The sequence below is a fragment of the Lepidochelys kempii genome, chromosome 9, assembly GCF_965140285.1.
Source record: "Lepidochelys kempii isolate rLepKem1 chromosome 9, rLepKem1.hap1, whole genome shotgun sequence".
Lineage (NCBI taxonomy): Eukaryota > Metazoa > Chordata > Testudines > Cheloniidae > Lepidochelys > Lepidochelys kempii.
The window spans coordinates 64,586,814-64,657,467 of record NC_136388.1 but is presented as its reverse complement, the minus strand read 5'-3'; the positions used below and the strand labels follow the sequence as shown (position 1 = coordinate 64,657,467).

Genomic DNA, 70,654 nt, shown 5'->3' with positions numbered 1-70,654 from the left:
GATTGGGCCAGATCCGGAGTGGCGCTGAGCCCTGGGGGCTTGGTTCTGAAAGGTATAGAACAGCTCCTGAGATGGCACCCTCCCTTGCAGGATTGAGCTGCTGCTGAGCACCTGCGTCTCTTGTCACCTTTCATGGGCATTTCAAACTTTCAGCTGCTCTCAGGATTTCGAGCAGTTTGTTTTTGCAAATCCTGTTTTTAAACAAAATACGGGGCCTAACTGGAGTTGACAGTGACCCTTTGGGAGTGCTCAGCATGCTGCAAAACCCAGCCGAAACACTTCACATTGGGCAGGGCAGTGCAAGACAGGTGCCTGTCCCATGCTATCAATAAAACAGCCGTGACAGGAGCATGTGTGACAGGTTGTCTGGGCTGATTACCAGAGAGCTGGCTCTGCCCTTGGAGATGTGGAGTATGTTACTTCGCGGCATTTACCCCAGGATTGGGCCCGGGTCTCATTGGCTCGCTGGCCACAGGGCAACACCACGAGATCTTTTTTGTTTATTTGGATGGCTTGATTTTTATTAATTGAAGAGGTGTTGGGGGGAGGGAAGAGAGGGGCGTGATGGGAGCCCAGCCACTGCGCTGCAGCTGCAGACGACAGCTCCTGACAAAGCTGCTGAGTATGTGAAAGCGGCCTGCCACGCCCAGGTAACTTGGAAGGGGCTGAACCGTGACCCTCTCCCTGCTCGACTTAGTTGGCATTTTTCTCCTGCCAAGGCTGGACTTTGCTTTGTTTCAGAAATTCTGATGCTGGGAAGCGGAGGGGGAGGCAGAGACTGGATTCTCCTGGGAGCTGCTCCCTTAGGTCTCTCAGAGCTTGTCTACACAGGACACTTGGGAAAGGAAATCCTAAGGATTAAACTATTGTGAGTGAAGGCCACTTCTGAATGCAAGTGTCCACACAGGGCTTAATGTACTTTAACCTCACACCTTTAGTGGATTCACCTTAACTTTCCAGAACGTCCCGATGTAGACAAGCTCTCGGTCTGAATGGCTGCCCACTAAGTGCAAGGTGTAGTGGTAGGGTAAAGAGATGGGGCGGGAGGCTGGCCCTGAGGCCCCTTGCTTAATGCTCTGCAGTGCTGCAGGAGAGCTGTGCTGAAGCCAACAGGAATTACTTGCATCTTGCAGCGTTGAGCCCCAGCTGGCTGTGATCTAGCTTTCTCTCTCTGCCCAAGGCCAGCAGAAAGAGAGAATCTCACATTGCTCTGCAGGGCCCCTTCTGGGTGATCTGGGACCAGGGCTGATATGCCCTACAAGGAATACCATCCATACCTCCAAGGGCCTGATCTAGCTCTCACTGAAGTCCTGGATCATGCCCTTCCATTGAATGCAATGGGAATTGGCTCATGCCCTCACTCAGGGGATGCAGCTTCCCCTAGCTAAAACATCAGACCTTTTCCTCACTGGAACATCTGTGCAGCTTCCTTGTGGGCAGCATCCACTGGAGGAGCGGTGTGTGTGATGCGCCTGGTGTGTCAGGCAGCACTGAAACAATTAATGAAGAAAGGGGATTGTGGGAAAACAAAAGGTAAGGGAGCCTGAGGCAGGCTGCCTTGCTCCCAGCCAGCCCTGCTCAGCCAAAGGCAGGAAAGTGGCTTTCAATATTGTGTGTGAACCAGCAGAGGGGCACCAAAAGAGAGGGAAGTGTCCTGCACACACACGACACTGCTATGAGGAAGTTCACCATGCTGGGGTTCCAAATAGCAGAGCTCTGGCACCGCTGTGAGAGAGGGCCCACAGTCTATATCTTTGTCCGCAAAGGATTGTGAGTGTAGCAGGGAGATCAGGACTCCACACTCAGTCCTTTCTGTTTAATAGTGATCTCTGTTGACATCTCTTGGAGAGTCACTGCTGAAGCCTGAGGGGCTAACGCTTCTTCCTCTCTCCTCCTTCGCTGTCTGAGATGCTGGCAGCTTGAAGGATGTCCCCTCCTTTGAAATGACCAACAGAGATGCACATGGAAATGTCTGAGGAAAGAGGAGCAGAGCAATGGCCCTAGAAGTCAGCACTGACATCAAAACTGGCAGCTCATCCCTTCGCAATCAACTGTCAGCCCCTGGGGAAAACAGGCCCTTCCCTGCTTTCTTTCCTTCACATGCAGTTGAAAGAACAAGGAAAGGCTACAACTCATAAATTCCCTTTGCCCCTTTAACAGAAATGTGCCCAACGCAGCTCCAGAAAGGGTTAATTAACCCATCAGAGGAGAGGAGCAGAGATAGAGCATCTAGCTGTAGCAACACCCATGGTGTGATCCTCAGTGGGTATTGACTCTGGGGCCTCTACCTCCAAAGTACAGGCCTCTACCACTTGAGCCAGAGGGCCAAGTCCTTAGCTAGCAGCAGGAGCAGATGGCTGTCCTCTGTGGACTAGGCTTAGGAAGAGACACATAGCACACTTGACCAATGTGTCTATCTATCTATCTATCTATCTATCTATCTATCTGTCCCATCCAGGAAGGGTTCCCAGAACACAGATTAGTTCCCAGGTAATTGTGGATCACCCTTTGTTGATAACCTCTCCTAGAAGGGAATGGGGAAGCAGGACAATAATAGAAGATGCGATAACTAAAGCTGGGCAGCAAATCGTTTTCCCATCCCATAAGAGTTTTCAAGATCTCAAATATTTTCCAGTCCCAAATTGTGACTGTGAAGTCAAAATCTCAGATATTTCAACTTGGGTCAATCAAAATGTTTTGATTTTTCAGAAAAGTTTGGTTTGATTTTGACCTTTTTATATTTTAAAACCTTTTCTTTTAGTATAAATGAGCTGCGATTTCACAACAAAAGGCCTTTCCAGAGCGAAAAGGAATTTTTTATTTCAGAAATGTCAAAATGAGACATTTTGAAAATTTCTAAAGTCTTTTGTTTGAAACAGCTTCGAATCGGGAGATCGGTTGACACCAGCCCTTTCTCTCCAGCAGTTTTGGTGTCAATGAATCAACATTTTTAGAAGAAAAAATGTGTTGTCAAAAAATTCCCAACAGGCTCTAGTGATTCAGCACCTGTTGAAGTCAATGAGAATTTTCCCCTTCAGGTTAGTGGGCTTTGGATCAGGCCACAGGGGGAACAAGTGGATGGTTCAAAAATGATATTTTTTCTTTTATAAATTTGGCCCTACCAAATTCACGGCCATGAAACAATGCGTCATTAACAGTGAAAATTGGTCTGTCCCCGTGAAATCTGGTCTTTTGTGTGATTTTACCCTATTCTCTACAGATTTCACGGGGGAGACCAACGTTTCTCAAATTGGGGATCATGACCCAAAAGGGAGTTGCCTTTGGGGGGGTCACATGGTTATTTTAGGGCAGTGGCGGTATTGCCACCCTTACTTCTGCGCTGCTGCCTTCAGAGCTGGGTGGCCGGAGAGTGGCGGCTGCTGACTGAGGGCCCAGCTCTGCAGGCAGCCATGCAGAAGTAAGGGTGGCAATACCACACCATGCCATCCTTACTTCAGTGCTGCTGCTGGCGACGGCTCTGTCTTCAGAGCTGGGCTCCCGGCCAGCAGCTGCCGCTCTCCAGCTGCCCAGCTCTGAAGACAACCCTGTCGCCAGCAGCAGCGCAGAAGTAAGGGTAGCAGTACGACAACCCCCCTCTACAATAATCTTGCGACCACCCCACAACTCCTTTTTGGGTCAGGACCCCTACAATTACAACACCATGAAATTTCACATTTAAATAGCTGAAATCATGAAATTTATTATTTTTAAAATCCTATGACCATGAAATTGACCAAAATGGACTGTGAATTTGGTAGGGCCCTATTTATAAATAATAAGTAATAATGTCAGCTCTCCCTGACAGCCACCCAGCCAGGCCATTGTTTGTTTCCCTGCTTCCCAGCGGAGGTGGAGGCCTTCAGAAGGGATTTGAAGGAAGAGAAGACAGTGGCCTTAGGAATCAGATCAAGGAGGACTTTTAATGCATAAGGGGAAGTGTGTCCAAGAGGCAAGCAAATGTTTGAGGCTGACATCACAGGGGGGAGCAGGGTGGGCAGGGCTCTCTGGCCTTGGCCTGATGTTAAACTCCATAACCGTCCCCAGAGGTGCAGTAAAAGCCATGCTGGAGACTGGGACAATATCCATCAGGGAGCATTCCACCAGCAAAGGCTCCAGCTGTCCGGGGAAGTTCCACAACCCCATCGCTCTCTCAGCCACTCAGGAAGCATCGTGTTATGTGAATGCCTGACAGGTGAGTCCCAGTCACCGGTGACCCTCTAGGAAATATTCCCCAAGCCCCCCACTCGCTTGTTCAGGAGTTTCTGGCTCTCCGCAGGATGGATTTGTTCCAACATCAAAAGAAAAGAAAAAAACCCTTTTTGGAAGGTTTCCAAGCCGAGTGAGAACTGGAATCAAAAATGGCTCAGCCACCTCACTGGGAAGGCTAAGGAAAGTGACAACATTCAGATTTCAGCCTCAGAAACTGGGGAGGGAAACCTAGAGAGACACCAGCAATCAAAGGGTCTGAGCACAAGTTCTCTCCACCACAGAGGCAAAGGATGCCAAGAATGTAGCAAGAGAGTCTTGACTTACTGCACTGGGAGATGCAGACTGCACCAATGGGGGCCACTGCCCCAAGCAGGATTAATCCCCGGGGAGTTAATGCAGGCCGTGGCAGGATCTTTGCCCTGCCCCAGGGGGTGTGGCAGTGGCAGGCAGCTTTGTACTGGGCCGGGGGCTCCATAGGAAATCTGTGCCCTGCAGAGGGGATGCTCAGAATCAGCAAGTCTCCGGGTGCCCTCGTCACACGCCTCCGCTGGGCAGCACTGCTGGTCTCCGGGGCAGTGCTGATCTGCTCATCCACGTCTCCTGTAACCAGCACTTGTCTGGGTGGCCTTTGGTGCCATTGGTCACGCCTGCCCTGGCTCCACGGAGCTGTAGCGGTGAACGGAAATACCCTGACGTGGCTCAGGCTCTCACAGGGCATCCTACAGGGAGCTGTTCCGCCACACCCAAAGTCCTCACCCGCAGAGTCCCCAGATCCTCTCCCACATTGGTGGAGCTGCAGAGGCAACATGGGCCGAAGGGCCCCCAGTTTGCGGACGATACCTAGCTCTACACCTTCCTTGCCATGTCCTTGCTGTGAGCGCCTCATCCAGGGCTCCCCTTGGCACTGGCTCGCTGCTGCATTCAGAGGCCAGGTTAAGGTCTCAGTCCTGATATTCGAAGGCCTTCGCGGGATTGGCCCCCCTGCCTGAGAGACTGTCCCTTCTTCTGTGCTGCGGACTTCCCATAGCAGGAATAGTGAAACGGCCGGCGCGAGGGTGTGGGGAGGGACCGGGGCAGCACTCAGGAGTGTGGGAGACAGACCTCTCCTGGGAGCCAGCGCACACACACGAGCAAGCAAACCAAAGTAATAAAGCTATTTGTCCTACAGGCTAGACAGGAAAATTGAGAGTGAATTATTGTGCTATTTTTAAATGTCTGGGAGGTGCGCCGCGATGGAGGCCAGATAAATGGGTGGGTAGATAGACAGAAGCGTGTGCCCTGTATCTTATTGGGGCACTGCCAAAGCACCCTCCATGCATTTGAAAAGGATGGTGATGCAGATTGTGCCAGCAGAAGCAGAAAGTCCCTGCCACAGGCGTGGTATAGGCATTTTCTGATGTGGGACCATGGTCTCTGCCATCAACCCCCTTGAGCCCTGGTCACTTTAAAGGGAGTTGAGTCTCAGTCTACTTCAATATCCTTAACTCACCATCCCAGGTGGGGAAATGTGTCATGTGAGTCAAGCAGGCTTCTGGGGGGAATTAAGAGAGGCCTGGGGAACGACTTGAGCAGAGGCCTGGAGAAGGCTGCTGAGAGCAGCAAGGGCCCTGTAGGAGACCCTGAGATACCAGGAGAAGGCTAGAAGGGCAGCAGAGGGCATTTGCCTGCTGGCTTTTCTGAGCCAGAGAGAAGACAGCCCAGGGACAGCTTCGGATTCTTTCCTGGGGCAAGGAATTGTGGAGAAACAGAGAAGACAGATCCTCAGGTAGGAGGAACTGGTCCCGGCTGGGAACTGGGTGGAGGAGCATTTCTTTGAGTTTATTTTTGGACTTGGAAGGGGTGGACTTTTATTTAATGACTTAGCTGGAGGGCCAAGTTACTGCAGCTGTTGCAGCAATCTGAGAAGGGGAAACTGAGGCAGGGATGCTGCTGAGGCCATCGGGGTGCTCTTGAGGTAGTGACCCCATTACAACCCCATAGTCACAGGCTGCCATTGGTAGCAATGGAGAGTATTCTGACAACGCTCTTTCCTCTTTGTTGTACCCTGTTGCTCTTCCTGTTTTGTCCTTAATGTAAACCCCAGAGAATAGACCCAAGGGCCTCCCTGGCTTGGTACCGTAGGGCAGAGAATGATGTTAAGAAATGACATAAGCAGAGTGTGGTGGTGGGTCAGGTCTGAGAGCATCAGTCTGGGATGGAGAACCTAGGGTTCCTTTGATGTGTTGCAGCAGTAAGGGAAACAACTGAATTCAAGGCTACCGGGGAAAGGATACTGGTGACAGACAATCCAGATTATGTGGCCTACTTCACTGATCTCTGTTCAGATTAATCAGGGTGGAGTGGATGGATGTGCTTGGATCACACTGATATTTACATGGTGAACAGGGAAGAGTGAGCCAGTGCTTCTGAGGTGTTATTAATTGTTGTTAGAAATATTCATAACTGATTTTATTTTCTCTCTAGGCAGCATGTGTGAATACTCCTGGTGCCTTCCAAAGAAAGCAGGTCTGGGCTTGATTTGGATCTCTCACCAGTGTCAATCAAGGGTCTACCCAGCAAGGTCAAAAGACTTGCAAGGGTGTACATTAGATGTATGTAGAGCAGGGATCGGTAACCTTTGGCATGCAGCCCACCAGGGGAAGCCCCCTGGCGGGCTGGGCCAGTTTGTTTACCTGCCGCGTCCGCAGGTTCTGCCAATTGCTACTCCCACTGGCCGCGGTTCACTGTTCCAGGCCAATGGGGGCTGTGGAAAGCAGTGCGGGCCAAGGGATGTGCTGGCCGCCACTTCCTACAGCCCCCATTGGCCTGGAGCGGTAAACCGTGGCTAGTGGGAGCCATGATCGGCTGAATCTGCGGACACAGCAGGTAAATAATCCGGTCTGGCCCCGCAGGGGGCTTACCCTGGCAGGCCACGTGCCAAAGGTTGCTGATCCCTGGTGTAGATCATGCATTCTAAGGGCTTCCCCATATGGGAGAGTGATACCAGCTTAGCTATCAAGGAGTAACTGTTCTGCTGTAGTGATGCCAGGCAATTTCACCATGTAGACAAGCTTCAGTGAGGACACAGCATGATGACAGTAGCCAACTCTGCAGTGTTGTGGGAGAAGGAAGGACGTGGGTCACAACAGTAGAATCGCCCGGAGGCTTTGCATACATCTTGATACTCTCTGAGTGTTTTTATAGATATTGTTGCAAAGAGGGGAAGACTGGGGTGTGCAGGGCTCCTGAAAGAAGTGTTCTGAGGAAAGATGGTGGGTGAGGTCACAGTGTGAGCTCTGGTCCGAGGTGACAGCATGGATAAAAGTACAGAGTAGAGATGTGTGGGAGAAGGAAACAAAGGGGTGGCTAGGTGAGTATCTGGGACAGAATGGAGGGGAACAGTGGAGAACAAATGGAGGCAGAAGCAACGGCGGGCATGAAGCAGTGCAAGCTTGTGAAAGGAAGGATAAGGAGCTTGGCTGTGCTGCAGAAGACAAGAGCTGAGAGAGATCCTGTAATAGACACACTGCAGCTCAAAACCATCTCTGCTAACCACCCAACGGCAAGAATAACCAGTGAATCAGGAAGAGCACCTGGCCACTCCCATCCCAGCAGGAGCACTGTATGGAATGGGGCAGGAGCCTGTTGGGAGCTCTTGGCTAATTCCATCCCAGCAGGAGGGAATGATACAGCAGCACTGGGTTTTCTGAGAGCCTGTAGTTGCTCTGGTTCTAGTTGCTCCCCACTTGTAGCCACCATAGTAAATGGTGTAGCAGGGATGACTGTGTGGAAATGAGAATTCCTAGCTTGCCAGGTCTTAGCTTCTCCCAGACATAGCCCTCATAAAGCACAGACATTGCAGGAACTGAATTACAAAGGAAAGCCATTGTGAAGCTGGAATGGAAGGAGGGAGAGCCCCAGAACTTCCCCTTAGGTATGTGCTGTCTTTGAGAGAGATCCTCGCACTTTCCCTCTCAACCCAACCCTTAAGGAGACAAGGGCTGGGTGGGAGAGGTGAGAGTCAATGGAACCCTTGTGGGGCCAGCTGTGCTGTTGATAGCTGGAACTTTCGGAGGTGCATGACGGAGCTGGGGTGGTGTGTGTGGCTTATGGGGGGGTGTGGTCCACCCCCTGAGAAAATGACTGAACCAGGCCAGAGAGGCTGCATGAACTAGCAGCCAATCAATGAAGGCCTGGGGAGAGCCAATCAGGGTGGGGGAAGAGGCAGCCAATCAGGACTGGACAAGGTTCTATATAAAGGCTGCCCAGGTAGGCAGCAGTGTAGTTTCTCCCTGACTGGCAAGGGTGGAGGACTGGTTCCTGAGTAGAAAGGTAGTACCTTGGACAGAGAAGTGCTGGGGAAGGGCAGAAAGAGCTGGGGAATCCTGGAGCACCTGGAGACTTTGTGCTGTTCCACTACAAAGTAGTATTTTATTTATAGGGAAGTGCATCAAACAGAACAGCAATTTGGTCATTGCATGGAGAACTTAAAACAGGGTTTTAAGGACTCCACAGAACAAAGGAGTAAGAACAGAAAGGCAGTACCAATGCTCAGGTCATCTGCAGGGCATGTCATGTTCAAACTGTTCTAAAAACAATTTTGAAAAATGCTGATTACTCTTCCCCACCCCCCAACTCTGCCCCTATACTATATACATATAATATATCTATATGGTCCTACCCAATATATTATAAACACTATGCTACAAGACCATGGTCACATAGGCCCAGATCCTCAAAGACCATTTAGATACCCAATTCCCATTAATTTCAAAGGAGTTAGATGCCTAAATACCTTTGATCATCTGGGCCATGGCTTTTTTGAATAGTTGTGACCGTTTCCCCAGGGTGCCACCTGGAACTGGGGTACTACTGAGCCTTCTGTCTCACCAACCTGAGCTCCTTCTCGCACTGTGTTGCTGTGATAAGCTGAAAACCTCTCCAAGTTCTGCACTTACAGAGACATCCACAGTCAGGGACACACCCAGCTGAGTTACATGAACGCTTCTCCTAGCCTCTCATGAACCAACAATAGAGAGGCTTCAGCCAATTCCCACAGCTCCCCAGCCTAGGACCCCAGGACTGTCCTGACCTGACCAGTGTAAGTTTATTACCCAGACTGCCACTTCTACAAAGGAAAGTGGACATGCACCAGCTTTTGTACACTGAGCAGATTCCCCAGGCACTTCAAGCAAAACACACTATTTTAGATAAAATATAAAATAGATTTATTAACTACAGAAGGAGACATTTAAAGTGATTATAAGTAGTAAGGAGTAAGTTGTTACCTAAGAAATAGAAGTAAAATCGCAATCTGAATTTTATAAACTAGATAGGATTTGAATCAAGCAGTGTCTCACCCTCATGGTATAGTTCCTTTATATGCAAGCTGGGATTCTCCTTTCCAGCCTGGGACCACCTCCCCGGTTCAGTCTTTGTCCCCCAGAAGTGTTTCCAGGTGTTGCGTTGTGAGGCGGGGGGAGGGGTTAATTGATGGGGGGAGGCCAAATGATGATGTCACTTCCCTTTCATTATAGGTTCCTCTAGTTTGCTGGAAAAATCTTTTGTTATGACATGAGTCAAGCAGTCTCCATTGTTTAAGTGCTCTCTCTGAAAGGTCTCCATTGTACAGCTCCTGGGGTAGGTCTTGTGAGTGTGGTGGATTCCTCTTAATGGACTATCATCAGCGTCTGTCTGTCCCATTGTTGTAGGTGAAAGACTGGTTGTGGGTGTTTCCAACGTCACAACGTATTTCAGTGACATACACATACAATGACAGCACAGACAATTCAACAGGATATTAATGTTCAACAGATTAAGAGTTTTTAAATGATACCTTGCAAGGCATACTTTGTAAAAAAACATATCCTGATCATATTACCATGGTAAATATGTGGGTGCCAAGGTATCACTTTCAGGTTCAGAGTGTCACAATACTGTGTCCTGGACAATGAGTCAGCCATGAGAAGTCTTTCCAGTTAGCACAGGGCAGGGGACAGGGCGCTAATTGGGTTTGTGACTTTTATTTCTTTATGTTGTATGAAAACAGGGGTTTGAAAAGTTTTTCTTTGCTGCTTGTTTTCTTAAACAGTAGAAACATCAGGAATGTTTAATCTAGTTTCACTGGTTTTGCAGGTTTTGGTAGATCTAAGAGACGTACTGGGAGTTCGGTCAGCCCATAAGTGAAGGTCTGTAGATGTGTAATTTTAACAAAGACTTTTCTCCTGTTTGTCTGGAGAACGTTTGAGTCAAATGTTGGTTGACCAAAGAGTTTTAAATAATAGGAATAAAAATCACATTCCCTCTTAATTGCCCAGGTTCCACTACCTGGTTATCCAGGATGGAATAAACCAACTGGCTCTCCCATCAAATCTTTTCAGGAAAAGCAGGAATAGACAAGACGTGAATTTCCAATGTGAAAAGGAAGCACAAACCCTTTTTTTTTTTTTAAAGGAAGAAACATTTTCTACATCATAAAGGAGCCAAAATATGATGAAATCCCTCTCTTCCCCAACTTCTGGTGAAGAATAAAAGCAGCTTTCTGGGATCACATGAAGAGTTTTCTCTTAATTTTTTGCCTGTCCAGGAAACTTTAATAGCCTTAAACACCATTTTGCAAAGTGCTGAGGAAGACAGATGGGCTATTAAAAGGACATCCGAGATCCCTTAACCTCTATTTAAAGAGCCATTTTAAAGCTACTCTGTCTGAAGATTATCTGAGTGAAACAGCAGGTCATCTTAGAGACAAAACTAAAAAAAAAAAAAAAAGACATGAAACGACTAAGGACTTTGCATGCCACTAGTGCTCTCTTTCCCAAAACGGTTTTGTAGAACAATGATGCTATACAGCATATTCACAAAAAGAAAAGGAGGACTTGTGGCACCTTAGAGACTAACCAATTTATTTGAGCATAAGCTTTTGCGAGCTACATACTTCGGATGAAGTGAGCTGTAGCTCACGAAAGCTTATGCTCAAATAAATTGGTTAGTCTCTAAGGTGCCACAAGTCCTCCTTTTCTTTTTGTGAGTACAGACTAACACGGCTGTTACTCTGAAACCAGCATATTCTTAAACTTTAATCCTAGTCTTGCTCACTAGCACAGAGGGATGCCTGCTAATGGAGAGGATTTGGTGAGAATGGAGATGCAGCTAAAAAGAATCGGGTTATCCAGAAAATCTGTTAGGCCTGCTACACTACGGCAATAATGGTGTGAGAGGACACATACAGGACTTGATTAGGTGTCATCTATACTGTGTTTTTAACCATGTTGTAAAAAGATCTGGGCACAACCAGGCCTTGTGACTCAGTTACAGCTTTAGTGAAACAGGCTCTTAGTCTTAGATCCTCCATGTGTAGCTAGGGGAAAAACCAACAGTTTATCAGTAAGAGCTGAAATAGTGTAGAAAAAAGCAGTGCTGTTTCACACTTTCCAAGAGATAATGAGTCAGATTCTGTTTTCTCGCACCAGTGTAAATCTGGTGTAAATCAACTGAGTTACTCTGGATTTCCAGGCATGGAGCTGACAGCAGAGTTGGGCCCACTGGATAGAAGCAAAGACCTCGAGGAAGCAGATAGCTGAAGAACATCAGGCAGAGGTGGCTGGTTTGATCTTTATGAAACCTTCATCTCTGTAACCAAATGATTTATGCCAAACACCACCCTCTTTTCCACAGGCCCGCTGACCTGGTGTTTTGAATGCATCCCCCCACCTCCAGACCTGGTCTTATGACTTGTGAGACTCCAAGCAGGAAGATGGGTTGGGAATCAGGCTGAGAGCTGCCTCCCCTTGTGGTCCCCATTGCCAGAGGGGCATAATCAGCCCACAACCCACTTAAGCCAGGCACAGAACCCTGAGCACAAGCAAAGTAAGTGCATGCTTGTCCCTGTCTGTGTCCTACAAGGGAGGGTGTACAGATCACATTGGTCAATACCTGCCAGCATCTCAGTGAGCATGGCTGGCCAGGCACGGTTTTGAAACCTGTAGCCAAATGCAAAGACCAAACTGAGACCTTGCCAGCAGAGGAGCTGGATGCTAGGGCATAAAGAATGAATTGCTAAGGAAACTACAGCCAAGGAGCTGTCATGCTGAGACTGCAGACAGAAGGCCATTTGGCAGGCAGGCTTGTCACATATCACCTAGCCATCTTACTATCAATGAGCAACACGTGGGAGCGATGATGAGCGGCTGGTCAGAAACACGTGGCTGGAATAGTTTTCCATTGGAGGATGTGTTTCCGTAGGAATTGAAACTCTTTGCAAAAGCAGGTTGTTTCAGAGGAATAAGAAGTGTCTACGTGGGGAGGGAGGGTTGAGGGGAGTGGTGACAATGTTTTGACACTTTTGGAGCAAAACATTTTGATTTTCCAGCTGAAATGACTCTTTGGTTTGAGTTGTTATATACCAACATAAAACAATCAAAATTGAAACAAAAATTTTGATTTTTGTCAAAATGAAACATTTGGATGGATCCAAACCACATTCCCATCCCCTTGCCCCTTACAGAGAACTTTGAACTTTTGGGGGGTTTATTTCTAATCAGAACAAAAACAAATCTTGAAGTCTGAGCTCTCTGCAAAATGGAGTTCCCGTCCTCAGCACAATTCTAATTCTGAGCTTGCCCCTGTGCTCTAGAGGGGAAGGCCATCCCTGAAGCATAGCAGAGGAACAGGGCCAGTCACTAACCAGGAAGGGAAAAACTTATGCCCATACCTGACTGAGACGCAGCGGGGTGTCCTGCTGGATAAGGCACTGGACATGGCATCTGACATGCTGAAGGACTCGCCTGCTCCTCTAGTTGAGAGCAAGCTCTCATTCCTGCTGATGCATTGTTATGACTGCAGCCATTCCCCATCCCCTTCAGTCCCATGTGCCCTCATCCCTTCAAGAAGGATTCTAACTATGGGGCTTGAGGGCAGACAAGCGAGAGGCTCTGATAAAACACCATCTTCCTGTCCCCAGTCCTTCCTCTGCACTTTTGGGAGCACAATTCCTGCCCACCTGACTGTTCCAGGGCAAACGCCACGTCCCACATGGGAAAGCCCACAACAGGAGCCAAAACCTGCCACTTGCTACAGGTAAAGCCTTTTGGTTTTGAGTGCCTGAGGGCTCTGCATGATCAACTTAGAATAAGGCCTGCCTTTTCACCAGTGTGGAGCGTGCGCGCGCTCTCTCTCTCTCTCTTCACTCAGTCCCTGGCTTCTGGGAGAATCAAGATGACAGATTTCCCTTCCTCTCCATCCTTTTGTTTGCTCCTATAAAATCTTCTTTACAAAGTGAATGTAGCACTGTTGAAATGTTCCATATTGCTAGTCCCAGAGCGTGAAGCCCTGCATATACTATCAACGCCAGAGGTATAGCACAGACAATTGTGCTGTCCCGTGCCGCCATTCCCCTAACCTGGAGGGATGTGGCTTATTGATGGGTAGATCTGGTTTATCTAGACTTGGAGTCTTGGCTCTTCGGGGCAGGGGTTGTGGTTTTGCACTTGTGACCCCTTTCACACAGCAAGCCTCTGAGTGTGACACCCCCTGCCCCTTATACATTAAGAATACTTTTTAATATATTTAACACCATTATAAATGCTGGAGGCAAAGCGGGGTTTGGGTTGGAGGCTGACAGCTCATGACCCCCCCATGTAATAACCTCATGACCCCCTGAGGGGTCCCGACCTGCAGTTTGAGAACTCCTGACTTAGACCGTCTCATAGAGCCTGCATGTGTGAGCGCTTGTTATGTGAACCAGAACTAACCTGAGAGAGCTGAACTTTTGGCTAACCAGACTGAGACTGCCAGGGCAGAGGGTAAAATGATTGCTTACAGCCCCCTCCTTTTCAAGTTACACTGGGTTGGGATTGTGCAGACCCTCTGGCCTTCAGCAGTTCTTGTTTTCCTGATGGCCTATTGTTTAAGTGCCTTCATCGACTACCTCTGATTTGAAAAATTGGTATGCGGTCCTGACTCACCCCAAAATGCACGATCTTGGGATGTATTCCTATTTACATGCTTAGATTTCATCCTGTCAGGTGCTGAGCCTGCTGCTCCTGATCCAGCAAAGCACTGAAGCACATGCTTAAGGTTAAGCATGAGTAATCTTTTTACTCCAATGGGATTGCTTGTGTGCTTATAGTTGTTTGCACATTCTTAATTGCTTTGCTGGATCAGATGGGACTTAACACTTTGCTGGAGGGAGCCCTATGCATGCATCCATCTGATGTCTCCCTTCTATTTCTGATGTGTCCTTTCTTTTCCCCATCTGCCAACTCTACGAACTAGAAGGATGACTTTCAGAAGTGCTGAGAACCCCTCGCTTCAGCTGACACCAACAGGCGCTGGGGCTGTGCAGCACCTCTGAACATCAAACCCCCTCCACCAGCCTTTGCATTTTTCACTGAAAATGCAAGTTGGGTTTTTGGTTTTTTTTAATCTACTTTTTGGATGAAAAACAAAAATGTTTTTTCAGTTTTTGAAAAACCCAACAGTTGGGGTGGGGGAGGGGTCGGAGGGGAGGCTTTTCACTGGAAAATGTTTACAAACTTTTTTTATTGGAGGGAATTGCTTCTTTTGAAAAATGTCCTGGAAAGTGTCTGCCACCTGCTATACAGTTGTACTTGGTGCAAAGCCTCTGTTCCCACACCCTCTTTCACTCCCCGCTCTCAGCCCCCGCTAGCCCGTTATCTGGGATAGCCCTATATTGAAAGGCTGTTTTATTTTATACTCCAGCACAATGCGTTTGTTGCTTGGGCTAAGTGCTTTAGTGAGTCTTGTGATACTAATTAATTAATTAGATCCAAGCAAATCATAGCAAATTATTTATTGGACATGTCTTCTCTCTTGCTGCCTGGGGAAGCTCTGGCAACCGCTTGTGATTATTTTTATTTTTTTTTCACAAACTTATTCATTATTTTCCATTTATCTGCCAACTTTCCCCCCACAGTAGACGCTCCTGGTTTTAAAGGCGACTATCTCGCATGCATCCTCCTCACCCGCTGACTCTGCTGCAGCCACACCATGGACTCAGCATTCTTTCGCCACGCGTGTGGTCCACATTGGCATGGGACGCACAATACCGGGACACGGGCCCCGGAGAGCAGGAGACACCACAAGTGGGTGGGCAGAAGGGGCATTTTGCTCCCCGCCAGCATCTCCTCCTTGTGTCCTAGCAAGCTAATGCCCAAGCTGACAAGGGAGGTCTCCTGTCCCCCTTGTGCTAGTGCGAGACAGATTTCAGCTGTCAAAATGTCTTGCTGTCTGCAGCCACCAGAGGGTAATGATAGACTCTGCCCCGAGCCAAGATCCTAAGGCCTGAGGGCAGCCTGCTGCCAGCCCATTGCTGTCACAGAGCAGACTGCTGCGACGCTGGGTCAAGGCAGAGATGCTATGCTTCATTTTCAGGACAGCCTCTGCCCCTTGCAGTCTAGTGCTGGAGCTAATAGCACTTGACTGCCCCTACCCACACTTGCCAGTGGCCACTTCTCTCTCCCTCCCCCCTACTCCATTGCTCTCACTGTGCGCCGCCTTTGCACGCTCTCCTCCTTAGCTCTGCCCCCCCTTCACATCGCTTTCTCCCTTTGCTTCCTCTCTCCTCCCCCACGCTCTTCCCTTCCCTCCTTCAAATCCTCCCCCTCCATCTCCCTTCTTGTCTCTCTCAGTTTTTTGTTGTTCTTTCTCCCTCCCTCCTTTCTTATCTCTCTCTTCCTTGTTCCCAGCCTTATCTCTTGCTCCCTTCCTTGTTTCTAGTCTCCTTAGCTCCTTCCCTCAGTCTTTCAAGTGGCTGAATTACCAGACTAGGCATTTCTGCCCCTTCTCCCCCCAGTTCTCTGCCAGGCTCAGGCCCGGCCTAGCTCTGGCCCTCACCACAGCTGGGTTGATCTGTGCTGCAGACATTTCAGATCCTTAATAAAACGCAGCCCCATCAAACCAGAGAGAGGAGCCAAGGGGGAGGGAGAGATCTAAGAGGGGCGGGAGCCGGGGCACTGCCAGGGGGACCTCAGGGATGCCAGACAAGGAGGATTTAGGGGGCAGTAACAGGGCCTGTAGTGCTAGCAGCCTCTCCTCCTCCCTTCTCTTCATCCTCCTCCCATGCAGCTGAGAGCTCCCAGAGCCCTCCGGTAGAAACCCCTGTGAGAGGGAAGCTGAGAGCATTCTGGGGAGGGTGGGACTGGAGTTATCGCAGGGGGGACTTTGTCCCATCCCTGGATCTGCCTCTCAACAGCTGTTTCCCAATCACAGTGCGCGCAGGAGGCCAACGCTTCAGGCTCAGGGACTCCCGCTGGGATCATAGTGCTGCCCTTTCTGCCTCCGCCTGGCACAGTGGGGAGGTAGCTGGGCCCTTTCTCAGCGCTGCTGCTCCAGCGTGTGACACAGTTTCTGCAGGGCTTCGCCGCTCAGCCAGGGCTCCAGCCCTGAGCTTCTTCCCTCTGCTCTGTGATCAGGGGACCCTGGTCCTGCCTTGGAGGGTCCTCCCTTGGTGTGAGGCCGGACGCCAGGCCGTTATTCACTGGTCCTGGGCTTTCCCCAGGGGTTCCCATCGCCCTCCACCTAAGTGAGGAATTCTCCCCTGCTGCTCCACCAAGGGACCCCAGGCCAGCCCAGGAGGGGCTGCCCCCCTCTGCCCCTTACAAAGAGAAACGCTTGGGGCCGAGTCTGGGGATTGAGCCAGGCATGCTGTAGCCCTGTGGGGTGGGGCAGAGGGTGGGCGAGGAGGACCCCCTGCAGGAGCATGCTGCATTCTGGGCTCTGGAACAGCCATGCCCGCTGGGGCACATTGGGCACTGGAATAAATGACAGGAGCATATTTATAAATGGCTCCGTAATAGAAAGTGTGACCCAGGGAGAGGGATCGCAATTGACTTTGATGTGCTTCCTGCCGAAGGCAGTGGGAAGGCAACTGCCCTTGCCACAGCTGGGAGAGTCACTTTGGCTCAGGTGCCTTCTTGGCAGCCTGCTGGAGAGGTGCCATGGTATGAGTTTGTGTCACCTTCCCCCAACACACACACCTTGTGTCCCCATGGAGATGCTCCACACCACAGCTCCAGGTATTCTCCCCCCACCCCATGATGTTGATGGGATCTCCCGTTACACACCCATGTCCTGGGTTTGGGGTCCCCCATGTCCTTGGGGTCTCCCAGGAGGGAGGCTGTACACTAGGTTTTGTTCCCCCCACTGTTAGATGCAGAACTTGTCTAGCTCCCCTGTGGCAACTCTGTGCGCTTTTACCTAGCAGCCTTTCTAGTTTCATTGCTGTCAATGTCTGGTGTATGAGGCTGTGGGGGACTTTTAAGCAGGCCATCGGGTTTCCCCAGATCAGAAAGAACTGTAGGGTCCCTCTTGCCTTCCTCCCCCCTCTGCTCTGTTTGCAAAAGCCCTGAGCTGGGAGCCAGAGTCCCCTGCCGTGTCCTTTATTGTACTGTCTCCAGAAGCAGCCAGAAGGGTCTGGCTCCTGACACTTGCTGAGAAGCAGGTGATTGTGTTATTTTTAACCTCTCTAGGGCTCCACAAGTTCCTCCCTGCAGTGCTGAGCCCGCAGGCACATCCCAAGCTGCCCGAGAGCCCCCTTGTCATGGGATGGCTCAACGGGATCATTGGTGCTCTCTAAGAGCTCCCGCTGAACCCGTGTGTTATATGCAGGTGGGAGGAGGAGGCATGAGGCTGCTTCTGTCTTAAGCCTCTGAAAATTGCAGAGCCCTCCCCACGGTATTTCCAGGTCTTCTCCCCACTGCCTCCCCTGCCCTCCGCCCAGTAGAGGTTACTCCCTCCTCGGAGAAGGACAGTTTCCATTCAAGTCAGGTTCTGGTACTACGCTCTTCGCCACACAATCTGCATGCTTTTCACTAACGCCTTCCACAGCATTGCTGACATCTGTCCCGTGGCGGTTCTCTCCTCCGCGTCCCGGGGGGAGATGTGGGTGCAGGGCAGCGGGGTGGTTTGGCATGGCTGTTTAAATACACAGCCGCACGCGCATTGCTCTGTGTTTATATTGGAGAAGGCAGGTCGAAGAACTGTGTCTGGGTCTCGGAGAGGAAAGTGGGGCGGATGGGAAGGCCCTCTGATGCTGGGGGAGTTGGCTCCATGGGTGTGAGCTGGCTCTGTCGTAGTTCAAGGCTCTCCTTCCGTTCTCCCCATGAGCGGTAATCCTGGCCTGGAGAGCCCTCCCCCTCCTGCTGTCTGAACAGAACTGAGCTCAGGCGAATCAGTGACCCCTGCAAGGCCCCCTCTGGGACACACCTGTCCTTGCCATGTCTGTCTTTGGGGCCATCTGCTTGCAAGTGAGCTCCCTGTCCAATACTAATGGATGGACCCATTTCTCTCTCCAAGAGAAGGCCTTAGACTGCATTGAATGAACACAATCAATTCTATGCCAGGGAGGGACATGCTGAGATGACAGAGAGGCCCCCTCAGCGGGGTGAGGAGAGATTAGAAATAATCCTAGCACTCAACCAGATTGCGGGCACATTTCTCTCCCACTGGGAGTGGGTCTTCACTGGGGGGTTGCGATCCATAAAGCAGCCTTATGTTCCATCTGCTGCTGTGCTAGCCACAGGGATCTTACTGGGGGATGGGGTTTCTTTCTCTCTTGTGTCATTATTTTCCCCCTCTGAAATCCCAGCCCCCATCCTGGATCAGCCCACCTCACCTGCTAGGCACAACTGCTGGACCCTGGCTCCAATCTAGCCTGGCAGTTCCTCTGTGACATTTGTACTTAACGTAGACACCCTCGGTTTCAGTAGGTGCGGCTGCAAATGTGTGATTTTTGGAGTGGTTTGAATTGAGGCGAGGCCAGGGGCTTGTGGCGAGGGCGCTCCAAGCACAAGGGCAGTGTGCGTGAAGGCAGAGACGTTCCGTGAGGGAGAAAGACCTCTGGCATGGGCAGAGAAGAGAGGGGCTGATGCAAACAGAGATGCAGGCAAGCGCTGTGTGATGTGGGGCCCTGAGAGCAAAATGGAGAATAGCCATTCAGACTGCACCTCCATGGCCTGTTTCATCTGAGGATCTCAAAGCACTGTGCAAACATCAACAAAGGAACTCCCACACCAGCTGGCCCATGAGGAGGGTCAGTACAACCCCCATTTTACAGATGGGAAAACTGAGGCACAGAGCACTGAACAGGACTTGGCCCAAGCTTCCACACATGACAGAACCCAGGAGTCCTGACTCAGTCAGCACCTCTCACCACTGGACAGCATTGCCTCCCTCTTGCCAAAGGCTCTGATTGGCCAAAGCTATGCAGCCTGGTGTGCGTGCGTGTGTGTATGTGTGTGTCAGAGGGGGGTGTGCATGGGGGAAAGGGAGGGGAACACAATAACTTTCCCTTTGAAATCCTCCCAAGAATGGCTGATTCAGCCTTTGGAAATAATTACTGCACTTTACAAATCTTGGAGGATTTCAAGGCTAATCCGAGGAGCATGTAAACCCTTTTTGGAGGATCCCTGGGGGACTTCTTCCTTGTTTGTTATATTTTGTGGGTTTGGACTAATTGTGCCTAAAAAAGAATCTATTCTCCTCTGGCGGTGACGACTGCCAAGTAGCCAAGAGTTCTGTGTAGCCTTTGCTAGAAAGGCCAGGTGGTGGTGGTGTGGGGACCTCCTCTATTAACCCCTTCGCTGCTGCAGGGCTCTGTGTGTGTCTTGGCAGTGGTTCGACCGAGTGGCCATTTGACCGAATGCAGGGATTTCGCTGGGACTATAACTTTAACTGCAGTGGACAGGCATAGTAAGCACATCCCAGGAAATCTGTATCTCCTGGAGGCTGGATGTGCCATGGCTGCCCTTACCGTCTGCCGATTTGAATGGAAATTGTGTGTGTGACATCTCCCTGAACTGCTGCCAGTCAGGGACGGGGGAAGAGCGCTCTCAGGTACAGACTTGCGCCTATTAGATGCCAAGTACTGAATTCCTGCCAGGCAGAGATGGGAAAGGAACTCTATGGTACCGCTGTACATAGCAATTCTAGGTGTATATATAGAACCACGGTCTGCTGGCTCTCCCCAAATCCGAAAGCAACGGCTCCAAGTACCATAATGGGAATTTGGACTCTATCCAGCGCAGACACCTGAGTACAATACAGGAGGAGTTCACTGCACTCCGAGAGGTGAATCCTTCTGTCACGGTTCCTCCCCCACTCTGAACTCTAGGGTACAGATGTGGGGACCTGCATGAAAAACCTCCTAAGCTTATCTTTACCAGCTTAGGTCAAAACTTCCCCAAGGTACAAAATATTACACCTTGGACTGGCCGCTACCACCACCAAACTAATACTGGTTACTGGGAAAGAGCTGTTTGGATGCGTCCTTCCCCCCAAAATACTTCCCAAAACCTTGCACCCCACTTCCTGGACAAGGTTTGGTAAAAAGCCTCACCAATTTGCCTAGGTGACTACAGATCCAGACCCTTGGATCTTAAGAACAATGAACAATCCTCCCAACACTTGCACCCCCCCTTTCCTGGGAAATGTTGGATAAAAAGCCTCACCAATTTGCATAGGTGACCACAGACCCAAACCCTTGGATCTGAGAACAATGAAAAAGCATTCAGTGTTTTACAAGAAGACTTTTAATAAAAAATAGAAGTAAATAGAAATAAAGAAATCCCCCCTGTAAAATCAGGATGGTAGATATCTTACAGGGTAATTAGATTCAAAAGCATAGAGAAACCCTCTAGGCAAAACCTTAAGTTACAAAAAAGATACACAGACAGAAATAGTTATTCTATTCAGCACAATTCTTTTCTCAGCCATTTAAAGAAATCATAATCTAACACATACCTAGCTAGATTACTTACTAAAAGTTCTAAGACTCCATTCCTGTTCTGTCTCTGGCCAAGACGACTACAGACAGACACAGACCCTTTGTTTCTCTCCCTCCTCCCAGCTTTTGAAAGTATCTTGTCTCCTCATTGGTCATTTTGGTCAGGTGCCAGCGAGGTTACCTTTAGCTTCTTAACCCTTTACAGGTGAGAGGAGCTTTCCCCTGGCCAGGAGGGATTTCAAAGGGGTTTACCCTTCCCTTTATATTTATGACACCTTCAATGAGACATAATGGCGCCCTCCTTAGCCCATCAAAGATCCCACTCGATTCTTGGCAAAGAGCAGGGGATATTCCTAAGATCCTGGCCAGTGCTCCCTTGCTTGGGGAAACAGGGCTGAACAGCCAAAGCTGTGTGGGAGCTATTGTTGGGCACATAATGGTGGCTATGTTTGCCCGTGCGGTCACTCTTTGCTGCCGGTGTCTAGCTCATTGCTTTGGAAAGCCCTTGGGCTACCTTTGAGATGAAGGGTGCTCCAGAATACTGACTGTGGCCCTTGCTGAGACACTCATCCTGCCGGGAAGGATGCCTGATTGTACCCCCTTCCCAGAGAACACGTGCACACACACACACACACACACACATGATGCCACTGTCTTTTTGCAAGGGAAGGCTAAACCGTTTGCAAGAGCAGGGCTTCCCTGAGACACCAAACCCCAGCTTCTCTGTGGCAAGACTCTTGCAACCATTTCCCCATGCAAGCAAGGCAAGCTGGCAGGAGGGGTCAGCGTGGGAGCTGAGATCAGCTCTCTCTCTCCCTGGGGGAAGACCTTGAATTTTCCATTTCCCTCCCTAGAGTAACACTGACCATGGGAGGCTGGAAAACAGCTGATCTGCCCCTTTACCAGACCCGGCCCTAACCTCAAACCTCTCTGGAGCCTGGAAAACTCTGGAGCGCCGTAGCCACTTTTGCACTGGCCGTGTAAACAGCTCTCTGGGGAGCAAAGCTTCACCAAAGGTCTTGCTTGTTCAGTGTCTAGCTGGGATCTACTTCTGAGAGGTCTGGCCAATGGGAGTTGCAAATGCTCAGGATCAAGCCAACGGTTTCTCTGGCCAGTGCAGACCTTGGAGGCAAAGTCAACCGCAGCATGACTTTAGAAAGACTCCTTGCTCCCCCAAGCCTGCTCCCTGTGAGCCTGTCCTGAGTCCCAGCAGATTAGTGTAGTTTCCATACGAACCTGGACGGTTGTTAATGCTGCTAGCACTGCGTAGCCAGGAGAGCTGCAGGAGAGAGAGCTGGAGTCTATTCAGCCTCATGTGTCCCTGACGGCACAGGCTGACTTCCACATCCAGGTCTGTTATTGCTGTGGCTGGCACAGAAAGCAGAGGGGACACGGCTGGATCTCCAGGTGTCGATGAAGTGTTGGGAGGATGGCAGGTGTGGGAGAGATCTTCTGAGTTCTAACAGGATAGATTTCAGGGGGAAACCAGCAGACCATCACAAAGCCATATCCATCCATCCATCGTCTCCCAAGATGGAGTCTGAGGCCTGCTCCTTACTGCTTGGGGAGGATGCTGTAACTTAGAATTATTTTCCTTCCCTCTCTCTCCCTGTCCCTCTTTTTCTTCTTGGCTGCCTTAACTCTCCCTTTCTTCATTCCCCCTTGGTATTGACTCTGTCCATAACCTTGTCGTTTTGCTCTCCACCCCACTAGTGTGCAGTGGGAGAAGTCTTGCTCTGGGTGTGAGTAGGCCCAGACCCCTCTCGATACTTTGCTGTGGGCAGTTCCACCATCTCAGCACCTCCCTCGCTAATGCCCTGCCTCTGGCATCTGCGAATTTCATCCTGGGTACTGTTAGCTTCAGCATCCTGCTGTGGGCTGCGGTCCTAGGTATCCAGGCCAAATAGGCTCTGGCTGGCCGGGACCGAACCTGGGACAAGATGGTTGCTGGCCTAGCCCAGGCAGGCAGTCCTCCAAGGCACCCAGAGGGGACCAGCCACGTGTTAACAATAACAGGGCCCAGTTTTGATTCTGGGATGATCTGTGGCTTCAGCATTGCATTGTGCTGGGACAGGTGGTTCTTGCTCTCCGCCCCCTCCAATGGAAGGGTTCTTAAGGACTAGGCCATCACATCACAGGACAACCCTCCCCGTGGCCAGGTTTTCTCCTCTCAGCAGGGGGAGAGCCCTGAAGCTTGGGAAATACTTTGCTAGTAGCAGAAGTCTGTGCCAAGAATAACCCCTTTTGGTGCCAGGTGCTTGCAGTTTGGCTGGTGGTGGGAGGACCGTATTGGTCAGTTGCGGTTCTGGCATCAATAAGATGCATATTGATTTAAATGGGGGGAATGGTCTTCGTTACTGAAATCTTTAGTTCAGGGAACACTGGGAGAGCTGGGATGGGGTCTCCCAGCTGCATCTGAGCGGCCTGTGTGTATCTGGAACACACAACAGCTAGTGCTGCGGTGAGAACTCAACCCTGCCATGCTGAATGTCTCCTGCTGGGTGCCCTCACCTTCCTGTGCTGTGGGTCTGGCAGGATCAGGTCCTTTGGCCACCCAGCACTGGCTGAGATATCCTCTGTCCTCCCCAGCAGACAGGGGGTTTGCATTCCCGGGCCATGATCCTGCAAAGCTGACAGCAGCGATCACACCGAGTGCATGCAGAAAGGAAACCAGCTTTAGCTGCCACTGCTGTCATTAGTGCCTGGCCACTTGCTTCGTTCGCCACCCCACCCCACCCCACCTCCGCCAAGAGCCCAGGCATCTACCCTTGATGGAGGGAACAAAAACGAGTGGGAGACAAAAGAACTGAACCTGCTGTAGTGCTGAGCACAGATCCCATCATCACCACAGCACCGGCATGCATCTCCCGGGGAAGTGATTTGGTGGGGAGAGGGAAGAGGCAGCGCCTACAGAAACTGCTCCCCAGCCCAGGGAATGCAGTGCCTGGAGCTAGGCAGGGAACCCGAGCAGCAGGGCAAAGGAGAAGGCAGCACGGGGCCGGGCAGTAGTGACTGACAGTGGGGATCTCGGGAGGACAGAGAAGGAAGTGCTGGGCAGGAATTATAGAGAAGGTGATGCTGTGCAGGGCCGGGGTCCGCAGGGTGGGAGACAAGGCAGAGCTGGGTCTGGGCAGTTTAACCTTCATTGGGTTATTCCTCCAAACCCAGTGCGGCTCTAGCCTGCTGCCTAGAGCTCAGGCCCCAGGGACCCTGCGAGGGGCAGCCAGGGCTCAGGCCCATTCTCTGAGCTCCTTGGGCAGTCGGGCTCAGACACAACATGGATCCAAGTTCTTAGCATTTTATCCTTTCACACCCTGTCCTCAGTGGTGCCTCAGTAACCTTGCCAGTGCCAGACCGCCTCCTCCCGCTTCCTCCCATGCTCGCGCTGCTTCCACCACATGACTGGCATTCCCAGCCCCCCCAGCCCCTGCGGACAGGGCAGCGCTTTTCCTCTGTGTGTCAATCCAGCCCCGACTGAGATCCAGCGTGGAGGCAGGGCCGGGTGCCTGTCCTAGGTGTGCACAGTGCAGGGGCTGCTGCAGCCATGTAAAGTCACCCCTAAGCTAGCTCACTAGCCCACGGGCCATGTCCTGAACCTCAGCAGTGTACAGAGCCAGCCTGGCACAAAGAGCAAACTATTTACCAGCCTCAGACAATCCCACCTTGTTCTCAGCCGCCCCAGAGAGCACAAGGCGGCAGGCTGGCAGGGCCACGCTGCCCTCTGCAGGCCTTCTTGAGGATTCGCAGGACTCCAGGTCTGCAGGGAACTTGGGCTCTTGGCGGGCTGGCTTAGGGCTGGTGACTTGGAGTGAAAGGGCACAAGGAGAGGGGGACCAAGGGGGATGTGACTTGCAAGGGGTGAGGGCTTGCAACTGCTAGTGACTCATTTACTGGAGGAGGCATCCCCGGGTCTGCCAAGAGATCTGGGTTTTGAGGGCACACTGGGATCCACAGGAGCCATTTGAGGCTGCTGGGGGGACGATCCCTGGGGGAGGGCCAGGTGCCACACTAGTGCAGTTGCAAGTGGCCATACGTTCTGCCTGGCCCCAGAGGGGATTCGCCCTATGAGACAGACAGCCCCGGCATGTCAGGCTGGCTGCCAGGGCAGTGACAGGGGGCAGCCTCTGGCTACAGCAGGGATTCCCACAGGTGTGGGCTGCCAGGCACATCCCCTGACCACTGTTCCCTCTAAGCTTTGCGTGTGTTTGCGCGCACACAGATCTTAAACCCTGTGCACACGGCAAAACAGCACGTGCACAAAAATTTGCACAGAAGCACAACAATTTGCACAAAAAAAATTTTTTGCGCACACGACCTGTCAAAAATTTGCACAGAAGAAATTTTTTGCACACACGGCCTGTCAAAAATTAGAGGGAACATTGCCCCTGACCACGCCCCCTTCCTTGCCAGCTCTGCCCCCTCCAGCTCCTCCTTGGCATGACACAGCTGCTTTGCCCAGGTGAGCTGTGTGCTGGTGGGCTCCATGCCCATGCGCCTGGGGTCTAGGCTTGGAACACAGCTGAGAGCTGGAGGGGCATAGATGTTCTCAGGTGCTCACTACCAGGGTAAGTTAGCCTGCAGGTGGTGTTTAGCCCCAGGGTAGGAATGCTTTACTCGTTTGCTTTAGAAAGAGGCCTCCCATTGCCTCAACAGCCTGGAGCCCCTCTGCTCTCTCTTGTCATTACATCAGTAGGAGCAAACTGGGGATTAGGAAGAAAGGGGTGGAAGGCCTCAAACAAGCAACTGGCTTGGGGATGGGTACTTTTTTTTCTGGCCGAAGTTAGTGCTGAGGAAAGGGGTTGGCTTGGCAGCCCTGGAGACTGGAGTCTTGCCCACTCATAGACCAGGGATGGTGTGGCAGCTGCAGAATGCGCTTTCCCACACTGTCCCACTGATCTCTTGGGCCCAGAAGGCCCATCTCCAGGGTCTGTGTGGCCCATTCATTCTTTGACCTCTCTGATGAGCGTGCCCCTCAATTACCGATGAGCATGGTGGAGAAGGATACTAGCTAGATGCCAGCCCAACCCTGATTCCACCATGTTACACCTGTTCTTTTCTGATGCTCCCCTGACATGACACGGCCACATCAGATCCCCTGGTGGCATGTTTCTTTCTCCATTATCCCAGGGCAGGAAAGTTGTGGTCACTCTAAAACTGGAACCTAGAGATGGAGGGGAAAATGGAATCTTCCCCCCTTCCTACTCCTCCACCCTGAAACCTAGTGGTTTGGGAAAAGTGGCACCTGGATTCTAACCACCGTGGGTTTGGATTTTGATCCTACAGACCCCAAACCCAACCTACAAGGCTTTGCAAAACCCCACCGACACCTGGTGGTGTCTCCCTTTAACATAAACCCAAGTTAAAAATAGATCCTGTCTGGAAGAAGGGGCTTCTGTCCTGAGATTTAGTCCTGGTGGGAAGTTTTATGGCTGGTTATAAACTCTATCCCAGTGGGGATTTGTGATGGCCAGGACAGCTCAGCCATCTGTGGTCTGTCACAGTAATTATGTTCCTATATGTAGCAATTGCACTGGTGAACACTGTGTATAGGTGCCCCGGTAAGGCCCAAGCAAGGTCAATACAAATCAAATGTTCTAATCCCTTCAGATTCTACTACCATCTCTTGGATTTAGTTGAAGAGTTTCCAAAAAGGACTGAATTTGTTGCAGAACTGCCTGATCTGCCCACACGAAGCGGCTGGAGCGCCTGCTTTCTGACAACAGGGAAACAAACGAATCTGTGGCAGAGAGAAGTTGGCAGCCAAAGACAGTAGGGTACGACGGAGCTACCCCCAAGATGAGGGAGTAGCTCTGGTGAGGGGGAGGGAGAATGGGAGGAGGAGAAAAGGGTGGCCTGTCTCTTTAAGGGGGCTGGCTGTCAATCAGAAAGTCCTTTTCTTTGCTGGAGAAGAGGCCAGAGATATTCAGAGAGAAAAAGTAAAGCAGCGGCAAGGATTGTTCCAGCTGAACAAAGCGAGGCACAAAGGAAAACGAGGTGACAAGGGATTTGATTGAGTCCAGAGGCAATGGGTGAGTATGAGAGAGAACTTTCCAAACTTTCCAGCTAATACAAAAGGAGTTTCTTTAAAATCCAAGATTTCAAGGATGGGGGAGAGACCAATTCTGTGTTATTGTGTTTGCACTAAACTTTCCTTCCTAGCAGGATGGTGAGACTTTAAGGGCCTTTGATCAGCTTGTTCCAAGTGCCTGGGGAGTTCCAGCAAGGAGGTGCCAAGTTGTAACTGACTAAGTTGTGTGCCCTCCTGCCAGCAGCATGGAGCCTTGATGCCCTCCAGTTTCCAAGTTAGCAAGTTTTGTTACTGAATTGTTGCAGGTGCAGATTGGTGACCTGACACTAGAGTCACGAGAAAGGGGCTGTGGGTCAGAGAGGAGCCTGCCTTGGGTGGGATACGCCTCCAAGCTAAACGTCCTAGTTTGGAAAAAGAAAAGGAGTACTTGTGGCACCTTAAAGACTAATACATTTGTAAGGTGCCACAAGTCCTCCTTTTCTTTTTACGGATACAGACTAACACGGCTGCCACTCTGTAGCTTGGAAAAGAAAGTTTGCTGGTGCTGTTATGGGATAGTGATCGCTGCTCCATAGCAACAGTCACAACTGGGTTTCTGTTTAAAGCTAAATTATGCATCCTTCTCTAAAATCCATAGCCATAGTCAGATCGGCTTGAAAACCAGAATGCCAATTCCGGGGCCAGGGGAGCATATGTGGGGCTAATTTGAAGTCATCTGATCCAGAGGTTCCTGCTGATTTTAATGTAGTTTTCAGTTCTCTTTCAAAATCCACATTGTACTTGAGAAGTGACCAGTGGGTCATCAACATTTCCATGCTTTCACCACCTGGTACGACACACAGCCTTTCCCGGATCGTCTCCACGGCCAGCCCCACATTCCTACATAGCTGACTCCCCTCTCTCTATTTCATTCTGAGCACCACTGGGAAGGGCTCCATGAGAACCCCTGCTTTGATTCCTGCCATCCTTCCTGGGGGCTGGTTCTGCAATGATGTGACTCCAGGGCCTCCAACTTCCTGGGTTCTCATGATGCTTTGCTCCCAGGTCAGCCAGCTCCATGGGAGGAGCTGTGGCACTGGCATCCATTGCTCTGCTCCCAGATCTGCTTTCAGTTTAAAACTCCCTGCAAGCAAGGTGGAGGGGCAGAGGGCATGTGGAGGACGGAAGGAAATGGAGTGTCAGTCGAGAGAGGTCTCTTGTGAAGGGGGACAGATGACAGGGATGGGGATGAAAGAAGATTCCTGCTGCCAGGACACTGGGGCCAGGAGGAGACATATCCAGCTGACCAGCCCTTCAGCTTGGAATTGGACTCCCTGCATACAGGAGCTTCTGAACAGGGAGGCTGGAGAACACCAGAGAGAGATCAACCATCAGGTTACAGATAGGGAATATAGGGTACGTCTACACTGCTTGAAGCTGCAGCAGCATGGGCTTCAGCGTGGGCTGTACAAGCCTGCCCGGGACCCTGCCTAATTACTTGCAGCTTCACTGCTCCAATACCCAAGCGAGCTACATTAAAGCTATCTCAGATATGTCTACACGAGCTGCAGTCACACCCCTATACATTGTAGTGTAGACAACCCCACAGTGATCAAACGTCGGATCTTTAGGGGGGTGGCATGGTAGGATGATTAATGCAAGGGACCAGGAATCCAGGATTTCAGTCCCAGCTATGCCACTCAGGTGTTGTGTGACCTTGGGCAAACAACCTAGTGCCAATTACCTGCCTCACAGGGCTGTTCTGGGAATTAATTCAAATCAGGAAAGTCCTTTGAGGTCCTCAGAAGAAATGTGCTATCTAATTAGGCAGTGCTGTTGTGACAGGTTTATAAGGATCCCAGAGTGCTTTACACTCTGATAGCTAGACAGATGATCACTTTATACCCCCCCCCCCACTTAAATTCAGCCATCTCTGGGGAGAAACATGGCAGCTATTTTAACAGTCGCAGCAACTCATAGGGCAGGAAGTGAAGATTATGGTATTTGATGGAAACCACAGGGGGGAGTTGAGGCAGGAATTCTCATTTTCACACTCAACCTTTCCAGCATTAATTTGATGGTTTAAGAACGGCTGCTGCTTTTTGGTGCAATATGGTTAACTTCCTCCGTCGAACAGTTGAAGCTTTGTATCAGGAAGGCCAAAGCTCTCTTCTGGGTCTGAGGCCAGTGGCCATGTCCTTGGCAACCAGACAAGATGCTTCGTTCTGGGGATAACCTGGCAACTCTTTGCTCAGGTCCTGGGGCTTTGGACACCACAGCAGGAATGGGGTGGAGCTGAGGAGAGGGGGTGGGGGCCAAAGGCAGGTGCAGTCACACCAAGGCCAGAGGCCTAGAACAAGGCTCGTGAGGAATGAAGGAGGCTGCTTGTGTGGTCAGAAAAGTGACACTGTAAAATGGCACCTTCCTGCTCCCCAAACCAGCTCCCTGTGGGGCTTTGAGTCTGTTCGGCTGAGTTTGCTGGTGCAATCATGTGAGCGCTGCTGTTCACTGGCTCTGCATCATTATCAGAACTGGCTGTTAAATGCCAGGGACAAGGGCTTTATTTGTGGCCATGATGTCAGCGACAGCAAGAAAACACAGTTGTGTCCCATTGCTGGACCGAGCCCTTGAAGCCAGCCCCCTGGTTTTCAGACTCCAGCCAGGTGCAGAACTGTGTCAGAAATACCAGCCTTTGGCTTGGAAGGGGAGCTGGGGGCTGTGGAATGGGTGGGGGGAACCTGGGAAATTGCTGATGCCCTGTTACTGAGTCACTTTCCTGACCAGAACGGCACTCTAATAGCGCTCACTTTCTGCCCTGTCCGAGCTGCAGCCAGGGCATGACCACAGACTGACTTGAGTTTCCAGCACAGGCAGAGGCTGCAGGGAGAGGACAGCCCACTTCTGCGTTCTCACTGCCCTTCCCAGAGTGCACGAGGCCCTGTGTCTGCCTCTGGGGAGGAGGGCCAGGGTCCCTGGTCCACTTGGAGTGATAGAGATGGGGCCCCATGGGAGACTAGTAGCTTGCCTCTGGAGAGCTGGCAGAGACTTCTGCAGTCTGCCAAGGGAAGCTGGATGTGAGGTCCTGCAGGCTGCCTGGGGGTAATCTGGGGAGGGTGGGGGGCATCTGCCCCTAGGCATTGGCTGGTCTCTGATAAAAGAACCTGCTTTTGCCTCTGCCACATCTGTTGCTCTGGAGGTCTGTGCTAAGGGGAGATGGGGCTGCATTTAGCACCATGGTCCCAGTCCATGACAAGGGCTCCTAGATGCTACCTCAATAGGAATAATCGTAAGGTATCTTAACCCGGGTAGTCTTGCAGGCTTGTGCTGCTCGGAGGAGACCACCCGGGATGGTTTTCTACCTTTTGAACATTAGCCAGGGCCCAGGAGCTTTGGCTGGTCCTGGGCAGACCCTGGGGTCTCTCCCCAGCTGGTGAAGGGCTGCCCACGGGAAGCCACATTCCCTCAATCCCAAAACCGGTTCTCCACTGGAGTTTGTTAGAGTGGCTGCATGGGGGCCTCACAGAAGAAGCTTTGTCCCAACTGGGAATCTATGGGGCTCTGAGGCCCTTGTTTGTCTCTGGCACCTCCTGGCAATATGCAGTTACCTCACTGCTCTGCACCCCCTCCTCGCCCACCCCTGTACCAGTCAGGGCTGGGCTAGCACACTGGCCCTTTCAGCGCTCATCAGCCCCATCAATGGGAGCACTGTATGGGGGGAGCTCTCGGGGGGGCAGAGGGTGGCAGAGGCTGGGGGTGTTGCACTGCCGAGGATGGGAGGGTCTGTGACTTGGAGAGACAGGGCTTCTAGTTCAATGGCTCATCCTATTGTTTTCCCCTTATTGTTCTGCCCCATTTGTCAGCTGGGCTGAGGTACAAGGCCGGGAATTGTGCTGATACAAGGGGCTCTTTCTCTTACCCCCTTCACAAGAAGCCTTCCCCGCCTCCCTTCAGTTGTGTCCCAGATTTCTCAGCATGTGACACACCACTGCTTCCCAGAGCCCCTGTGCTCCCAGGCCAGAGAGGGGTGAGGAGAGCTCCAGGCAGCACTGGGGCAGGTTGGGCTCTGGTGAGATGGATCCCAGTACAAGAGGGCCCCAAGAACAAGCACATCCATAGCTGTGAGGTGTGGACACAATCTACAGTCCTTGGCACATGCGCAATGCCTTGGTCCCTTCGCTTGCCGCCTCTGGCTGAAACACACCAAAACCTATTCTTGCAAAAACCTCCTAGATTGGGACATTCAACCATCTCCAAAGCATCTTCCCTAGATGGCACCTTTCATTGGAGATTAAAACCACGTCGGCCCATTTCCCGGGGCCCATATCCCAAAAGCTACCCCTGCAGTCAGCACCCCCATGGGCAAACTCTGCCAATAGACTAAGGACTGGCTGAGCCAGGGAGACCCACCTCCTCTCACCTTCCGGAGGAGGGCCCCTCCATTAATGGGCGGTGGGATAGAGCAGGGGAAGCCTGTCTGTGTTTTGTGGCTAGCCAGCAGAGATGATTTCAGGCTCCTGGGCTGGCCAGCCAGCACTCAATTCACATGCCAAATGTGGAAGGAAGAAGGACAACTTTTTTCACTGCTGCAGCTACAGTGCTAAGTGTTAAAGCCCTGATTCAGGAAAGCACATGCTTAGCATTAAGCATGTGTCTGAATCTCATCCGCTTCAACGGGATTTAAGCACACACTTAAGGTTAAAGCAACTTGCTTAAGTGCCCTTCTCGAATAGAGAGGCTTCACTGAATTGGGGGCTGTCGTAGCTTTTAGAATTTCCAGCAACTGGTCTTCCGTGGGCCATGTCTCCTCAAAGGTGACTGCCTCTCACAGTGCAAAGCGTGTGGCTCTGGGTGCAAGGAGCTCTCTGAAGACCATTTCATAGCAAATCCTTGGCGCTGGAGGTGAAGGAGCGCCATGCATCCAGTTCATCTCCTGGGCCAGTTCAGGCTTGTTCCTTACACCCCATTTTCTAGTGTTTGCTCCAGTCTGGGTCTGACCATCCCAGGTGATGGGGCTTCCACCACCTCCCATAGGAATCTATCCCACAACCTAATGCTTTAAAGAAGTCCGTCTGGATTTTTCCAGCCTAAATTCCTTCTGTTTTCTGTCCAAAACTACCAGATTTACCCAAGTGTTTAGGCTGGGATTGTCAAAGATTGGCAGAGATTAGGTACACAAATCCCATTCAGAATCAATAGGCATTGGGTGCCTAACTCCTTTCGTCCCCTTTGACGAGCCTACCCTTTCTGTGTCAGGAAATAGGTATTGAGTGCTCACTGCTGAGGAGCTCAGCAGAGGCTCCTGGGCAGCAATGAATGGGCTGAAAGTGTCTTTGCTTAATGATAAATATTACTGGCTATTAGCTAGCTATCGTCTAGATTAGACAGTGGCCTGCTTGTCTCGTTACCCTCCCAATTTCCAGGATGGGTCACTGTCCTAAGCCACTTAGATACAATGTAGGAAGTTAAGCTACTTGTTGCAGGTTGCCCTGTCTCACACACACAGGGCCTCCTTCTGATCTCACAGCAGTGCAACTCCCTCGGCTACTCCTGGTTTACATCGGTGAATGCAGAATCAGGCCCAAGGTCAGTCATTCATCTTGGATTGGCTCCCAGTCCCTTGCGGTAGCCAATGGAGAGGATGCCAAAATAGGAGCTCAGGCTGCTTGGCTGGGGTATGGGAGCACATTCCTGGAGAGTGACATCCATGGGAAGATCACACTGTCTGATGGAATCCACTTCCATCTCGTGCACTGATCCAGACCTGCTGCAGGATCACCTGTCTGCCTTGAGTCACACATGCCAAGGAGGCCTGTCTGATCCCAGCCTGCTGCTCCCATGGACACAGCCGTACAGACCCCGCAGCAGCCACCAGCACATACTGCTGACCGAGGTGCTGGTTCCAAACCTCTGGTAACTGAATAGTCCGCCCATTGTTCCCTGTTTGCTTCCCCTGGTCCTGCTCTGCCCCCGAGCATGGCGAATACTGAGGAGCACACACAAGCTGGCAAGGGAAGAACAAGGCCCCATTGTTCTCAATGCCATGAAGGGATCAGTACAGGCTGTAACCTTGCACTTGAGGGGAGGGGAGAACATCGCTGCTAGTGACCCTGTGGATATCTTATGGGCCCATTCTTCAGGGGGAAGAGAAAAACACTGTGGGGCAGATTAGGGAGGGAAGTGGGTGTTGGAAAATTCCCTGCTGCACATTCATGGAAGGGAGGCGGCAGAGAGCAGTGGGTATCATCTGGACGAATCCTCTTCTTTATTAAAATCCATCAGTCTTGTGTGTGTTTAGAACGAGACCAGTACAGCCACGACTCCCAGCTGCAACAGGAGCAGGCAGGAGATATGCAAACTGTCTGCAATTACCCAGTGCTCTGGCCATGTCCACAGGGAGGGGCTCTCACAGAAAGAGGAAGAGACAGCAGAGAAAGAGGGAAGGAAGCTGCTGCTCTGAGGCGAGTGTGATTTTTTCCAGGAAGCAGCTTGTTTCAGCTTTGGTTTGAGTTTGTCTTGGGTTTCTTGGTTGTTTTTAAGTATTAGAGATAGGCTTGAACTGGAACTCCAGAGTCAAACACCTCCCCCTCTGCACAGGTTCCGAATCCAGACTGGGTCCAGCGTCAGAACTGAATGCGTAGGTGGCCTTTATCTGTGTGATGGGTCAAAACAAAACCTCAGTCTGCACATGCCTGAATTTTGCACGTTTGAGAATTCAGACCCAGACCTCTGTCTTGTACCTGAGCAAGTTCCTGCAGATTAAGGGCCTGATTTTCGGAAGAACTTAGTACCTGCAGCTCCAGCTGAAACCAGTGGGAGCTGCAGGTATGTGGCACTTCTGAAAACCAGGCCCTCAGTCTAGCCCTCCAGCACACTAGCTATATAAATGCACCACTGCAGAGCAGGTGTTCTCTGGGATTACACCTACAACATCAGCACTGAGGTGCAGGTAAATGTAAAGAGGCTCAGCTCTGGACACATGGTTGTCTGTATAAGTTAGCAGCTTCAGTTTTATTCAGACTTGCTGCTGAGTGGTGGTGTGGGCTTGAGGACTTGCTGACATCCAGAAGAAGGATACTGAGTGTCATGGTCTTCTGCATAATATTCTGATTGGGTGACTCAAAGTGTAAGAAGGACAGGATGCCAGATCCTCAAAGGCATTTAGGCACCTAACTCCCATTGGCTTAGCTGGCAGTGAGTGTCTTTGAGGATTTGAGCCAGGATACTAGTTGTATCAAATGGATTCTTTCTCTCTTTGCCTCTAGGCCAGTGGGAGTGTTGTATGATAAGCACAGGGCTTGTGTCTGTACAGGGGATGAGGGCGCTGCATTCTATTTATGATTTCTTTGCTTGCCCGTCGGCAGATGTCAGCGCTGGCGGTGGAATCATCCCCTGCAGCTGAAATCCACCCCAGTGTGAAGAGCCAGCATGCGGCTTATAGAACCATAGGGCTAGAAGGGACTGTAAGGGCTATTTCAAGGATTAAGTAAGAATGAAGTGCATAAATATCACCTTCCATCTTCAATGCCAAGATAAAAATCAAAAAAACATTAAAAAAGTTCTCATTTGCGACCATCACAACAGCTCAGATTATTCATATGGGAAGCCCTTGTAACATCTCTTTTGTCTCTCTCCCTGTGACAGGCTTGTTTACATTTTGCATTTCACTCAGCTTGTGCCCCAAATGGAGACTGGTCAGTTTCACCTGTGTTGCTAGCAGCTAGCCAATTTCACTTCTTGGTTCCTGTGCCTTAGGGCAATGCTTTCATTCTTACATAGAGGAGGGCCACAGGGGACACTATATCCAATCTAATTAACCTGGGAGTGGCTCAGATATTAGGGAGGGGAGCCCCAGGACTAAAACTTAAGAGAGTTTAGATCTCAGCTTCTCATATCTGGTGTTCTCAGAAGAGAGGAATGAGGGGGGATTTGATAGCTGCTTTCAACTACCTGAAAGGTGGTTCCAAAGAGGATGGATCTAGACTATTCTCAGTGGTAGCGGATGACAGGACAAGGAGTAATGGTCTCAAGTTGCAGTGGGGGAGATTTAGGTTGGATATTAGGAAAAACTTTTTCACTAGGAGGGTGGTGAAACACTGGAATGCGTTACCTAGGGAGGTGGTGGAATCTCCTTCCTTAGAAGTTTTTAAGGTCAGGCTTGACAAAGCCCTGGCTGGGATGATTTAGTTGGGGATTGGCCCTGCTTTGAGCAGGGGGTTGGACTAGATGACCTCCTGAGGTCCCTTCCAACCCTGATATTCTATGATTCTATGATTCACCCACAACTGCAGTATCAATGCCTCTGAGTTTGGCTCTCCAGCCCTGCAGACGGATGTTTGCACTTCTCTTAACACTGTGAAAACCATTTTATTCCTAGTAGGTTATTTAAGCCTCCCTTGCTTCCAACCTTTTATTAATAAACTTTTCATGGGACGGGGGAGAGGGGCACATCTAACCTACCTGACAGCGCGCCGTCCTTTTGGGGTGATGACAGGGCTCTGTGATCTAGATGATTTCTCTCTTCTTCCCTAGGTTGGCTAGAGTGCTGCGCAAGATGTCTGATAGGGGCACCCTTTGCTTCGCTGGTTGCCACGGGGTTGTGTTTCTTTGGGGTAGCACTGTTTTGTGGCTGTGGGCACGAGGCACTCACTGGCACCGAGCGGCTAATTGAGACCTACTTCTCCAAAAACTACCAGGATTATGAGTATCTTATCGATGTGTAAGTATTCGCCTTCTCATGCTTTAGACGCTGACGCCCCTTTCCAGGCCCCACTTCCCAGCCCTCACTCACCTGGCTTTGGAGGCCTGCACAGGACTCCCATCAGAACTCAGCACCGCTCCGCAGTCACTCAGAGGGGCTAGTGTGGAGCTGTGAGAGATGCTGCCTCTCCCTTGGCTACTAAACTAATGCAGTCCCTGCCATCCCAGCGAGAATGAGATTGGGGCCAGGATCGGAAGCTGGTTTTCCCACAGGGTTGTGCAGAGCCCTAACTGCTAGGCTGCAGGGCTGCCAGTGCAGTGAGTCCACATTCTGGAAAACAATTCAAAGGGGACTCGTGGTTTTGGGTGCTTAACTTGAGACACCTTGAAGTGGCCTCGTTTTCAGAGGGATGGTGCTCAGCACTGTCTGAAAATCAGGACCCCTTCAGGATTCTTACTCTGGGCACCCAAAAATCAGGGCACCTGACATCACCAGTCGCTTTTGAAAATGTAGGCCAGAAACTCTTAAAACTTCTGGGAAATTACATGCCATCACCTGTTGGCCACCTTCACACCCAGCTCTGAACCAGCCCAGGCCTGTTACGGGTTAGATGGCTATCTTGGTATCACCATGCTGCTGGGTTGGGAAATGGACTCCATGATCCATTGCTATGGGGTCATTGATCTGCTTGCTTCTTACACAGGTGATCAGATGATTCCTTCATCCCAATGGGAAGAATTGGCCCCCTTCACAAATCTCTGGGCATGCAGTTAGTTCAACCCTGTTTCCCAGTCATCATGGGCTGTTGTTAAGACCCCGTGATCATGGGGCTGTCCATGCCTGCCGGATTTGCTTTGACTCAGGGGAGTTCTTTCAGTCCAGCCTATGGCAGAGGCTTAGTGAGACTGCTGAGTGTTCTCCCTGCCTGGAGGGGACCCTTCTTCATCTTGTTTTTTTCACACGTGTTTTCTATCTGACCCTTGCTAGGTACGGTGGATATAGTGTTGGATCCTCTGCTCTCGGTAGGTATGGAGAACGCAGAGTAGCCATACTTGCCAGGCAGAGCAGGTCTCGCTGTCCTCGATTTACCACACTCTCTGCCTGGCTTTATACACAGGCATGGGACCAGGTATCTCCTTTTCTCCTTCCCTGCTGTGCCACCCATAAGCCATTCAGGCAGATGCTTTTCCCTACCTCTTGCCTGTTCCATTGGTCATTTCCTTTGGGATCTTCCTCATCCTCCCTAGCCTATTCCCTCCTTTCTCCTATTTGAGGTAGCTTCCCTGATTGCTTTAGCCTGATCCTGGAGTGGAGGGGGAGTAGCAGAGACCAGAGCTTGCTTCTCAGGCTCTAGGTAAGACCTGGGGAGCTGTTCATCTAGGCCATCCTTTGCTCTGTCTTTCCTGGGAGGGGAACTCGCTGCTGGTGGCTCCCAGGAGAGATTCTCTCTGTGGTACATCTTGTCACTCCCAGGGAGTTTGAAGGGGGAGATCTGCAATGAGAGTTAAAGAGGTTATCTTTCTCTCTCTTCCTCCCTTTCTTTGTCTCTGTCTCTTCCCTGTGTCCCCTCCAGGATCCACGCGTTCCAGTATGTCATCTATGGAACGGCTTCTTTCTTCTTCCTCTATGGAGCCCTCCTTCTGGCCGAGGGCTTCTACACCACTGGTGCCGTCAGGCAGATCTTTGGCGACTACAAGACCACCATCTGCGGCAAGGGCCTCAGCGCTACGGTAACAGGGGGCCAGAAGGGGAGGGGTTCCAGAGGCCACCATCAAGCTCACTCTTTGGAGCGGGTGTGTCAGTGTTTGGGAAAATGGCTAGGACATCCCGACAAGGTGATCTTAACCAGGGTTTGGCACTAATTCCCATGAACTGGAATACTTGTGCAGGTTGATGTGACTGACGGGCATGAGACTGCAGCCCTGTTCCATCTGGCTGACAGGCTCCGGCGGGAGTCGCGTACCCGGTGGAACGGCTGCACTGATTCGATGGCATCTAAAAGGAAAGTGCACCCTGCCGGCTCAGCCACCCCGCCACCGGAGGCTCCCCATGGCCAGATGCACTCCTCACCACCCCAGCTACACCTCCTGCCACCTTTGCTGACCTCTTATTTGTTAACCCCTTCCCCACCCTTATTCCCCCTCTATTCATGCCCCTCCATTGTTTCTATTTGCTGGAGGTTGCACTTTAATTTTAATGTTTAAACAAAAAGCATTTTGTTTGATGTCAGTTGATTTCACTGGCAGCTGCAGGGGGCCTGTCATCCCACAGGATTCAGCCCCAGGGGTTAGCAATGATGATTAGTTGTATTGCAGTAGTTTCTGTAGGCCCAGATCAGGGTCCCATTGTGCTGGGTGCTGCACATAACCCAAAGACGCTCCCTCCCCCCAAACATATGTATTCTGCATTGTGTTTGTGCAGTGGTCTGGTGGGGTGGGGTGTTTAGATATTATTTAATGACCAATAAGGAATGGGTCTTTTATTATTTCTGGGCCTGCTGCTGGCAGTCTTCCTCTGCTCAAAGGCAGCAGTGACTCCGGCAATCTGCCTCCACCGGTGGCCTCCACTGCGGCTACTGACTCCGATTCATGGCTTGCGACTTTGGGGGAGTCACAAGTTTTAGGCTTGTTCAGCTTCAAAGGGCCTGCTTTGCAGAAAGGGCTGAGCCCCTGTCCTCTGAAAGCCAGGCCCTGCTGCAGTGTCTCAAACAGAGTGCCTGAAAATCAGTAGCCACTTTTCAAAACCTTGGCCACTGTGCAATGACAGGGCAGTCCTGGACGTGACAGGGCCACAGTGAAACATCAGGAGGTGTCTGGAGGCAGGGAGATCAGGCAGCACTAAAGCGGTTAGAAGGAGAGTTTTATTGCTTGACCTTCAAACAAATTGTTTCTTGTTTAAACATCCAACATTAAGCCAATACTACAGCAAGTGCCAGCAGTTCTCTATGAGCCCGATCCTATAAGGGACTTGAGACACTGGGGTTGAGGTTAGGTTTAACACCTCTCAGGATTGGGCCATCTGACAGCGTGTCCCATGCGTTAGTAGACACAACGCAGCTTTCTAGGCCTCAATGCCAATTTTAATTTAAAAGGTTAATTTCATCCGCAATTCCCAGCTTACAGAAACAGTGAAGGGTGCTCCTGGCCTTGGGGAATTGAGCAGAACGGATGCGGTTTCCTTTTAAGATCATTTATTTTGCACCTCGTGGGCCAGATTTTCAATACTGGGTGGATACAACTGCACTCCCTGGTTTGCACATGCCCTGCTGATGCCCAGAGTACAGTTTGCCCCTGAACTGAAGGCTGCACAAGGCCCACTTATGCCCATTGGTGAATTTCACACACAGATCCCCAGTGTGTGTGTGCGCAAATCAAGGATTGGCACATGCCTGTGGCGAGTGAAATACTGCCCTGGCCGGGTGTGTAGCTAGATACCCGATCCACACACATTGACTAGATATTGGCATACAGGAATTAGCCAGGTGCAAGAACGTGTGCACAGTTGCGTGTGCCTGACTTTGAAAATTTGGCCCCACTTAAATATATTTTTTTAATTGTGAGTGTGTGTCTATATACAGGTGTGCGCCTGTGTGCATATCGATATTGACACATGTGTACAGACACATGCACAAACAACTGCCCTGTTGTGTCTGTGGAGGTGCTCTCTCTTTCCTTCCGATTGGTGGAGATCCTTGCATTGCATCTCATGTCAGGCTGCTTGCAGATCTCCAGTCTCATGCTCTCATGTCTGAAGGCTCTGGCAGAACATTAACCCTTTTTCTGCCATCTTGCTTGTCTTGACCATTTCAGTTTGTGGGCGTGACCTATGCTCTGACCATCGTCTGGCTCCTGGTGTTTGCCTGCTCTGCTGTGCCTGTCTACATTTACTTCAATACCTGGACAACATGCCAGTCCATTGCCTTCCCCACCAAGACCTCTGCCAGCATAGGCACACTGTGCGCTGATGCCAGGATGTATGGTGAGCCTTCGGTTGCGTCTCTCTCTAATAAGCACCATTTTTGCAAAGACACAGGAACAGACCCGGGTCCCATTGAAGTCAGTGGCAAGATTCCCACTGACTCCAGCAGTCCCCAGATTTGGCTTTGCATTCTAGCCATTCTTGAAGAAAAGCCGATGATGCGGCAGGGAATTATGAGCCAAGACCTCTGGGTGGGATCAGCCGGGTCTTGGAAGGGTGATGGAACAGAATTTTGGGTGGATAGAACAGACAGGCGGATATAGCAATATTTGGTTGGAGGCACTTGCTGCTGGATGTATCTCAAACACTGAGGGGCTCTTTACACTGCAACCATGGGTGTGACTGCAGCTTGTGTAGACACACCCAAGAAGCTAGCTTGAACACAGCTAACTCGGATACCAGTAGCAGCAGAGGCACAGCAGCATGGTCTTCAGCCTGGGCCACACACCCGAGTATGTACCCAGGTGGACTTGTACAGCCCAGGCTAAAGTGCGTCCTGCCGCTGCTTCTCTGCACCAGTAGCCGAGCCAGCTGGATTAAAGCTGCAGTCACACCCCGTGTTTGGAGCGTATGCGTACCATTAGAATAGAATGACCTTCTTTCCACTCTCCTGTCTAAGTAACTGACCTGCCTTTCCCACTAAGTGAAACCTCTACATACATTCGTGGCTCACAATGGGGAAGACTGAGCCAGGTTTCCGGTGCCCTGTGGAGTTCCACTTGGTTCATCCTGGATGACTTTTGTGTCTCATGTAGGTGTCCTTCCATGGAATGCTTTCCCAGGAAAGGTGTGCGGCTCAAACCTTCTGTCCATCTGTAAGACCCCTGAGGTGAGTGCACCATGGGGCCATGCCAGCCATTCCTTCTGAGCAGGCACCTGGCTCAGGAGAGGCAAAGAATTTTGGCACCTTCAGCCAAGTTGGAGTTCTCGGTGCCAGGAGTTAGACCCTATTGCTGTGGGTTTGCATTATGAATTGGTATGTATAGAGGGCTGGGTGAGAATTTAGGTTGGTCCTTGCGGCAGGGAGCATGGCCCCATTGTGTTTGGAGAACGCATGGCATATTTTGAGTGCTATCACAATCTAAATGATAAATTAAAATCACAGGATGGTGCCTCTCATTTTAGAGGCAGTAGGCTCCAAGCTGGGCGTGCTCACAGAATCGGTAAGCCATTGTTTTCCTTTCACTCACACCAGCATAACTCCTTTGAAGTCAGTGTGTTGCAGTGGTGCAAGTGAGATCAGAATCCATTCCAGTGAGATTAGAAGAGTTGACATAACCTGGTTTAATGTCCATACAGCAGCATAGGTGCTGCTGGTTGACAATCTCTCTGTAAGTGAGCAAAAATATGAATCCTTCCAGGTCAGAGCTGAGTTGTTTTGGATGAACAGGGTAGCAAAGCCTAAAACACTGAAAGTGAACATAATTACTGAGGAGACTCAGCATTACTGAGGAGACAGCACTGAGGAGCCCAAAGTTAAGTAGGAGGTGGCCATGTTGTATAAGACAGAGATCTATTGTTGGAAACGCCAACAGAGAGCACATCTGTCTATGGTACACATCTGTCCTCTATCACTGTAATATCTGAGCAGCTTTCAGTATCCCTGTGAGGTAGGGAAGTCCCATTATCCCCATTTTACAGATGACAGTCGAGGCACAGAGAGATTAAGTGATTTACCCAAAGTTGCAAAGGAAGTCTGTAGCAGAAGGACTTGAGCCCAGGTCTCCTAAGTCCTAGGCTGGTGCCCTAACCACTGGAGTATCCTCCCTCATTGCATGGAGATAGAACACCCTTCTTTCCCCTGGGCTAGGCGATCTACACAGGACACCAGTGAAAGTCCACAGGTAGAGCAATGTATAGAAGGGCCAAGGCTGGATGAATATGAATGTGCCTAAAGCAGATCCTCATGCCCATCACTGCCAAGTGCTGCTGGGACTGTAGATGCCATCTCATTGACTGGCACCAGAGATCCAGTCCAATTTTGTGAAGAGAGGCTAGTTTGCAGACACCTTGTGGAAACCCCCTTCGTCTCTGCTGTCTGGGAAACATCTGTAAATGACGACTCATTGTTTTATTTCCTTGCAGTTCCAAATGACCTTCCACCTGTTTATTGCCGCATTTGTTGGTGCTGCAGCCACACTGGTTTCACTGGTGAGTCAATGCTCCACCTAAAACTTCTCTTCTCATTCTAAGAGGTGCTGTTAGTAGGCGAGATCATTAAAGCAAGGCAGCTGGTAGGCAAGAAACTCACTTAACACAGAGTGCCTGGTTATTTCTTCCCCTTGCTCATTGGAGCATAGCCCTGATTTTTAGAACCAAGAAGGTAGCAAGAGAAGTTGCTGCTGGTAGGTGGGGATCATAAGGAGAGGTGGATAGTGTCATAGAATTGCAGATGACAAGATTGGAGGTGACCATCCAGCCCATGTAGTCCAACCCCCTGCAACAAGCACTCTGCTGTATTGTATGCAGCTGTTCCCTGAATGCCTCACATATCTTACACTTCATCAGAGACATTCCATGCTATTGTTTTTGCACCAGTACTGCTGGTGAATGGGCTGCTGAAACTGTTGGGAAAATTGACCATTCCTTGAAAATTGACAATGCCTTGGTAAACTTATTGTTGGTCCAACTAAATAAAAGGCGTCCAAAAAGCCTGGAGAACAGTGACTGACTGGTGTTCAGAAGGCCATGTCAGGCATCTTGGAGAGAGATGGCCAATCAGTTTGAAAGGGGCTGGGGCTTATGGACAGAGTAGGCCAGATCCTCAGCTGGTGTAGATCAAAATGGCTTCATTGATGGCTTTGGATTTACACCATCTGGGGTTCTGGCCCAGCCCTGCTTCGCTGCACACAGAATGTTGGTTTGAATCTTCCCATCTCTCATTTGCTCTTTTTCCCACACCACAGCTCACTTACATGATTGCCGCTACTTACAACTTTGCCGTCCTCAAACTCATGGGCCGAGGCACAAAGTTCTAGTCTGCCAGAGGGAGCCGGGATATCCAAAATGCCCTTTTTTCTCTAACCATGAGGCTTTAACAATGCAGCCACCCAATACCAGGTCTCCTACTTTAACTCCATCTTCACCGCTGACTCCCCCTCTTCTTCCTCTATTGTATCCATCACGATGAGCATCACAAGGATGGGGAGACTCCCAATGATTGGATACGTCCTCATGCACTTTTCTCTCGGTGTACGTCTGTAGCTATGTTGCTCCGCAGCAAGTCTTGCTGGGAATAGGGAAAGTTAAACGAAGAGGATTTCCTGCCAGGCCAAAAACAGGAAAAGCAGATGAGGGATTTACTCCAACTTCCTGACATTTCCTAGAAATAGGAACGAGCCTTTCTGCTTCTGGGAGGCAGGAATCAATGTTGGTTGCTCTACTATGAGTGAGAAATATGCTTCATGCTACATAGAGAGAGGAGGAAGTGGCCTGGCCTTGATTCCATCACGAGAGACTCTCCTTGTTATAAAAGACACAGAACTCGCTTCCAACGTCATACTGCAGATGGAAGAGAAGAGGACTTCTCCATGGTAAAGAAAGAGAATTTACCTTAATCTGCCTGATGCAGCCTGGGTAAAAGGGGTTTAGAGCAAGGATCTTCCCAATATGGGGAGAGAGCACAGACCCCGATGCTCATAGAATCCCAATTCCTTAACCCAGCCGACCCTACTTAAAGCATAAAGGAGCTTGGTGTCTCTGTAGACTAAGGGGACTCTTGGTCTTACACCTCAACAGAAATAGAATTAGAATTGTCTCAGCATTGAACGGGAGCCACTCCCTGTGTCCCCTACTGCAGGTCCTAAGCAGTAGGGGAGAGATGGATAACAGCTTGGACTAGAAGGACTTCTCTAACCAGGGACCTGAGAGTGTAAACCCAGAGGGGTCCCTTTTGCATACACGGGATAACTCTTTGGACTGTCTGTCTTTGCGCGTCTTTCCTCTTGTAACCAGCTGTGCACATTGAACTCTGTCATACCTTCACAATGGTGCTCTTCTCTTCGGGTGACATTTGCTTCCGTAATGTTCTGTAAATTGAAGATCTTGATTTGTTTCCGATTCGTACTAAATTTAACCTTTTCCCCACTCCCAGCCCTCCCTTTTTCTCAATGGTTTCCCGTGAGCCAGGCTGTATATTCTGAAACTGGCCAAAACCTGAAAGATTCAGTGTCTCATTTTGACCATGGCCAGTCATTCAGAAGGCAATTAAATAAATGACTAAGGGGGGGCACAGCGCATTCTGCATGACTGGATTTGCACAGTCTTTAAATATGGCCATTTCTGTACAAATCCAAACCCTCCAGCTTCCATTTAGGTGTTTCTCACTGGGCAAGTTTATGAGCCAATGTTTGCGTATGCAGCCAAACTTGGAATGAGATTTCGATGTTTCCCTTTTCATTGGAGACACTAGGATGGGGAAAGGATTGTATTATTTTGACATGCTTAAGAGAGGGCAAGGTTCCGATCGAGAAGCTGCGCCCCATTGTAGACTGACCACTGCCAGAAGTTCTCAGCAGTCACACGACCACAGTGGCCACAGACAGGGAGTAAAAAGTCCATGTCTGCTGAATACTCCTGGTTCCAGCCTTTCCCCTTCTGTTTTTGTTTAACTTTCGGTGAAGAAATTTGGCTTGGTGTTTATTTATTGAAGAAACTACTTTCCGTGGCAGACAGTAGATCCTTCATTGCAGCGATTCCAACGCTGGTTTCAGCAGGGACAAAATCAGCTAGCAGTTCTGCCAAGCAGGGAGCTTGGTGCATCTTTGCCACCATGTATGGTGAAATAGATTGGTTAGACTCCTCAGTGCACATAGGTTTGGGGAGGGGGTGGGATGAGATGGGGTAGGGCAGAATGGGGTGGGAAGAAACCAGTTAAGATCAGGAAAATGAAGTCTTCTATTTTGTATGGTTTTAATAACATAACAAATAACCAACCCCTCTCCCACCATCCCCCCTGCCCCTGGAACTCAAACACACCCACAAAAATGAAAGTTAATCAACTGAAAGTGTTTCCTTCATTTCTGATCTAGAATTTCAACTTTTTAACTAATAAAAAGGAGCACGTTTTTAGAGACTTATCTTACAAGGTGTATTTTATAAAATTAAAGAAAATAAATTAAAATTAAGACTGTTCTGAACCCGCTCGTCCGCCTGTCTGTCTGGGCTGCCACGAAGGAGACTGCTTCCTGGTGAGCTTGCTTTGATTATAACTGTTTGATGTCACACCGGATGGAAGCGGAAGCACTGGCTCTGCTGCCCGATACACTGGACATGTCCCCGTAGAAACCTAGGCCAAGAGCCTCAAAGATATTTCGGCACCTAACTCCCATTGATGTCACCTAAATACCTTTGAGGATTTTCACCCTAGCACCTGGCATCAGAAAGACATGACTGAAAAAATACAAATGAAAAAAATATCAGCAAGATAGGCCATAAAAAGAAGCAGGGAGGCAGGCCAGGACTGAGGGACACTGGCAGAGCTGGGAGGGAGCTAGAGTTGCCAAGCATGCAGTTTTACCGGGCTGTTAAAAGACCTGTCAGCGGTGCAGCGGGGCTAAGGCAGGCTCCCTGCCTGCCCTGGCTCTGTGCAGCGCCCCGGAAGCAGCTGGCATGGCCACATGCTGCCCCCATCCCTAGCGCCAGGAGCCACGGCCAATGGGACCTGCGGGGACAGTGCCTGTGGGCGCTGAGTCGCTTGGCTGCTCTGGCGCCTAGGAGCTGGGCCAGATGTGCCAGCTGCTTCCAGGAGCCGTGCAGAGCCAGGCCAGGCAAGGGAGCCTGCCTTAGCCCTACTGTGCCACCTACCGGGAGCCGTCTGAGGTAAGCACCGTCAGGCTAAAGACCACACCCCACACCCCTCCCGGAGTCCGCACCCTGCACCCCAACTGCCTGACTCAGCCCTGAGCCCTCTCATGCATGCAAACTCCTGGAGCCTGCACCCACTCCTGCACCCCAACACCAGCCCTGAGCCCCCTCCCACACCCAAACTCCCTCCTGGAGCCCCGCATCCTCTCCCACACCCCAACCCTCTGCCCCAACCTCCTGCACCCCAAATCCCTCATTCCCTGCCCCACCCCAGAGCCCGCACCCCCTCCTGCACCCAAACCCCCGACCCATCCTGGTGCCCCGCCCACACCCTGAACCCCTCATTTCTGGCTCCACTCCAGAGCCTGCACCCCAACCAGAGCCCTCATCCCCTCCTGCACCCCTACTCCAGCCCAGTGAAAGTGAGTGGGGTGGGGGAGAGTGAGCGACGGAGTGAGTGGGGGGGGGGTTCGGGTAAGGGGCGGAGTCAAGGGTGTTCGGTTTTGTGCGATTAGAAAGTTGGCAACCCTAGAGGGGGCCCAAGACTAGAAGGTGCTGCAAGTAAGAAAGCAGGTGTGCAATGGAGGCGTTGTTACTGACATAGTAAGGTTATTGACCAGGAGGAGGACGGCGCACTGGCAAAACAGCCTGATCAACTTGCACAACACTTGCCTGCTTTATCAGTCGGTCACTGAATAGCAGCCGTGTTAGTCTGTATTCGCAAAAAGAAAAGGAGGACTTGTGGCACCTTAGAGACTAACCAATTTATTTGAGCATGAGCTTTCGTGAGCTACAGCTCACTTCATCGGATGCATTGGTGAAGTGAGCTGTAGCTCACGAAAGCTTATGCTCAAATAAATTGGTTAGTCTCTAAGGTGCCACAAGTCCTCCTTTTCTTTTTGCCATTTGGTCACTGTTTCTGTCAGTCCCTTGTTTTCATAAGTACCAGAAAAAACAAAGCATGGTTGCAGCTTTATTAAGGGACAAAAGAGCTGTGTGCACAGCACTATTACACGCTAGATCTGAGGGTGTCAGGCCCTTAGGTGGGGGTGGGTGGCGGGGCGGATTCTTCCTAAAAGTGGGGGGGACACAAGGTCCCGCCCCCCTCTGTGGTCCTGCCCCACCTCTTCCTCCCAAGGCCCCACCCCTACCCGAGGAGCCCAGGCCTCTCCATGTGCTCGGGATGGGTGGGGCTGAGAGCAGCCCCCAGCCTGTGTCTTCCGTCCCCACCCCCCAAGGTTCCCCACCCAGGGCATGTGGAAGGTCTGCGGCTCCCCACAGGTGCCTGCATGGCTCTTACCCCAACCAGACTCTGGCTTCCAAGCCTGGCCGGGGGAGGGGAGTGGTGGTGAGGCCTTGGGGGCCAAAGAGCCACAGCTGGACCATGGTAAGAGCTGCCTGTGCAGCTGTGGGGAGCCACGGACCCTCCATCTGCCATGGACAGGGGGCCCTGGGGGTGGGGACACAGGCTGGGGGCTGCTCTCGGGCCCCCGCTCCATCCTGGGCAGTTGGACGGTCCACAGCTCCCCATAGCTGCCCAGACTCCTGGGGCTGTTCTTACCCGGGCCAGGCTCCAGCTTGTGGGGTGAGCCTCGGGGGGAAGAGGAAGGGCAGGGCTGGCTGCCCATGGTGAAAAATGGACAGGCCAGATCTGTCTACATTCAAAAGTGAGAAGGTCATGATCCCTTGGCCCCCCTCCCCATTCCGGTATCCCTGCCCTTAGGTCCTAGCTATGGCTTCAAACTGAAATTTTAAATTTAGTATCAACATGGTCCCAACTAAACTGAGTTCTCAGACAGCTGGACCAGCCCTGGTGGCTCACACCAAAATATATTAGAAATAGAGGTGAACAAACAATTTGCAGTAAACAATGTATTAATCAGAGTTAGTCCTTTATTTTCCTGCTCACAAGCCACCCAGGAACAGAGCGTGATTTCCATGGACATGATTGAAACTATTTGACAGACATTTTGTGAGAACCTATTTCAAGTGTCCAGGGTTCAGCAGTGAGTGTACACGTAATTGCCTCCACTCAAGGCAATCGCTGGGTGATGCGCAATGGCCGGTGGCAGGCAGGAGAGCAGCCTCAATTATTATCATGGTCACTTCTCGCCTTAACCATCTCTGACGCTCACACCGTGGCTAGCTCACTGGCTCTCTTTGCCACAAGGATTTGAACTTTGCAGGCAGTATTGGCTGGACACTAGGTCACATGATGAATTTCTGCCTTGGCTAGGTGAGTGTTACCCTTAGAATCAGGTTTCCAGTGCAGCTACTCAAAATTACCAAGTCAAGAGTCTGGTTCCTGCAATTTTTCACTGTAAATGTCCCATTTCTGGGCACACGCCTGCCAGGAAACACGCGCACTAGATCTTTTGCAGAAAGAGACCACAGAAGGGGAGTGAATTCACTTATGCCCTCGGAGGAATGGCTGGGGAGACTGTTTTGGAGTATTCGTCCAGAATGAGTAGCCAAATGAACTCAGGACTTGATGCAGCTCCAGAATGAGTGGCCAAGTGAGCTCAGGACTTGATGCAGCTCCACCTGATGAAAATGGGAGGCTTTGGGTAGGCCTAGAAGGCTGTGAGTGCTCCACCATCACCTCCAGCTTTTAGCTAGCTAACTTGGGTCCCAGACCAGCGAAACTGCTTCAGCACGAGCTGTGCAAACCACCCAGAACTCTGGGCACCGACTCCAGGTGCTCGCCCATACCCCGGATTGCAGGCTAGACATACCCTTAAATAGTAAGACATTAAGAATGTTTTGCCTCAATGCTTCTTGGACCCTTTTGAAGGCTGATATTCATCTCAGCACAGAGGTCCTATATAAGGCCATCCCCACCATGTAAGCCTTTAACCCAGGGCTGAACGATGCAAGGGCAAGGGTAGCTTTCACCGTAAGTGCTTTGTGCTTCCTCCATCCTTAAGCTCGTGTTCCTCCCTGTCCTTTGACGCTGCTCTCCGCACTGTGAGTCCTGGCTTGCAGAAACCCATGGGTCACCACAGTGCATCAATTGAGCCTATTGTCCTCTGCTCTCCTACAGGCTATCACCCTCCTTTCTTTGTGCTGAAAGAGCTCTGTGTGTGCTCAGATCGGCCAGCACCCAAGAACGAGCCACATAAACAAGAAACAGGCTCTCACTGCTGAAGTGGATTGCTTTTCCTAGCAGCAGGGTCAGGGCCGGGTGCAGCAGTGCACAGGGTAGTGTGTGGAAGCTGAGGGTTCATCCAGAATCCAGATTCAATTCACTGCTTCACAGAGCGAGGAGGTACTCCCTGGGGAGCATGGCTGGGATGTGATTGCAGGGAGGGAAGCGTGAAGGAGGCCAGGAATGAATGGCACAGACACTAAAAGGCCCTCCTGCCTGGGGGAGGATGGCTACTCCAGGTCAATAATAATGAAGCCGTGTGGCCTCACCCGCAACACCTTTGTTTAAAGAAGTCACTGTTCAGCAATGATGGCTTCACTGTGCTGTGTCCCCAGCATGCTGCATGCGACGCTCACGTGGCAGCCCAAAGCTGTCACGGTCAATGAGCGTTGTGAGTGCTCAGCACCCCTCAGGGTCAGGCCTTCTGTGAGTAGTGAGTGGGGGCATGTTCTGATGCACTACAAGCAGCCCAGCCAGTTGATTTGGCCTCAACACCAGCGCCACCATAGTAGTGAATTGCAAGAGCGCCAAGGATTGATGGCAGGTGACAGTGTAGCGCCATCAAGACATGCTGCATCGCTCTCTGCTAAGGTGGTGGGTATATTTTGCTCTTGACAGCTGTCCTGGTGGAAGAGACACCGTGCTACTAGCCGTTCAGCAACAGCCACGTCTCCCTGGTGCTCAGGCGACTCCCATGCAGAGTTTCTTAGTATGGTTTCTGCAGGTGTGATGGGGGTATTCACCCCACACTGCCCCTGAAGGGGTTAAGGTTGCTCAGAACAGCTATGGCTCGAAGGCGCAATTAAGTTACTTTAATGAATTCCCCCAGCCAGTGGGATTGGTTGGAATTTTTCCCCTCCAAGTTTTTTTTTTTTTGGACAGATGGTAGCATTTTTGACAAATTGAAAATTTCAGCCAACAAAACTTTTTTTGTCAGTGGAAAAAAAACCAGGTGGGTTGTTTTGTTTTGTTTTTTCCCTGTTGCTGAAAACACAATAATAATAATAAAAATGATGGGAGAGTTTTGACCAAGCGTCTGTACTAAAATTGAAAAAAAAGTGTTAATTGAAATTTTTTACAGGGGGTGCAGGTGCGGGGGGGGGGTGAAATAGTTCCTGGCCAACTGTACACTGAACAAACCAGTGAAATACTGGTACAAATTGCATGCCTTGGGCTTCAGCTGTGTGCTGTATTGACACCTGCAAAGTGTGTGGCAAACTAATGGTAGGAACTTGCATACTTTTTTGTGCCAAGCCTCTACTTCCATCGCTGACTCCCCTAGATTAACCCTGTTCCCCTCCTCCCCAAAACATGGAGGAAAGTGCAACACCTATGCTACTCAGGTAATTCTTCAATAAAGATAAAGGGGAGTGGGCCGATTTCCAGGCTGTTACACTGATGAAAATCTGGCTGAGCTCCTTTAATTGCAATGGAGTCTCTGTGACTTCACATTTGGCTGAGTGGCCAGAGAGAGCACAGATAATATACAAAGTTTTCATTAACATAAGGCTCTGACTCTGGGGTCTGTATACTTAGCAGCTGCCTACCAGAGCTTGGGCAGAGGGGCAGAACTTCAATCAGCATTTACAGCAAAATCAATTATCACTTAAGCTACTGGTTGTCTTGAGAGACAAGAGGAGCTGTGTGTACAGAATGATTCTAGAAATCTATAGCAAGGCAAGATAGCCATTGCACCTTGGGGTCTCTGCTTCTGCCCCTGGCTGGCAGAGGGGTACCGGACAGAGACACCTGGCTCAGATTCTCCTCGGGTTTATGCTATTGCTTCTGCTAGAGATAACTGGGGACAAACAGCAATGTGAAATTCGCTGCTGGGGGCTATTTCACTACATGGTTACAATAAAGATAGAAGGGAGAGCCAAGCAGGAAATCTTCCGGTCAGTCTGCTCAGTTCTTCCCTGGCTGGGGTAAGGAAGATGGCTGCGTTGCATCTAGCAGGTGTTTGTTTCATCCTTAGGCTATTGACTGAGGAAGGGGGTAGACACAACTCTGAGGGAGTTTGGAGGGCTTTATTCTTCTTGCCCTGGTTGTGATATAGATTGTTGCAGAGGTGGGGGGGGCCTGCTCAAACTCTTCTTAGAACTAGCTCCTGCGAAGAAGTGGGTGTTCCTATCCACTGCTTTGGAATGATTTACCATGGCTCTAAGGCAGTGGTTTTCAAACTGTGGGTCATGACCCAATACTAGGTCACAGAATGGAAGGCACTGGATAGCGGTGGCTCTGGTCAGTACCACCGACCAGGCCGTTAAAAGTCCTGTTGGCGGTGCTGCCCAACTAAGGCAGGCTAGTCCCTACCTGTTCTGACACCGTGCTGTGCTCGAAGTGGCCAGCAGGAGGTCCAGCTCCTAGGTGGGGGGGGGGCCACACAGCTCCGCGTGCTGTACCCGCCCTGAGCACTGGCTCCGCACTCTCATTGTCCAGGAACTGGCCAATGGGAGCTGGGGGGGGGCAATGCCTGTGGGTGAGAGCCGCACAGAGCCGCTTGTAGACCTCTGCCTAGGAGCCGGACCTGCTGCTGGCTGCTTCCAGGGCACAGCGTGGTCCACGCTGCCAGGACAGAAGCCTGCCTCTGCACCCTGGATGCACCGCTGACTGGGAGCCGCTGGAGGTAAGCCCACGCCCCAACCCCGTGCCCCAATCCCCTGCCCCAGCCGCGAGTCCCCCCTCAAACCCAGAGCCCCTTGCTCTACCCCAAACCCCTCATCCTCAGCCCCACCCCAGAGCCTGCACCCCAGCCCAGAGCCCTGACCCCCTCTTGCACCCCAACCCCCTGCCCCAGCCCAGAGCCCCCTCCCACACTCTGAGCTCCTCATTCCCAGCTCCTCCTCACAGACCTCACCCCTACACCCCAACCCTCTGCCCCAGCCCTGAGCCCCTTCCATACCCCAAAGCCCTCATCCCCAGCTCCGTTGGGTCACGGGCATCAACAATTTTCTTCAACTGGGTTGCCAGAAAAAAAGTTTGAAAACCACTACTCAAAGGAAGGAAGGTATTACTGATTCCTAGTCTTCAGTCTCCGCCTTGTGGCTGAAATCAGCAGTGCCATCATCCTTGTCCAAAGCAATGGGTCACCCCCATCCTCAGGAGCTTCCTCTTGGCATAGTGCTTTGAACTTGTGCAGCATTCTTTCACCAGACAAGTTCTCACCCTACAGCTGTCAGCTAAGTATGAGTAAGTCCATTTCCCACACCTTAGAGCACAGTCACCAAAAGCAATGAGAGAAAAATAGGTGCAGTTGACAGTGTCAGCATCCCATTAGTTAAAAAAATGCACAAAATAGATCACATGGGGCTAAATATTTCCCTGAACAAAAGTATTCTGAGTACACAGTTGTATCATCAATTGTATTTAGAAGCTTTCTGCTACTGTTTCTATGAGTTATGGCCCTTTTTGTGTGTTTGTGATTTCTTTGGATTGGACGCCTGATAATGTTTAAACATTTTGTGGTACAGAAACACTGCACCACTTCCAGCATCTACACCCACCCTGGTGATGACCTAACAGGTGGTAGCAATAATTTTTTTCTAGCTGATGGGTTACCCCTTAGTGCCCAAAATGGGTCCAAGCTGTCACACTACTATTACAAATTAGCTTTTGCCTAGTTTAATACACACCAACGCTTCAGAAAAGCTGGCGGCACATCAGCTGTGGGTATAACAGAGCATACAAGTAAAGAGCAGAGCAGGAAGGCAGGCATGCAACTTGATGGGCTTCTCAGCTGAAAAGTGGACAGGAGAAAGAACATAACCCCCTAGGAATGCTCTGGTTTTCATCAGCAGTCCAAGGAGTGGAATTGTGGATGGGCATTCCAACTGTGTCTACTGAATATCTCCTTCCACCCTCCAATACACCCATCTGGTTTCTACTGATGTACCCAAGGGTAGAAGTTGACCCTAAGATCCAATTATCAAGATGCTCAATGATGGGGAAGGACAAGGAATTTGAAGTCCTTGCAGAAAGGATTCAATAAAGCTAAACCAAATATTTCTACAGCAATGTGTGCATGGTGCTTTACAGACAATTAAAAACAGGGACTGTGGCCCAGATCCTCAAAGATCTTTAGGTGTCTAACTCCCACTGAAATCATTGAATCACTGAATCATAGAAATATAGGACTGAAGGGACCTCAATAGGTCGTTTAGTCCAGTCCCCTGCACTCATGGCAGGATTAAGTAATAACTAGACCATTCCTGACAGCTGTTTGTCTAATCTGCTCTTAAAAATCTCCAGTGATGGATATTCCACAACCTCCCTAGATAATTTGTTCCAGTGCTTAACTACCCTTAAAGTTGGGAAGTTTTCCATAATATCTAACCAAATTCTCCCTTGCTGCAATTTAAGCCCATTTCATTAGGCCTGCCAACTTGAAGACATCTAACTTGCCTACGCAATTCTTAACTTGTTCTTTTCCTACTTTAGCCTCAGAGCCTACCCCATTTACATGAATGTAAACTATGTTAGTTATCCAATCACTGCTAACTTTTCTGGTGAAAACTGAAACAAAAAATGCATTTAACATTCAGACATTGCTGCATTTTCTGTCATTGTTTTCACTCCTCATTGAGTAATGGGCCTACCCTGTCCTTGGTTTTCTCCTTGCTTCTCATTTATTTGTAAAATGTTTTCTTATTATTCTTTATGTCCCAAGCTACTTCAATCTCATTTTGTGCCTTGACCTTTCTTTGGGCTAGGCTACACTTGCAGATGTAGAGCGCTGTGAGGTAAACCCACCTTCATAGAGCGCAGCAGGGAAAGCACTGCAGCCTGTCCACACTGACAGCTGACAGCACACTGGCGTGGCCACATTTGCAGCACTTGCAGCGGGATTGGGAGCAGTGCATTATGGGCAGCTATCTCACAGAGCACCTCTTCCCATTCTGGCACTGTGGCTTGTGGGAAGGTGGTGGGAGGTGTGGGGCACTCTGGGTCCTGTCCCAATGCGCTGTGATGCATCAGTTCGCATCCCAGCATTCCCTGTGCTTCCGTCCACATTTGGCGCCATCTTTCAACATTTTTTGTACTGCGCACTCTGTCTTCCCTTTCGGTCTGTGGGAATGGAGCCCAAACTGCTGAGGAATATGCTGATGAGTCTCGCCAGCACGTCACGTTTGGCAGTCGAGTTATTCCTTAAGATCCAAAGTGACAGTGTGGCCTTCGACAATGATATCGACGCTAGTAACGCATACGACTCGAGTTTGCTTGTGGCACTCATGGACATGCTCACCACTGTGGAATGCCACTTTTGGGCTCGGGAAATAAGCACCAAGTGGTGGGATCACATCGTCATGCAAGTCTGGGATGACAGACAGTGGCTGCAGAACTTTCGGATGAGAAAAGCCATTTTCATGGAACTGTGTGAGGAGCTCGCCCCCTCCCTGCGGCGCAAGGACACGAGATTGAGGGCTGCCCTGATGGTGGAGAAGCGGGTGGCTATTGCAATCTGGAAACTTGCAACTCCAGACAGCTACCGATCGGTCACTAACCAGTTTGGAGTGGAAAAGTCGACCGTTGGAATTGTGTTGATGCAAGTTTGCAGGGCCATTAATCGCATCCTGCTCAGAAGAACCGAGACTCTGGGTAACATGCATGACATTGTGGAGGTTTTGCACAAATGGGTTTCCTTAACTGTGGAGGGGCAAGAGATGACACACATATTCCAATTCTGGCACCAGCCTCCGAGTACGTTAATTGGAAGAGCTATTTCTCTATGGTTTTCCAGGCGTTTGTGGATCACCGTGAGCGTTTCAGAGACATTACCACAGGCTGGCCTGGAAAGGTGCATGACGCACACATCTTTTGGAACACAGGCCTGTTCAGGAAGCTGCAAGCCGGGACTTTTTTCCTAGACCAGAAGATCACTGTAAGGGAAGTTGAAATGCCCATTGTGATCCTTGGAGACCCCGCTTACCCTTTAATGCCATGGCTTATGAAACCCTACACAGGGAACCTTGACAGCAGCAAGGAGAGGTTCAACAACAGGCTGACCCAGTGCAGAATGACTGTGGAGTGTGCTTTTGGCGTTTAAAGGGCCGCTGGCGCTCTCTGTATGGGAAGCTGGACTGGCCGATGACAGCATCCCTGCCATTATATCCGCGTGCTGTACCCGCCATAACATTTGTGAAGGGAAGGGTGAACGATTCACTCAGGCATGGAACTCAGAGGTTCAACACCTGGAGGCTGACTTTGAACAGCCACAGAGCAGGGCTATTAGAGGGGCCCAGCACGGGGCTGCAAGGATTAGGGATGCCTTGAGGGAGCAATTTGAGGCTGAAAGCCACCAGTAATGTCTGGTGCCCTGCACGGGAGTGAAGTGCAGTGGTTCCAATGTTAGTAGGAATCTGTGTTTGCTGTGCTGACTTGCAGTGCCTGTTTCTTTCCTGGGCTAAGGTATCTTTTACTTTATGCAATAATAAAGAATGTTTTCAAAACCAAAAAATCCATTTATTGAAAAGAAAAACAACTGCTTGGGAAACAGAAAGGGCAAGGGGGTGGGGTGGGGAACGGTAAAAGTCACAGATTTGCATATGTCCTGTCTGGAGTGCTGTGCAATGAGTGCTGCACTTCAGGATGGCTATACGGCATGGTGATGGGGGTTGAGTGCAGTGGGTAAGGGCTGTAATTTTCAGGGCTGGGTGGTGAAGCTATAGGTGTTGGAGGCAGCTGGTGGCAGTAAGAACCCAGATGTTGGGGAAAGTGGGTTGGAGGTGACATGGGGGCACAAGGGAAAGCGTTTTGGGACAAGGGCTGTGGGGAGCGGTAGTGCTCCACCTGCATGGCTATGAGCACCTGGATAAAGTTTGCTTGGCGCTCCATTAGGCTTATCAACCAATCCGTGCTTTGGTGCCGGTGATCCGCATTCTGCTGGCGGATCCTCCTTTCACTGTCCCGCCACTCCTGCATTTTTCAATTTTCATTATTTGAATGCTGCATGACTTCATGAAACATGTCTTCCTTGCTTTTACGTGGCCTCTTTCTGATTCTTTGGAGTCTTTTGACCAGTGATAACATGGACGGCTGAGATCTCAAGGTTGCATCTGTAAAGGCAAAATGTAACACTTAACAGAGGCAGCGTTGTTCACACCAGACAGAGCAATGATTCCCCTGTACTTAACGGCAAGCCCAGTCTACACAAAAGCATAATTTGCCTGCCCCAAAGCGAGCGCACATAACCCACGGGAGCCCCAAAATGGTGAATAAGCACAGGCTCAAGCATGACCGATTGTTTCACTGCTGTACTGTCCTCTGGGTTTCTGTGCCTTGGGGAGAGCCAACAGCAGCAGGGGGCCCCTATACTGAACACTGTCTCCACATTTTCCACAGGAGTTCGTCCTGGAAGATATCTTGCTGCTGAGGGTGACCTGGGAAGCAAGGGAGGGTCTTCTACTGTAATTCAGCTTCCTCCCTGGCCCATATGCAGCTTGCCTGTGTGCAGCAATGGTTCCCCCGCTCCTCACGACACAGTGACGCGGACACGTTAGCCTGACTGGGACAAGGATCACAGTGGCTCTCCCGAGAAACCTGCGCAAGTGCATTGCCCAAGTTCTGGCTGAGACCTTTGAAGAGATCACTGAGGCCGATTACCACGATGAGAGAGAACACATCAACGCCCTATTCCGCATCTAGGCCTAACCCTCCTGGCCCCAAGAGCCCACACCAAATAACCTCCTTCCCAAAATAAAAGCCGCTTACCAGGAACCTCCTCTAGTTTTGTCCTTCCCCAAGCACCAGCCGCCGCAACTGGCTACCTTCCTCCTGGCTTGAGAACAGCTCCTGGCTGCATGCATCTAGGGATTCCGGGGTGTCTTCCTCTGCCTCAGCACCCTCACTCCCGCTTTGCTCCTCCTTCTCCTCCTGCCTTGTTGAACTGGGCTCTGAAGTATCCATGGTGGTACTCGGAGTGGAGGTGGGGTCGGCCCCAAGTATTGCGTCCAGCTCTTTGTAGAAACGGCAGGTCGCAGGGGCAGCACCAGAGCGGCTGTTTGCCTCAGAGGCTTTGCGGTAGGCATTCCACAGCTCCTTCACTTTAACCCTGCACTGCTGTGCATCCTAGTCATGGCCCCTTTCCAGCATGGCCCTTGATATCTGCCCGAAGGTATCGTAATTCCTACGGCTGGAGCGCAGCTGGAACTGGACAACTTCCTCCCCCCAAACACTGAAGAGGTCCAGCACCTCACCATTGCTCCATACTGGGGCTTGCCCGGCATGTGGAGGCATGGTCACCCGGAAAGATTCACTGAGAGCACTCCACGCCTGGCTGAGCAAACAGGAAGGAGATTTTCAAAATTCCCAGAGAATTTAAAGGGCGGGTCTGATGGTTGGTCATCTGAGGGCAGGGCAGTAGAGTTCAAAGTGATGACCAGAGTGGCTAGAACAGGCATTGTGGGACACCTCTGGAGGCCGATCAGAGTGCAATATAGGGCCAGGGTGTCCACACTGGCACCGCAGCGCTCCAGCGGGGGCGCAGCAAACATTATTCCACTCGCTGAGGTGGAGTACCAGCAGCGTTGTAGCCGCGGAGTCAGAGCACTCTACCTGCCTTGCCAGTGTAGATGGGGAGTGAGGTACAGTGCTCTGGGTGGCTTTATTGCGCTGTAACTCGCAAGTGTAGCCAAGGCCTTTGTCCCTACATGCTTGCTTCAGCCACGGTGGTCGTTTACCATACTTCCTATCTTTCGTACTCATTAGGACCGTTTGTTCTTGTGCCCTTAATAAAGTTTCTTTAAAAAACTGCCAGCTGTCCTGAACTCTTTTTTCTCTTACAGTTGCTTCCCACAGGCTCTTACCTACCAATTCTGAATTTACTAAAGTCTGCCTTCTTGAAGTCCATTGTCTTTATTCTGCTGTTTTCTCTCCCACCATTCCTTAGAATCATGAACTCTACCATTTCACAATCACTTTCATCCAAGCTGCCTTCCACTTTTAAATTCTCAACCTGTCTCTATTTACAAGAATCAAATCCAGAATAGCCTCTCCCTGTGTTGCTTTTTCTCCACCCTTTGTAATAAAAAGTTGTCTCCAAAGCATTCCAAGAACTTGTTGGATAATCTGTGCCCTGCTGTATTTCCCGCCCCTGCCCCCAAACAGATGCCTGTGTAGTTGAAGTCCCACATCACCACCAAGGCCTGTGTTTTGCATGACTATTAGTTGTTTAAAAAAAAGCTTCATCCACCTCTTCTTCCTAGTTGGGTGTGTGACGTTACACTCCATATGCTTTAAAAAAATAGGTTTATAAATGTGAATATGATGTAACTGGAATATGCTTTATGCAAAAGGTCTTTTGTAAGGTATCATTACAAAGCTTATGTTCTACTGAATGTGTTCATCCTATTTGTATGTATGTATCATTCTTGTATCTAAAACTAGAAATATGAAGTATTACTCTGAGGTCCTATTGTAATTATGCAAAGTGTGGGCCATTAATGGTGGCTTGGAATCTTGATGGCTCCCATTAACCAGGACAATTTGTTGTGAATGGCTCTGTTTACTTGCAAAACTTGCTGGGTATGTGCCAGCCAGCCTTGGAAGAATGGAGACTAGGGGTCTCACAGGACATGTGACCATGTCACATGATACTGAAATCCATCTTAAACCTGGTGCTTTTCCATTTAGAAGAAGGGGTGGGAACTCAAAGAGAGACAAAGGAATCCCATCTTGTGCCAAAGCTATAAAAGGGGGTGGAACAGAACAAAGGAGTCCCAGTCATGTGGAATCCCCTGCTTTTCATCTAAGATGCCTGCTGGAACTGACAAGGTCTGTACCAGGGGAAAGGATTGGGCCCAGACTAGGAAGGAGTCAAGTATTGAAAGAAGCTTATTGGAACATCTCGGAGGGTGAGATTTTCCTGTATTCAGTTTCTTAATGTATTAAGCTTAGACTTAAAAAGAAAAGGAGTATTTGTGGCACCTTAGAGACTAACAAATGTATTTGAGCATAAGCTTTCGTGAGCTACAGCTCACTTCATCAGATGCATTCAGTGGAAAATACAGTGAGGAGATTTTATATACACAGAGACCATGAAACAATGGGTGTTACCATACACACTGTAACGAGAGTGATCAGGTAAGGTGAGCTATTACCAGCGGGGGGGGGGGGGAAGGGGAACACTTCAATCTCTCTGGTCACTCGATTACAGACCTAAAAGTCGCAATTCTTCAACAAAAAAACTTCAAAAACAGACTCCAATGAGAGACTGCTGAATTGGAATTAATTTGCAAACTGGACACCATTAAATTAGGCTTGAATAAAGACTGGGAGTGGATGTGATCTTACACAAAGTAAAACTATTTCCCCATGTTTATTTCCCCATCCCTACTGTTCCTCACACGTTCTTGTCAACTGCTGGAAATGGCCCACCTTGATTATCACTACAAAAGGGGGGTTTTTTTTGCTTTTTTTCCTCTCCTGCTGGTAATAGCTCACCTTACCTGACCACTGTCGTTACAGTGTGTATAGTAACACCCATTGTTTCATGTTCTCTGTGTATATAAATCTCCCCACTGTATTTTCCACTGAATGCATCCGATGAAGTGAGCTGTAGCTCACGAAAGCTTATGCTCAAATACATTTGTTAGTCTCTAAGGTGCCACAAGTACTCCTTTTCTTTTACAGATACAGTCTAACAAGGCTGCTACTCTGAAACCTAAGCTTAGACTTGTGTTTTGTTTTATTTTGCTTGGTAACTTACTTTGTTCTGTCTGTTATTACTTAAAACCACTTAAATCCTACTTTTTATACTTAATAAAATCACTTTTGTTTATTAATTAACCCAGAGTAAGTGATTAATTCCTGGGGGAGCAAACAGCTGTGCGTATCTCTCTATCAGTGTTATAGAGGGCGGACAATTTATCAGTTTACCCTGTATAAGCTTTATACAGAGTAAAACAGATTTATTTGGAGTTTGGATCCCATTGGGAGCTGGGTGCTGAAGATAGGTGACCAGCTGAGCAGTTTTTTGTTAAAGTCTGCAGCTTTGGGGGCGTGGATCAGACCTAGGTCTGTGTTTGCAGCTAACTAGCATGTCTGGCTCAACAAGGCAGGGTTCTGGAGTCCCAAGATGGCAGGAAAAACAGGCTCAGAGGTAATCTCAGCACATCAGGTAACAATCCCAAGAGGGTCTCTGTGACTGAACCCCATCACAGGGTGGTCTATAGTAGACCCCTACCATGATATCCCCCTTGTATTTTACCCCCTTTATCCTCACCCAGAGACTTTTAACAGGTCTGCCTCCCACTTCTACCTCAACCTCAGTGCAGACACAGACATCTTTGATATATAAGACATCTCCTTCCCTTTTTCCCCCGTGTCTTTCCTAGATCACTATACTAATTATGTTGTAGCTGTGATTATTCATTAGAATTTCTAGTTCTTCCTGTTTATTCCCCATACTTCTTGCATTAGCATACAGACACCTAAAATGGTCATTAGATTTTGCCTCTATATTCCCTCATCTCTCCCCGCTGCAATTGCCCATGTTTCCCCCCAGATCACTCCCACCCAGGAATGATTCAAATGCCGTGCACTTGATTAGCAGAGCTAGCGCACATCAATCAGCATATGTTCAGGTGCCCCACCCCACTGCTGCTTTGCATCCATGTTGCTCCTGCAGCTGCTCCTAGGACCCTCCTGCTGGCTGTGCAGAGTGGGGACAGAGGAGGTACTGTGTCAGTTTCCCCACTTCCCCCAATCCCATCTCCACATAGCAGGGGAGAGGGGCAAGGCTCAGGAGGCGGAGCAGGAGAGAGCTGCTGGGGTCTGAGGTCTGAACTGGCTTTCTGGGTGAGTGTCTTAAAGAGACAGCACACAGTCTGAGACTTCCCCAGCAGCCAGCTTATACAATTGAAAAGGAGTACTTGTGCCACTAACATGGCTGCTACTCTGAAACTCATTCAGTTGGTGTCTCTCTCTCTCTCACACACACACACTCCCCCCTGCCCTTCTCCCTTGCCTATGTACCCCAGCTCCACAGAGCAGGGGAGGGTGAGACAGGGCTCAGGACAGAGCAGGAGAGCTTTCAGTGAGTGCCTTAAAGAGACCGCACCCAGCATCTCTCAGGAACTTCCCCAGCAGCCAGCACCCATATTATTCCTGTCTCTCTCTCACACACACACACAATCTCTGTCTCTCTCTTTCACACTCACCTACCACCACATACTTGTATTATTATTACTTCTTGGTACGTCCTGCAATGCACATATATTCTGTAATTTTATTCTTTCAAAGTGTGTTATTTTACTGGTCTATGCATTTCATAATTTTTATTTCTCTTACACTTAAATTTAATTCTTTGAGTAGTGAGTTCTAAAATGCCTAACCTGTCCTGGCTGGAGTAATTAACCCTATGTTAACTTTTTAAAAATATATATCTAGGTTTTTTGTTTCTGCTGGTGGCACACATCCGCACATACCTCGGTGCACACAAGATTTATTCCGCACATGGGTGGAAAAAAATTAGAGGGAATATTTAAAGTCTAGTTAACCGAGGTTCCAGACCAGCCAAACCATGTCTGAAATGAGTTTAGCTCCAACTTAATTAGAACACAGTTCGATGGCCAGTCCTGAAGAAACCCAAATGGCTACCAGAAGCATATGCTTTCCTCATTTTCAGACAAGGGGTCATACAGGGAACACTGCCATCAGATGGAGCTGATAGGCTCACATCCAGCTGCTGTCCACCCTCCTTCCATATGAACTTTGACAGAGACTAATGCTTTATACACACAGCCTTTAGCCAAAGAACTTCACAGCTCTTTCCAAAGATGGCTGAAGTATCATTTCCTTAATTTTACAGATTGGGAAACAGGCACAGGAAGATCAAGCAGCTGACCCATCACTAGTGCTGGAAGCAGCCCCTCCTCCAACCACTAACCCATGCCATTGCTGGGTACAGGGAAGCAGTGAGCTGTCTATAACTATTCGCTTAGACTAGAATGCATAAATAATGTTGGCCCTTACAGTCGCAATGGAAGCTAAAATAAAAATCAAAGTGAGAGAATACTGGATTCATGAAGTTCGAATGGATATTTTAGGCAAATGTTGGAAATTGATAATAAAGCCTTCTTAGAAACTGCACTGCTTCTGTTTGACAATTACTGGGAATTTCTCTTATCACATCCTCTGATGCCTGCATGAAAACAGGCTCTTTGGATACTATTAACACTTCCTCTGCCCCTAAAATGAAGTCCCATTCTTCTGGCTGTGGCATCGGCATCATATCCACTGAAACCATTTGCAATGTGATAAGCAATCAGACTCTGTAACAGGACACGAGAAGAAACCTACAGGAAAATACATAATGTATAGGCAAACTTGGTCAACTAGAAAGCCTGGCAGAGTTTCCAGGAGCTCTCAGCCATTAAAATGTTTATTTACTCAATCTCCCAAGCTGTAGTCTGGCTTTACAAGGTTTCTGGCTTTGTGGCTAAATCCCTGGTGCTTGAAACTGCCAACTGATGAATGTTTTAAACAGACTGGCAGTATCAATGCTCATGTATCATGTTAGGGTCAGATTGTGCCAAGGTGCTATATAGGTACATAAGAAGAGGATGGGGGAAGATGTCCAATCAAGCCTAGATCCTACCAAGTTTGCAGGGCATGATCAGAGTCCTTGCACTTCCCCTAGCTGCTTTTCTTAAACTATGATTCTTCTTAGAAATATTCAACCGCATTGCACACACGACACTTGGACGCCTTGGTTACATTTCCCTGTCAGGTACCCACATCTCAGACCAGACTTTCAGGTGGTGTCAATAGCAGCTCCATTGATTTCAAGAGAACTATGCCGATTTATACCAACTGAAGATAGTGGCCTAATGACCAAAAAGCAGCTGTGCTCTGAATTCACTTTATACATCCATGTTTTATTGGTTAAAATCAAGGTAAACTATCAGTTTTACAACCCCAGTTTCTTTAGCAGCAGCAGCGAGTGTCAAGGAGGGGCCAGCCAAGACAAGCTGTTGGCAATTGACCTTTAATGAAGAATTCACGATCCTGGCTCTCCCAGGAATTGTGCGCGCATTGGTTGAAAATAAATTAAATGAGTACACACAGAAAATACTATACTTTTTTTTAAAAATGGAGTTTACATACATACAGCTTTTTAAAAAATTAACCATATGGTTTGTTAAAAATAAACAAAAGACACTAACACACTCCAGAGTTATACAGACAGCTAGTAAACCTATATGCACAGTTCAAATACGGTGAAGGTTTTCAAGCTTCAGCCATAAGCGTCAACAAGCACCCAAAGTACAGGAGGATACCCTGCTGCGCATTCTCCCTCACACATCACAGCTTGTTCACAGTAATTGTACTGTTTAGTACGCAGGGTCGATGCTCAGACAAATCATGCGATAACTAGGCTGGAAAAGTAGCATGGTCAAAAAGAAAGGAGCGTCACTTAACCTTTGACCTAGCTGGACTAAATACATTAAGGTCCATCACTATGATTTATAAACATTCTAACACCTTCTGCCCCATCCATACTGGATCATCTTAGAAACTGGCTCAGTTGGAATAACTTTTAAACATGGTTCCCAAATTTGTTTACACTAAGTCTTTAACCAGGACTATAGGAGACAGAGTTTGGGTCATAGAATTTCCAGTGGAATTATCAAGTACCATTACAATGAAGGCAAGGCCCTTAGGAACTACAGGGGTGCCAGTGGAGGTCCAAGACCACTAAATAAAAATAGTACAAGCGAAGTGTAACTAGGGAGATGCAGGGCACCCCTGTAAACACCATGGATTCTGATTTTTCAAAAGCATCAAGCACTGCCCCATTTATGTCAATGGGAGTTGCAGGTGCTCAACATCACTAAAATCAGGCTCCACCCTTATAGTACTTTTGCAGCTATCATCACTTCCACATTATTGCCCTGCAGAGAGAGGGCAGACTTATCTTGCATTAATGCAAAGTACACACTCCCCCTGCAGAGCAGGAGCCTGGAGGCAACTGAGACTAACTTCCATTGTCCAGCGCCAAGGTGGAAATCTCTTGGCTTCAACAGACAAAGTGAATGAGACTGCTGTATTTGAGCCATGAGACTTACCATCAAGGCTCACACAGGGGAATGCGGGATCAACTGGGCCCATGATGGCTGCACTCCTCAGCACTGAGATGACTGCAGGGGAGCTCTCCCCGAGACAGGCCTCTCTACAGTTACAGACAGTGTCATCAGAACATAATCTTGGACAAACAGCATAAAATTGCAGAATACATAGTAGCAAGCAAGCACTGATCCCAATGCTACAGATGGATAGCTTGAGACTGGTAGCCACAAACAGGCCGAAGCTCTGGGTTAGCAATGCCCCTGATTTATCTGTAATATGTTTTCTCTATAGAATTTTGATTTTCAGCCATTTTGAGGCTGTCCAGAGCTCCTCCCCACTGACTGGAGCCAGTCAGCTGGCTAAGGAATATTCAATTAGCTGAAATCGCTTCCCTACCACTCAAGTCTATCAACCAGATCACTAAGACTGGAGTAAACTGCAGAGAAAGTTCACTGAACTCTTCACCCTTTTGGAGAAAACAGGACAGTGCAGTGAGACACCTGTTAGGTTTGTGCTCCTCACCATCAATTAACTCCCAGTATCCTGGCTGCTCTTAGGTCCTGCAGAGAGCAGATTTAATTGATTCAGAACTGCAGCATCCAAATTAAAGGAGCTGAGTTGAAGTGGCTTAAGACAGTGACCCTTGGGCTAACAAAGCACAGCCAGAACCAGGGCTGCTAAACCAGTGCACTTATGAAAGAGTGGTTTTACTGGCCACCAGTCATCTGTACTTCTAGGAGTTGTTATTCAGTCCATCCCAACAGTGTAGGAGCCCATAGCTGGAGCCATGATCTGTTGGTAATTACATGGCACTGAGACCTGCGAAAGATTCACACTGAATGTGGAAGACAGTAGACTGTTTCTAAAGCCTTCCTCACAAGCAAGACATTGAGACTACGAGTGAGGTAGGATTTGCCCAGTGTCACTCAAATGGTGAGCAGCTCCATCTAGTGTTGAGCCTCAGAAAAAAACAAGGGCACACAAACTAGGAGGAGGCTAGTCACACTAGGAAAGTAACATCAATATGGAGAAAGTCAGATGTGGGAAAAAAAGTGATCAAGGTAAGCAGCTGTCAAGAATTAAGGCTGCAACAATCAAACATACTCCACTCCCTCATACCGTGTTCTTCAAATCATTGGAGCATTGTTACTTTCCAGTGTGATGCACTCACAGCATCGCTCTTCCACATAGCAAGCTTTTTTTGAGAGGGTCAGAAAGACTAGGGAACATCAGGATACCAGGAGATTAACCTAAGCAACAGAACTATGTCAGTCATTCCTTTACTTGGCATCCTCATGCCAATTCAAGGTTAGTTTTATTATTTGCAGCAAACTGATCAAACCTTACTTTGGCAGTGTACAGTCAAGAGGTGCAGCAGAGGTTAGTGGGCTTAGTACTTTTCAGTTCATTAATGAAATAATTTGGGGAATGTCTAGCGCTCCGCAAGTCTCATTTTGTGGATAGATCTTGGCACAGACCATAATTTGCAACCCTCTCAGATTAACCCTATCCTTAGATCTGTTAGAAAGAAGGAAGGGAGGGGGGAGAACTACTTCCAAATGCACCTAATTAGATCTCTCCCCTAAACCCTTTTCTTCACACCCAAAGACTCCATCTGTTGTTCAGCTAGAAAGGCTGTGACTCCTACAGCCAGTGACCCCACCCATTGTCCTTTCTGTCGGCATACCTCAGCATGCCCAAGAGCCATTGGCACTTGTTCTGTTTAAACACTCAGTCCTTGGGTACAATCCCCAGGTGATTCCTAACAACATGAAGATCCTGATTTGGAACTGCTGTGCAGGTCAATGGTGTGCCCCAACATGCAATGCTCCAGCTGCTCCTCCACAGCCAGTACCTGCCGCACAGCCTCCTCAAAGGCCACTGCCACATTGGTGTCATCCTTGGCACTGGTTTCCAGGTAAGGGTAATTCCCATTTTCCAAACACCATGCTTGGGCCTCTTCAGTGGTCACCTGCCTCTCAAGTTTGTCTATCTTGTTGCCCAGGACCACAAATGGGAAGTGGCCAGGGTCCTTCACATCTGCATAATAGACAAACTCCTTCTGCCAGTTGCCCAGGTTCTCGAAGCTCTGACGGTCATCTACACTAAAGGTCAGCAGGCAGCAGTCTGCTCCTCTGTAAAAGGGGGTTCGCAGGCTCTTGAAACGCTCCTGCCCTGCTGTGTCCCAAATCTGGAGGGTCACAAAACGTCCATCCACTTCCAAATCGCGGTTTAAGAACTCCACTCCTATGGTGTGGAAAGCCTGCGAGTCAAACTTGTTGGTGACATAACGGTTCATGAGGGAACTTTTCCCAACTCCACCGTCCCCCAGGAGAATGACCTTTAAGAGAAGGGACTTTCCAGTCATTGCAGCAGCACAGGAGGGATGCAGGAGTAAGACAACCTACAGATTTAAAGAACAGAACAAACAGCTGCTTGAATAAAGTCCAGTTGATCCAGCAATTAATTTCTCTGCACAGGAACAAAAATTCCAGGTAATAAGCTGAGTTACAGAAGTGTATGACTGACTGAACAGCTACTTGTCCCTATAACCAGAATCACCGGACCTGAAAAAGAAAAGAATTTCTGTCTCTAAGGCCTGGTCTACACTAGAAAATTAAGTCAGCTTAGCTGTGTCGCTCAGGGGTGTGAAATATCCAGACTGGTTAAGCCAACTTAACCCCAAGTGTAAATGTTCTTCCATCTACCTAGCTACCATCTTTCAGGGAGGTGGATTACCTACATCAATGGGAAAACCCCTCCTGTTAATGTAGTTAGCATCTACACGGAAGCACTCAGCCATGCAACTGTATTGCTGAAGCATTTCAAGTGTAGACAAGCCCTAAGACATACCTCAACTGTCCCATCCTCAGGAATGGTCCTGTTTCATTTCAGAAATAAAAAAACATGTGATGGAGGCTACAGAAAGTTATTTACATGAAAAGAAGGAATCACACAGCATTTTAAGTTCTGTGCCCCTCACTGTAGGTCTTTGTCACACATTGCATCTGGGTAGTTTAAGAAATACACCCCAAGAGGAAAGGACAGACTACTGATTTTACAGGAGTACAGCACAGCACCATGAAGAAGATCCAACCACCTCCAACTTTTGCAGTCAATTGAGCTTTAGGCATATCAAAAACAAAGGCAAGTGGTACAAGGAGAAAGTTGCAAAGTTGATTCACACAGTGCCCACACCACAAATGGATGAGGATTTTTCCATCTACCTTTCTCTCTGACAGGATGGATCTGCGATTCAGACCATTTCCCCAAAAGTTTTAAGAGATACTTGGCATTTTTTATAAGATTTCACAATCTATTGTGATCTTGCTCCAGGTCCCTTTAATTTAGGGTATTTCAGAAAAATTGAAGTGTGGTGCTCCAACTTTTAGGGTTTGGCAGGGAAAAAAAACTGAATAAAGTACGCCTCTGTCACCTCCTCATCTTTGTCACTAGGTATTCTATTTCCATGATTCAACCATTAGCGCAGCAGTTTCAGGTAGGCTGAATTTCATGTCTCTGACTCAAACCGTTTGGCAGTTTAAGGCCAAAAAGAGCTGATGTTAGTATAAGAGGAGTTAGCTTATCTAAAGCACTCTAGGGAAACTGACTGACTCACATTACGCAGTAAGATTGTGTGCTTTCTTTCTGGGGAGTTCCCTGTAGGGCTCTGAAGGTGTTTCTCAATCACAGAGCCCCTGTTTTTGTGCTGTTTTCTGTTTGCAATGCTTTTTTTCTGCCAACAAGACTCGCATGCAGAGCTTGGTACTTTGCCAACTGAGCTTGAGTAGTGTTTTTACTCTACTTCCTTTTTTAAGGCTGTTTTTAAAACAGTTATACAGAACTCTTGATATGATCAACTTTAAGAGTAGGTTCTTCAGAGAAGGGACTTCCTTTATGTTTTTGCAACACCTAATACACCGAAACAATTCTATTCGACTCACATGAAAATTGCCTATTAAAAATTGCCTATTAAATGATATGCTGTGGCCTTGTGTAAAGTGGCCTGGTGAGGCTCAGCCTAGTTCCTAATGAACAGGTGTCCACGTGCAAGAACCACCAGCACAACAGTTTCACTTGTTTGCATCTTCTGCAGAAAGGTCAAGGACTGAACTGTCCTCTCTTCCCTAGAGATGTTCTACAAATCAGTGTTGAGACAGAGGAGCGAGGGAGGTCTATACTGCTGCTGTCTAATGTACCTTTTCTAGTGATAAAGGACTTCAGTCTCCAGGATTGTCAAGCTGTCACCTTTCGTGATCATTACATTCACTAAAAAACAAAGAACAGTTAATGAGTTATCCACAGCTACACTCAGTCTGCTGCATCTGCATTCAGTTGTAATTCTGAATCGGAGCATAGGACAATAACAGAGTTTTCTTCATTTCTGACCTGGACACTAGTTTCTTCACCATCATAATGGAAAAGGGTAAAGCTAAGGAGAGCTGGCAGAAAGCCAAAGGCAAATGAGCAACAAGTTCTGCAGTAACCCTGTCCCAAAGACACTTCCCTCAGGATAGATAGAGCTGGGAAGTCAATAAATAAGGATTTGCCTGGACAACCCACCCACACACCCCAAAATACGATCAAGGGCTTGAAAATGTACCCAAAACCTACTAGCCAAAGGAACTGAGCCTGTTAGCATAAGGCAGATAAGAAAACTGAGGGCCCTTCACCATGAGGACCATGGGAATGCTCTGCTAAAAGTTGAGCTCCCTGCTAGCCTCAGCTCCTAGAATTCCTGCCAAGAGTCCCTGGATTCTGCTTGGGGTCCTCATTGTTCATATCAGCCTCTGGCAAGTAAACGGCAGATTAATTTAGGACCAGCACTCCCACCCTCTTCTGGGTACTTAGAGGGAGAAATAGCTCATTCCCTCCTGACCCCAGAAGCTCCTGACTTATCATTTAGGAAGGAGAAGGCCTCCACTTCTCTCTGCACTCCAGCAGCCTCTTTTTTATGTTGTTGGTTCTTTGTTTATTTGGTTGGTAGGTTTTGACTTTCTGCCCTAAGAGAAGCTACTCTGCTGTACAGCAAAAACAAGCAGCTCTTCTACATACCAACTGAATGAAACTGAGATTTACCCCAGTTTCTCAGCTGCAGGCAAAGTGAAACTGACCAATGTCTTGTTCATTTCACTTCACTGCTACTCAGCAAAGTCCTAAGAGTACTGAGCAACCTGTCTGCCTAGTTAGGACAACAGCACTGCATGAGTTACTTCTGGAAGGTTACCTTTGCAACCAATGTACCTCCAAAGTGCCCAGATTTTTTTTAATGAAAGCTTAAATTCTGCAAAAAAAAAAACAACCAAACCCAAAAACACAGCACAGCTCCCCTATGCCAGATGACCAAGGAAAGCTTCCCACTCACCACTGACAGCTGAAACCCTCCAATCCTCCTCTCTAAATCCCTTGTCGAAAGCGCCTTGACTTCAAGAGCACTTTACCCAGTTCTGCACATGTTGCTGCAAACCCCTCTGGTGAAACAAGCAGTCAGACCTTATATTAATATCCTATCTATAAATGACTTACAGAGGATTAACAAGTGACTGATGGGTGTTTTAATAAATAGTTGGTCAATTGGTATAGATTGCTATAGAGTCCAACAGGTAAATAGGCTGCTTATAAACATGCTTACAGCTATGACCCCTACTGATATGCTTATAACCATCTATAACAAATACAACTCATGTCTGTAACATGCTTGTAAACAATATTAATAATTTAACCCTTTATAAACTATCAATGGAATCTTAATATCATATGTGACTGAACATGCAATGGATGACGCTCTGAAAGAAAAGAGTAAGTTTCCTTAATGCAGGTCACTAGCACTGGTCTATAACTAAGGCATAAGTATGGTACAGCAGAAGGTCTGTGTTTAGGCTACATCTAATTTAGTAAGTCTCTCCCTAGATCCATAAGCCTTGCTCTATCCCCTGCAGCTTCAGAAGAAAGCAAAAAAGGCTTTGTAATGAATGTGTCCAGATTTCTATCACTGGAAGCGGGAGATGAGAGTTAATGCTCAGACCTCAGCATCCCTCACTGCAAGCACCTGGGTTATGCTCCAACATGGGAGACTCAATTCTCCCCCTCTCCCTGCCCCCCGTAACATCACCATGACCACCTTGACACACAGGGCAGAAGCATTGCCGCAGTTCTGGAGCTAAAGGGCCTATGGATGGGGGTCATTCCCCGCCTGCCCAAGCAACAAGCACAGTGCCGGGACCTGCCCGGGGACAGTGAGATCGATTCCCACAGGTCCCAGGATTAAGAGGGTGGGGTGGGGGGCAAAGCATGGGGATCCTCAGGGGGGCCAGGAAGGGCAGTGAGGGGGGTGCCCAGAGGGTAATGAGCCCCAGGGGTGGGGGTAGTGTGGGGGGATGCCTAAGGGGTGCTGGACCCCAGGAGGACAGGGTGGAGGATGCCCAGGGTAATGAGCCCCAGGTGTGGGGGCACCAGGGGGGCAAGGTGAGGGACACCCAGGGGTATTGTGCTGAGTGGGGGTGCTGGGAGCGGCCTGGCAGGTGCTGTATTGGGGAGAGTTGTTCCAGGGGGTGCTGAGCCCTGGGGGGGGGGGGGTGGAGGGAGAGAGGCTGGGGGCTGCTATACCAGGTAGGAGGCCCAGTGGTGCTGGGAAGCTGAGTCATGGGAGTCAGGCTGTGGACTAGGGAGGGCAGGCCCCAGGCGGGGAGCAGAGCAGGGGAGGTGCAAGGGGTGCTGGGCTAGGTGGGTCTGGGCCACTAGGGAAGGGGCTGAGGGGGGGGGGGAAGGGGGCTGGGTCAGTTGGGCCTTGCTGTGGGAAGTGGGGGGCCCAAGGGTGCTCAGCTGGAGGCAGAAGATTCTGAGGAGGTGGCTTGGTGGGAAGCAGGGCAAAGGGCTTGGGGAGTGCTAGGCCCTAGGGGGCTGGGGAGGTAGGTAGGTCAGTAGGGGGCCCCCAGGCTGCTGGGCCAGGGGGATGCTGGGCCCAAGGAGGGGAGGGGGGCTGGGTTTGTGGGACTCATGGGGTTGCCAGGCTGGGTGGGAGAA

The 70,654-nt window shown here is 49.6% G+C and overlaps 2 protein-coding genes across 6 annotated transcripts in view; one reads left to right on the top strand and one right to left on the bottom strand.

Annotated features, from left to right (window-relative positions):
- The first annotated feature begins 26,805 nt into the window (after nt 1–26,805).
- PLP1 (proteolipid protein 1) lies at nt 26,806–44,750 on the top strand. Of its 2 annotated transcripts, none has more exons than XM_073360780.2 (7): nt 26,806–26,958; nt 35,466–35,652; nt 37,208–37,469; nt 39,444–39,612; nt 40,368–40,441; nt 41,698–41,763; nt 42,519–44,750. In XM_073360780.2, the coding sequence occupies exons 1-7, from the start codon at nt 26,955–26,957 to the stop codon at nt 42,588–42,590; spliced, it is 834 nt and encodes a 277-aa protein (XP_073216881.1). In that variant the 5' UTR covers nt 26,806–26,954; the 3' UTR covers nt 42,591–44,750. The 2 variants fall into 2 exon arrangements, with proteins under 2 accessions (XP_073216881.1, XP_073216882.1); XM_073360781.2 differs by having other exon boundaries at nt 26,807–26,958; nt 37,208–37,364.
- Nucleotides 44,751–62,418: 17,668 nt separating this feature from the next.
- RAB9B (RAB9B, member RAS oncogene family) overlaps nt 62,419–70,654 on the bottom strand; it is a 9,412-nt gene continuing 1,176 nt past the window's right edge. For 2 of the 4 annotated variants that reach the window (XM_073360777.2, XM_073360778.2), the window contains exons 2-3: nt 67,831–67,900; nt 62,419–66,035 (exon numbers count right to left, since the gene is read on the bottom strand). In XM_073360777.2, the coding sequence (XP_073216878.1) occupies nt 65,394–65,999 (606 nt within the window). In that variant the 5' untranslated portion in view covers nt 66,000–66,035; nt 67,831–67,900 and the 3' untranslated portion in view covers nt 62,419–65,393. The remainder of the gene's footprint in view (nt 66,036–67,830; nt 67,901–70,654) is intronic. The other 2 variants (XM_073360776.2, XM_073360779.2) reach the window with 1 other exon arrangement.

Bases quoted from the DNA above. Each gene is read 5' to 3' on its own strand.
- PLP1 (XM_073360780.2), top strand. The intron at 35,653-37,207 runs GTAAGTATTCGC...TGTCCCCTCCAG, and splicing joins TATGAGTATCTTATCGATGT to GATCCACGCGTTCCAGTATG. The intron at 37,470-39,443 runs GTGATCTTAACC...TGACCATTTCAG, and splicing joins GGCTAGGACATCCCGACAAG to TTTGTGGGCGTGACCTATGC.